General features: G+C 44.8%; 1 protein-coding gene across 1 annotated transcript; it reads left to right on the forward strand.

Annotated features, from left to right (window-relative positions):
- The first annotated feature begins 489 nt into the window (after window positions 1-489).
- Window positions 490-30,708, forward strand: EMP3 (epithelial membrane protein 3 (MAM blood group)). The gene is made up of 5 exons (XM_088459514.1): window positions 490-636; window positions 21,443-21,542; window positions 22,555-22,657; window positions 23,894-24,034; window positions 28,491-30,708. Exons 2-5 carry the CDS (start codon window positions 21,465-21,467, stop codon window positions 28,658-28,660), a joined length of 492 nt encoding a protein of 163 aa, XP_088315640.1. The 5' UTR covers window positions 490-636; window positions 21,443-21,464; the 3' UTR covers window positions 28,661-30,708.
- Window positions 30,709-72,089: the final 41,381 nt, after the last annotated feature.

Here is a 72,089-nt window from a genome sequence, read left to right on the forward strand (position 1 = left end):
TACACACATAACGTGTTGGGACTTCCAAAACCGAACCCTTCTTACCTTTGTGGTGAAAAAAAAAGAGTAATCAAAACACATTGCTGTGTTAGCCCTGCCAGCTTTAATACCCTGCATTTGTATACCCCCATATCTGTGAAATGCAAGTGTATACGCTGGTGCAAAGATTTTAGAGTGCTTTCTGTTCGGAACATATTTTCTTGTATAATTTAAGATATGTATCCAAACTTTGTGGAGCACTCAGCGTTTAGTGCTTACCCCCTTTACCATTGTAACTGCATACAATCCTAACTTAACTGAAAACATCTGTCTACAGAAAGACAGTTGCAGAATGTGAGTGCTGGACAGCTGCCCAGTTTTAGAAAGGGGAAGGGTGGTGGTGGGGAGACGTGATTAATATGCCTAGCAAAGATCTCCTTTACGTGTGGTTTAGATGGGTGTGGGGTGGGAGGGTACAGTCTGCATCAACTTTTGAAGAAGGGAGGAGAGCCTTAGTGCAAACAACTTAGTGTAAACTCCCACTGCAGGCATCACTTCTATGTGAACAGAGAGGGCTACAGAGAGAGAAAGAGAGACTGCAAGAGTACAGTTTTCTTGTTCTACAAAGACTACTTATTCACTACATACATCTTAACGGTAAGATATTTTGTTTTTACTTTCCTGTAGAATTCTGGATAAAGTTTTAAACTTTTTGTTATTGGTTGTTTCAAGTTGGCAGAACATTTCTGCTCTAGAAAATGTAGCGATCAAAATAAACGTAACATCGAATAGGCAAAATAAAAAAATAAAGGCCCTCATTCAGAGCCACTCGCTAGCGGCAGTACGCTCGTTCCGAGCGATGTTCGCACATCAGCGCATGCGTACGGTTTTTAGTACGCATGCGCGAACCAGTCAGTGCGGCCGAAAATCGTTGGTACGCAATATAGCGAGGGCCTGCTATTTTGAGTGACAGAATGAGGCGTATGTGGGTGGTAACAGGGGAAGGTGCTTGAAAACGGGGAGTGGAGATCCGAACGCAGGCGTGCTTAAAGGTCAAAACGGGCGTTTTAAGGGAGTGCATAATTAATACAGCAGCGTCATTGACCACGTCACTTGTTTTTTTTTAACTCAGAACTGCTCGCAAAATAGCGGTTGAAAACACCAACCACAAGAATAGCGAGCAGTTCATACGCTGTACGATGTACTCGATTAATCTAATAAATAGCGGACATAACGTATGGTGCGTGCGGCCAGGGGGCGTTTTTATCAAATAAACGAGCGTATGTTTTGCTCGCTCGTTCAGACTTAGAGGTGAGAACAGACTGCAATTTGCGAACGGATCATTTGAATAGCCACCCCTTGTTTTTGAACGAACGACCACAAATAGCGAACGGCTCTGAATCAGGCCCAAAGTACATTTCATTTCTAACAAAAAACATTCCTTGTTTGCTACAAAAACAAGTGACAGATGCTGGAAGTAGTTTGGGATGTGGGGGCCTGATGTGAGGAAGGAGATGTGAAATGGATGCCAGGCGTATAACAGAATCATCATGTTGCTAACTAGGTCTGTTTTACAGAAGAAAAATGCACTGATTCATTTACACTGTGGGCCATCGGGTTGGATTTTTATATTTACTTAAAAACTAGTAGAGTATGCCGTGCAATGATCATTCACATTGATCATGTACAGTAGGACGTTGATCAGCTTACATTGATGGAGGGAGGTGACTTATCTTCAAGATGTTATGTAAATTTGTTTGAAGTAAAATGTAAATATCTACACAACTGTTGCATTAGATGGTGAATGAGGTGTTGGGATTGTGTATATCTGTAAACCACATTGACAGTTACCATTTAATACCGGTGACAGTGGTGGAATGAAAGGGTTAATTATTAACATGTGCACATTTAGGAGCCAAGGAATGAATCAGCGCTGCTTCTTGCACAATATACCTTCAGCAAGTGCATATGTGTTTTAGTTTATCTTATATCAAAGAGCTTCTGTATTATTTTCGTAAAATATTTCTGTATAGGTAAGTTCCACATAAACCTGAATTTGCAGTTTATCCTAAAGAAAGCCAGGTCTTAAGGCCGGTACACACTAGATGATGTCTAGTGTGTACCGGCCTTGTGAGCGATGGACATGGCAGGGGTGCAGGCATCGGTAAGTGCATACACACTTGCCGATGCTGGCAGCGATGGAGCGACGGTGGGGGGGAGAGTAGCAGGGGCATGGCACTAGATCTGGGGATGTCGCAGCATGGCATTGCTAGCGACATCCCCAGATCTTTCTGCATGTACAAAAGACCTGAGGATGACTGGCAGGAGCGCGGTTCGGCATCCTACGTACGCACTGGACGATATGAACGATTTGTCATTCTGATACGTCGGATTCGGCCAAAACGTTCATAAAATCGTCTAGTGTGTAGTCTACCCAGCTTTAGAGGTTTTTTTTACATGGATACATATGGCGTGTGCCCAGGGCTGTTATGCTCACTTTCTCTGGCAGATTGCTGTCAGATGTCAATGTCTGTCTGTCTGTATGAAATTAGACATGACTGGATGGAGCAAGGAGAGGCCCCTGATGTCTACCATATGCTCCTCACCTATTGGGAGACCTCCCAAACTCGCAGGGTAGCAGGCAATATGCTGAGTACAGTAATAGTGTGCTTGCGAAAATGCGACCAAAGTAGTCACTGGTACAAACTTATAAGCGCCTGTCAGGGGGCATATATCTTGTGGATGCTGATAGTGATAATGATGATGATGATGATGATCAGCAGTTGTTTCTGATTGGCTGAATGAGTCTGGACTCCTCCCACTGATAGAAATCCATGGCCGCAATGTTATATGAAGTCACTGCCTTTTATTCTCATTACTTAATTGATATTCGTATTTGAACACTGACAGTTACAGACTTTAAAAAGGAAGATAACGGGTGTTTGTGTTTAGTTGCATGTCATTTGTAATTTTATTTTGTATTTGTGCCTGTATTTAATTGTATTTTACATGGTACCTGCAACTTTTGCATCTACTACTAACACTGTCAAGCCACATCTCCTGGCGTAAACCATACTTACCAACTTTCTGGCCAGGTGGTAGGTGTGAGGATGCGATGGCATGATTGTGTTTCCATGGCCCTGCTCTTCACTATACAATACCACAATGACCAGCATTGTAAAGTGGGGGCGGGGCCACAGTTGCACGATTCAGCATAAATAGCATCATCAAGTTGCCTGGACCGCCCACTTTACTCGGAAAGTGGGCTGCACTTGTTGGCTGTGAGGGGGGTCTGGGAGAATTGCCTACTTTCCAGGCATCGGGGAGAGCCACCTGAGACTTGGGAGTCTCCCCGCTGTTCTGGGAGTGTAGGTAAATATTGCGTAAACCATGCACATACTCTGCTTTCCCTGGTGCAAAGTTGGCACCAATGCTACTGTTGCAGAGCTGGATGCATCCTGAGATGCATCTGACTCATTATACAGTACAGATGTAATTCATGCTTGCCTACTGTCCCGAGACTGTCGGGAGCCTCACGAAAATTGGGTGCCGCTCCCGGCTCCCCGCTAGAGTAGGCAGGTCCCCAGAATTTGCACATAAAACCTGATCTTTCAACTGGACCAGCTTGCTTCCCACAAAACATGATGGAAGGTGCACACACGCTCTTGAGATATCATATGAATGGGTTGGGAATTGAAAGAAGGGTTCAGCGATTGTATAGGCGTATGCCCAGCTTTACAGCAGGTCTCTGATTACAGTAATGCTTTTACTCATTCTTCCCTTATTAGCACTCCCTCCTGTTCCTCTGTCAGGCTTGTTGTTCATCCTGATGGCTTCTTCAGAGTACACTTTAAAAAAAATAATTAAATACAGTAAATAAAATTGAAAACAATATGTCTTTCACATACATAGTGTTATTCATTATACCCATATACATCATATTAATTAAAACCTCTTTATAGAAGGTAATTTATAGTATATTATTGATAAATAGGGCATTTAGTGAAAGTAATTACCAGTCACTCCCAGAGCCGGCCCTATCCCCAATTTTTTGGTAAGCGAATATATTTTTTGGTGCCCCCAGGCATATTGTTGCGCGTGCTCAAAAAAATTAAAGGGCCATGGTCTCATGGAAATAAAACCATAACCATGAGCAACACTCCATTTTTGTCACACTGGATGCATGACCAGCACTCCGGGAGCTGCTGGGCATGCCGACAGTCCTTCTCTCCAGTGAAGAGATGCTCAAAGCAGCTACCTGCCTTTTTACAGATGATAGATATGGTTACTATGCAGGTGTATAGAAGTCACACATTGTCACACACACCAGTCAGATGTTGTCTTGCATACCCATAGCAGTCATCCATTGTCTCACATGCACACACACAGCAGTCACCCATTCTCTCTCACACACAGCAGCCACTCATTCTCTAAGGGCCGACCTGGCTGCACTGCATCCCCTCCGACGGTGCCCACCTCAGCGTCACTGGTGGCACGGACGGGCGGGGCTGCTGCCTCAGCCCGCAGCAGGAAAGACTATGTATGCCAAAACCGATCCTTCTAAAAAACGGGCTACAGCTCCCACTCTCTTTCCACCGCGTAGTTAATTTCCAGCCTTGATGTCATGTCGCTCCTTACAAGCAAAGGGCCGCCACCCATTACAAGCGCAGCCGTGGCATAACTAGGGTATTTGGAGCCCAGGGCAAATGAAAAAATGAAGCCTGCCCTGCCTATGTGCGCGTGCTTTCGGCATGCATTGAAAAATGGGCGTGCTCACTGAAATATGGGGCATCATATGACACACACCCTATTCTCGTCACTCTGGGAACAGTCGTTACATTCTATATGCACCTTAATACAGTACCCCCAGTATGCAATGCCCCCAGTAGTGGTCCCTCTTATGCAGGCCCCCATTAGTTCCCCTTATACGTTGCCCCCAGTAGTGGTCGCCCTTATGCAGGCCCCCAGTAGTGGTCCACCCTGTGCAGTGCCCCAGGAGTGGTCCCCCTTATATAGTGCCCCCAGTAGTAGCCCCCCCTATGCAGTGCCCCCAGTAGTGGTCCCAAATAGGTAGTGCCCCTTATACAGTGCCTCCTGTATTGGTCCTCCCTATTCAACGCACCCAGTAGTGGTCCCCCCTATGCAGTGCCCCTTGTGCCCCAGGAGTGATCCCCCTTATGCAGTCCTCCAGTAGTGCCCCTTATACAATGCCACAGTAGTGGTCGCCCTTATGCATGCTCCGAGTAGTGATCCCTTCTATGCAGTGCCCCTTATACAGTGCCCCCAGTAGTGCCAACCCCTGTGCAGTGTTGGCTTGTACCCCCAGTAGTAAGCCTCTTAAATAGTGCCCCCAGTAGTAGTCCCCCCCATGCAGTGCCCTTTATATAGTGCCCCCAGTAGTAGTCCCCCCCATTGCAGTGCTTTTTATATAGTGCCCCCAGTAGTGGTCCCCCAATTCGGTGCCCCAGTGGTAGTCCCCCCCATGCAGTGGCCCCAGTAGTGGTCCCCTGATGCAGTGCCCCCAGTAGTGCCCCCCCAGTAGTGCCCCAGTAGTAGTCCCCCAGTAGTACCCACAGTAATAGTCCCCCCAAGTAGTGCCCATCCGATGCAGTTGCCCCAGTAGTAGTCCACAGTTGTGGCCCCCCTTATACAGTGCCCCCAGTAGTGGTCACCCTTATGCAGGCCCCAAGTAGTGAACCCCCTATGCAGTGCCCCTTATACACTGCCCCCTGTAGTGCCCCCCAATGCAGTGCCCCTTGTGCCACCAGTAGTAAGCCCCTTATATAGTGCCCCCAGTAGTAGTCCTCCCTATGCAGTGCCCCCAGTAGTGGCCCCCCCATGCAGTGCCCCCAATAGTGGTACCCCCTCTGCAGCGCCCTTTATATAGTGCCCCCAGTATTAGTCCCCCCTATACAGTGACCTTTATATAGTGCCCCCAGTAGTGGTCCCTCAATATAGTGCCCCCAGTGGTAGTCCCCCCCATGCAGTGCCCCCAGTAGTGGTGCCCCAAGGCAGTGCCCCCAGTAGTAGTCCCTCCCCAGTAGTGCCCCCAGTGAAGAGTGAATGAGAGTGCAGGAAAAAATAGTTACTGACTGTATATGAAATGAGAGTTAGAATTAGATTAAATTAATTTCTAGCAAGGTATACATCATTCACATACCAAGAACAGATTACAAAATCAAAGTGGAAATAAAACATACAACATAAAATACCATTTTTGTGTTCATCTGCGTAAAACTAATGAGCACGTCTTTTTTTTTTTACAAACCGAACTCAAAAATTCACCACTGTTTATTTTTACATCAGGCTATAGTGCTAGTCAAGTAATTAAAATATTGCCAATACAATTATTAAAAAATAATGTACTTTAAATATACTATGTATTTTAAAGTGGTTGACAAATGTTTGTTACAAAGGTGTAAGACCTGAAATTGTTGTCTGATTACACAACAGTACTACTAGCCATCTCTAACCAATTATAGCACAGAAATCAGTATGAATAATACTAACTTTGTCCAAGCGTTCCAGTTATAGCAAGGGAATATGCACAAATGTGGAATATCTCAACAGAACAGTAGGCACCACCCAATACACAGTACTAGGACACACTGAGCTACACTGAAGGAAACAGGATTTTGTCTAAATGCAGCAAGTCCTACCACACATGCTGTCATGTGGCTTTCAAAGAGTGGTGTTTTCTTGGCAACAACGCCTAATGGTACTATACATTGCAGGAGGGAATAGCTGTATGCCTCTCTTAACCACATAATGATGGTTATTTACTAACCACAGGAGATATGGATGAATGGTACACTTATTTCCGAGCTAACGCACCTATTTCTGCATCTAGTGTACACATACCGTGGGTGTGTGTATATGACGTGTGGCAAAGATCTTGGAGGGGAAGCTCCAGGGGTCGCTGCGGGAGCATGGTGCCGTAAAATGCATCATCACAGCCTAGAACATGCGACAAAATGCTACAATTCATTGCATTTTGCAGCAGGTGGCAGAGTCATGATGACATGATTCACAGCAAATAGCGTCATCACAGCCTGCCCCACCCACTTCACTGCAGAAGTGCAGGAGTGCTGTCTAGTAATTCAGGAGTCTCACAGACATTCAGGGAAAGTAGGCAAGTATGGTGTACAGATAGAGGATGGGCGCACTGCAAGATGCACCCAACTCTGCATATAGGTGAATATATTACTTTCCACGCATGCGTTGTAAGATCATGTGATTTCCATCTAACTCTGCGCCAGACCCACAATCACATAAGTGGACAGGCCATTGCCTCCAATAAAATCAGCCCACTCATCTGCTGCTTGAACATCGCAAAGATTTTATTGGCTACAGGTTGTTGCATAACCAGCCACTTCAAAACTGAGCTTCTCCAGGTCAGCAAGTGATGAAGGGGGCAATTAAATTATCTGTGATGCTGGCAATGTGCCCTCAGAACTGCATAGGAACACTCGTAATACTGTAGTTGCACATTGTGAGACGCACGCAAGCCACACTCATTGCCGATGTTCACATAGCTGAGCGATTATATGCAATTGCACAAGCACAAAACATTTTGAAAACCCCTATGGCACATGCGTTATACAGAGCGTGCGCACAAAGATGCTTTTGCAATCTATTCAGAAAGGTGGCGGAAAAGTGATGGCGGTGACTGAGAGGTGGTTATTAGTGCACAGAATAATAGGCCGGAGTGTCAGGGGCGTGTCACTGCAAGCTGCTGCGTTCGTTAGGCAGAGACTCTACACCTGCCATAGGACTGGTGCAATTTTCGATGTTGCGACCGATGGTGGCATATGAGGATGCACCAATTGGTATTACAGTGTGCACGGGCGCTAAAAGTGGGCGTCTCAGTCCTTGCACATTTGACCTCATGGATGTACACAAGGAAAAAGGCTTGTAGCAGCATTTGCATAAAGTCGCAGATGAGTCACTGCCAATACATGCTGCTGCATTCGCTTTTGTGTAACCGCATAGTTACTCAATACACATCACACCTCCACGTGCAGTAAAGTGATCAATACTGCTCTACCGTAGTTATCCGTGATGTGAGCAGCCGCACATCGCTATTGTACATTGTGGATAATTGAATTGACCAGAAGAGTGAAAACAATAAGGATCACACCTAAAACACACCTTACAGGTATATTTACTAAAGTGAGAGTTTTTAGAAGTGGAGATGTTGCCCATAGCAACCAATCAGATTCTATCTAGTACCATCTAAAGACAATAATAGCTAGAATCTGATTGGTTGCTATGGGCAACATCTCCACTTCTAAAAACACACACTTTAGTAAATATACCCCTTAATGTCCAGTCTTGTGTACTATAAAAATGTGCCAAATTGAATTACAAATAACGCTAGAGTTATTTGTAGGACAACTTAGAGAGAGAACAAAGTCCTATAGATCTGGGAGATGCCAATGTTAACTGGAAACTAAAACACATGATAACAAAATATGCTACAGATTACATTCTCAGTGAAAAAAAAAGTGAGAGCACATGGAGGGAGGGGATGCTTAGTGTGGTCGGATGACTAACATCTGCTTCTCATTTAAGTGGAAACACAAGGACATTTTTGTGTAAGTCACAGGAAGTCAGAAAATAACATAATTTTCTCCATCTCGTGTGCTCATGTCAAATCGTTCATCAGAGCTTTCAAGCTCTAACTTAGTGCTACTGAAAATAAACCTATTTTCTGTTTGGGCGGCAGTAAACAGACTGTTGTGCAGGATTCTTGAGTGTTTCTCTGGATACTCGGATGACCTTGTTCACATTCCTGCTAGTTTAGAGTGAGAAAACACTGGATATAGCAACAACAACTGTGCACTGGTAACCCCATGGATGCTCGGAGGAGAGGGGTGGTGGTTATAAGTGGAAATGTGATACAACAATGTAGTAAGGTCAGTCACCTCCACCCTCATGGTGTTTATTCATGTGGTGCCAAAGACATGAAACAAAACTCCCAAAAGCTTCAATTTATGAATTTAGCCTTTTCTGAGACAACATAGAAGTTAGCTCTGCGGAGCCAGTTCCATCCCCTACATAAATGTTGGCTCTGTATAATTTACTAAGATGGCCTTGAGTTTTAAAGATTTGTTCTTGGAAATGTAAATAATGAGAAACTGTACAGCGTCATCTGTCACAGTCATGCCTACACGACTTTTACAGATCCACCTCTCGGGGCCTATTTATCAAGTCACGAAAATATTCCCATAAACCGTAATCTCTTATAGTTGCATATTGCATCAATATGTTTTCTGCCCAATTTCTTAAGATTCTCCAGCTGGGACAGTGGCTCTGATAAGAGCCCATGATCCCGGTGAAGAGTAGATAGTAACGTGAGCAGCCATTGGACCACTCGTGTGCAAGTATAGGCTGCCGCAGAAGGAAGCAGAGATCTCTCAGTAGAAGTGTGAACATGTTACCTCTAAGCAGCAATGGCTGACGCCATCTAAAGCTAAGCTTTTCGGGAATTGGTGCAGGCCACTCAGAAAGCTTTTGTGACTGAATAGGAGAGAGCCAGCCATAGATATCAGACATGGTACCCTCATAATAAATAATTCAGCATTCCTCAAAAAACTATTTTCAGAGGAGTAACCACAAAAGTACCCAATGAGGTTGCAGAGATCACCACAGGGGGACAAGAAACACAAATAATATCCTGCACAGGACAAAAATGTAATTCAATTTATAGACCAGCATATTAGTACATTATAATAATTACTTACCAAATTTTGTATATAGCTGGAGATGCTCCCTGGAATCGAATATCAAGTACTCAGAAAAAAACTTCCAATAGCCTCGGCAATGTGCAGCAAGTGATTCCTTTGTGGGGCACTATTTTATAATGAATTAATTGATATAATTGATATCAGGAAATATACATAATTACAACATAACTTTTAATCGGTTCCCTTTTTAAAGAGATTGGGGAATATTTTGTCTCTGAGTGTGAAAATATGTCACCCATCAATAAACACCCATAAATACTATATAATTGATATAATTGATATCAGGAAATTAACATAATTAAAACATGACTTTTAATAGGATCCTTCTTTAAAAGAAATTGTGAATTTTTAATGTTCTGATTATGAAAATATGATAGAGTCACCCATCAATAATTACACATAAATATCATATCCATCAATAAGCACACATAAATATCATATCCATCAATAAGCACACATAAATATCATATTAGACATTCTGTAATTGTGTATGAAATAATTACCTTGTGGTGATCATATTTAATCATTAACAATGTATCCCCTAATGGGTAAAACAGGCTGGTTTAGCAGTTAGTACATTCACTCCCTTTCTTCATTAATTAATTTATGTAGTAGCACTATATGCGACCAAAATACACATCTATTAGAATTTAAACACTATAATGCTTCTAAAAATTGTAATTTGATAATTGTTGCAGATACAGTGTATACATACAGGACAGATATATTCTCAATAAACTTTTGTTATATGAGAGATAGTTTGTTTTATCTCTGTCTTTCTCTCAACCATAAATGCTAATAATTCAGTATCATGTATTAGAAACAAATGATAGAAAATAAATAAACGACACATCTATTCATGTATACAATGTTGCAGCCCCTGTCTCCTGTGATTATTATTTAAACTTCTGTCAGACTTGTATTTGTTTGTAGACCCAGTGTCTGAGAAACGTCTGTATGGGTATCTGGAGATGTGTAGAGAAAGCTGGCAGGCCTAAGGAGACCTCCTGGCATGAAATGTAGAACACTTCCCTAACCGGGAATTGAACCCGGCTCTCGGCAGAAAGCTGCCATATCATACCCACTAGTCCACCAGGGACGTCGGTGTTGGAGACAAGTTGGTATGTGTAATTAGAGAAAAGTTTGGCAGTAGATTGACCAGGCTGGTACTGGGTTAATACTCACCAGGCTGGAACTGGGTTGTCGCTATAGTCCAGGATCCTGGAGCACTCAGATGGTTGCAGGACCGAATGCAGATCAAACACCAGAAAGGATAGTGCATGATGATACCAGGAACGGCATCAATGGAGCAGGAACCAGGAACACTCACCATGCAGTGGATATGGTATACACAGGCGAGTAGCAGGTTTGGATAACAGGAACAGGTTGAGATTCTCTGTGCAGCCATTGGGATAGCTGCCACAGGTGTAGCTCACTTGCAGGAATCCGTGCAGCAGGAAAGAACAAAACTGAACAACAGGATACAGGTAAGCAGTAGGAGCTCAGCATAGCTCACTCAGTAGGGACTGATGTCAGACATTGTACTGGCGATTTGGTAGAGTCAGCAGCTGGAAGATATACCCCTGGGTTACCTGGGATATGCTGAGCAGAGTCAGGGCCTGATTCAGAGCTGAACGCTCTGACCAGAGCGCTCGCTCTGAATCAGGGCCGTCCTATTTAAATGTGGAGCCCCCTTTTGGACGCTCGCATAGCTGTGGGTTACCACCCACAGCTTATGCGAGCGTCCATGATGATGGTCGCGATGGTCAAAACCATCGCGACCATCGGGCTTGCGACGAGACCCTTGTGGTAGGGTCTCGCTGCCGCAAACCCAGGAGTGATTTTGGCTCTATCAGAGCCAAAATCACTCCCACTGACATCATTACTGATGTCAGTGGGGCCGGACTCAGACGGTAGGCGTTCCCATGGGAACGCCTCCGTCTGGCAGCCATGCCCTGGAACGCCCACCAAAGGGGGCGTGCTGTCACTCACCATCGACAGCACGCCCCCTTTGGTGCGAGACCCTGAGCGACGTATTTCTCGTTCTCCCTCCGTCGTGCGCATGCGCCCAACATCGACCCGCTAGCGAGCGACCTTCGCTCGCGAGCAGGTCTGAATGACCCCCTCAGATGGTACGGAGAGGCTCAGGCTATCACTCGATTGGCCACTACAGTCAGGTAATCAGGAATTGCCAATGCAATACTCTGTAGCAAGCTTAGATCTTACTTGGGGCTCTGCAGGCCGAGAAATACTGAAGCTTGTGCATCTGGGATGTGACAGAGAACACTGGCAGAATCGGTAAATGATTCGGCGGCAGGGGAAACAGACCCGGGCTGTGACAACTTCATGGAAAAACAATTAGGGAAAATACATGAACACTGCTATTCATAAATGAGCTGGCAGCAAGAACCAAGGAGGTTCAAAAAGGACAGATAAATGGTTAGGTACGGTGTCAAGGTCCGGTTCCTTCTGCTTTCCCAGGTTTTCAAATTGAGCGGACCTGGGATGAGGAGGAACACACGGCAGCACCGTTGGAAACAAAAGGGAGTCGTGGGGGACAGTGCGCCCGTCTATGGTGTTAGGCGGGCCCTGTTACTTAAAGTATTGCAGGAGCCGAGAGATAAAACAAACTATCTCTCATTTAACAAAAGTTTATCGAGAATATATCTGTCCTGTATGTATACACTATATCTGCAACATTTATCAAATTTACATTTTTAGACGCATTATAGTGTTTAAATTCTAATTGATGTGTATTTTGGTTGCATATAGTACTACTACATAAATTAATTACTGAAGAAAGGGAGTGAATGTACTAACTGCTAAACCAGCCTGTTTTACCCATTAGGGGATACATTGTTAATGATTAAATATGATCACCACAAGGTAATTATTTCATACACAATTACAGAATGTCTAATATGCTATTTATGTGTGCTTATTGATGGATATGATATTTATGTGTGCTTATTGATGGGTGACTATCATATTTTCATAATCAGAGTCATAATAATTCCCAATTTCTTTTAACGAAGGATCCAATTAAAGTTATGTTTTAATTATGTTCATTTCCTGATATCAATTATATCAACAATATGGTATTTATGGGTGTTTATTGATAGGTGACTGTCATATTTTCACATTTAGGGCCGTATTCAATTAGAAGCGAAAATTCTGATGCAGGACTTTTTGCTGTCATCAGGGGTTTTGCCGTCGAAAACCTATCGCGCGCTTCCCGCGTATCCCTGTATTCAATTGCAAATGTGTGAAAACGGGACTCCTGGCGAATCTGAAAACAGCGAAAAGTGCAGTCAGTTTTGGAGAAATCTGGCTGACACCCCCCTAAAAATGCTCTGACATGGGGTTCACTATGGGTACCCCCGAATAGCCCTGCTAGAGGTATTTGGGGTTTTTAAATGGTCTCAATAGGCGCTATTTAGCGTCTTTAAACAAGTGGTGAAGAATAGCATTTCACTACTTTTTTTTGTAAAATAAGTAGTCCCATCAAATTTGGGGTATATGAAAATGGGTCCAAGCATATTTTAAAATGGCTAAAGTCAAGCATTAAAAAGCGCCAAAAACGCACCTTCAGCAAGCACCTGCAAGCAAAAATACACCTCCCCCTTACTTACTTTTTAATTTGTACCCCCACTTTGATTTTTTCCACCCACTTATTCAAAGTGCTTTATTGGGGTGTCCTTTGTGGGGGTTTTTGCATTTTTTGATCAGTTAGCGTCGGGGGGGTGTCCAAAGGGTGCAGGGTGGTCCCGCAGCATTGCACCTCAAAACCCCAATTCTGCACTATTTCTGTCGGGTATTCATAGGCAAAACTTTTTTGCCTATTACATTGCATTGCGCTATCTCGCCGGCTAAAAGACGCTAGAATTGAATACGGGGATACGTTGAAACTAGTGAAAATGATGTCATCGGTGAAAAAGTATCACCGAAACCAACTTTTTGCTTCTAATTGAATATGGCCCTTAGAGTCAAAATAATCCCCAATCTCTTTAAAGAGGGAACCAATTAAAAGTTATGTTGCAATTATGTATATTTCCTGATATCAATTATATCAATTACTTTATTATAAAAGAGTGCTCCACAAACGAATCACTTGCTGCACATTGGCCGAGGCCAATGGAAGGTTTTTTTCTGATCATCACAGGGGAACAGACAGGGGCGTATATATAATGGGTGCAGGGTGTGCGGTGCACACGGGTCCCTGCACGCACTGCACACCCTGCACCCATACTTTCTTTTTATACTTACCTCTCCGAAGTCCCACGGAGTAGCGCTACACAAAACTCCTGGAAAATGGCTGCCGCGGCCATCCCGGAGTTTTGCGCATGCACAGTAGACTCCAGGCACTAGAGTGTGCCCGGAATTTTCTGCGCATGCGCAGGTCAGCAGGAAAATGGCGTGGCATCTAGTGCCCGGAGTCAACTGCTGCTGTCAGTCAGCTGAGAGAGAGGAGGGGGCCCCAGATGGGGAGTGAACATGGGCCACCTCCTGTCTTAATATGCCCCTGGAAGCAGATTGAAATAACAATGACAAATGAGCTCAGTGGATCCAGTAGCTGTACTGAGACTGTATTCTAGTAGAATAATTCTTTCCTTGATGAGGGGACACTTCTTGGTTGTACTCTAGTCTAATTTCCCACAAACGGTAACTGCGTATAAAGTATGTCATGCTCTGGAAAATAATCGAATGGCCATGCAAAGAGAAATAAGTTCTTTTGAACTTTTAGAAGTCAATGAAAAGTCAACATATTTTTATACATTCCATTTAGTACTTCTGGTCTTAATAGGGTATTCCAAGCACCAGAAATCCCCACACCCACCTCCATACTTGTGAGCATGAAACTACTGTGATCTAAACCAAGATAAAATTAAAAGCAATGTACAACACCAGTAACAGAAGTTACTGCTACTGTACATATTATGCCACATTTTAGTTTCCCCAGTTCACATTATGTCACATTATAGTGCTGCCAGTTCACATTATGCCACCCAGTGCCCCCAGTTCGGATTATGTCACACACTGCCACAGTGGGAAATTCTGTCAACTCTACAAGGGACTGCAGTACAAATAATAATAAGCACAAGGTGTATACAGTGACCTGCTTAACTGTTTGATGTATATGGATGTTTGCAGTAAGGAAGCCTCTTGTATTTGGAACAAGCCAGTGCAAGCAGACAGATCATTCTCCTGGTTTCCATGCTTCGAAGGTACATATAGTGAGAAGACATTGTTGCAAGTCTCAGGTGTACAGTTTGTGTTATATTGATGCAGTGGAGAGCAGATCAGATCGGCACTGCGTGAGGAGGCAGGGACAACCCCCAGTGTATAACACAGGTGACTGTTATTGACTTGGGAGACCTGGGGCACATGCCACTTTGTCACTACGCACAAACAAAAGGACAAACCCAGTCTCTGCGCACTCCAAAGAAATATCAAATAAAAGTCCTCAATGGAATAGGAAAATGTCCAACGTAGTGAAGGATGTAGAAATTCTTCTTACAGGGATCCTCGTTGACAATAAAAAAGAAGGGAGAAAAAAATAAAATGGTGTAGTAGTTCAAAGCAAATTCTTATTTAGGCTACTAAAATTAAACATCTTTTCCTTAATTCAAAAGAATGTCTGAAGTATCCGTACCGTACTCACGTAATAGTGCTACGGTAACTTCTTATAAAGGTATCTTTATCAGACAGATCTTTCCACCAATATATGCGTGATCTTGTAATGGGGCTCACCATTAAGCAGTGTGAAGGGGTGAAATAGAAAACTGGGCATACCCCAAATCACACTTCAAAGATGGTGCATATATACATAAAGGTTTCTTTTGAGTCTGGTCACCAAATTCTTTGATATAAATTCAGAGGTATCTTCCTCACATATCTTAAATAATCTCAGTCTCACTTATCATAATAAAGCTTCTTGACTGAGCTATCCACTGCAGGCGATAACAGACGGGATGTTACACTGAGCACAACACACTTCCTGTCAGTAACCCACTGAACTGAGAATCAGTTTAAGATATGTGAGGAAGATACCTCTGAATTTATATCAAAGAATTTGGTGACCAGACTCAAAACAGGTTAGGGTTAGGCACCCCTAAGGGAGGGTTAGGGGGTAGAATTAGGTTAGAGAATACTTACCTTGGACGATCAGGATTTCCTCCTCTGCCGGGATGCTGCTGTCAGGATTCCAACCGCCGGGCATGGGTCCGGCAGTAAATCATACCGATTCCCTCCATTTCTCCTGTAAATCCCTTGTAGAAATCATATAGTCTTGTTTTAAAACACGTAACTTTAACAGTCGATCCCCAGAGCTCCAACACCCAAAGCTACAGTACCCCTGCCAAGTGGGAATGCAGAGTTACTGATATCAGTGAGGGAATAGATGACAGGCTATTGTAACCCGTTGAGAACCATGCCTTCAAAGTGTCTTCCAAGAATTCATCATTAATAATGTTATAAGTAGAGATGAGCGGTACGGTTCTACTCTGTTACATTCGGATCTGAAAAGCGGCATCTTATTGGCTATCCAGCTCTCCTGTGTTTTGGATAACTAATTAAAAAATCAGAATTTGTGCTAATTTGGTGAAAAGAACCAGGTAGAACAAAACCGCTCATCTCTTGATATGAGGCCCAATGATTCACACAATTTGGCGACAAGTAAATGGACAAGGAGTGTATGCATGAGAAAAGCTATCATAGGAAGTATAATTAGTTAAGTACAAGCACTTAAATATACAAATATTGAATTTGGGCAAAGCAAATATCTAGATATTGATAAACTGTCTGAAACTTAAGGTGTTAAAGTGTATGCGTTTCAATGGGTAGAAGTGTTTCTAAGTACTTTATATCAATCCACCTCTCCCTCATTGTCAGGGAGACTCCCTGAAATAGTAGTCATCTCCCTGTCTCCCTGAAGAGTCTGCCAATCTCCCTGATTCCACCTTACCCCCATTATGTAGCTGTTATATAAAAAAAACAACTGAGATATATACATTCAAATGGGATCATTAGTATCATTTCCCTGCAATGGTTATAAGGCACAATGATCCCTATGGCTACATGCATTTTCTGAAAAGTTTTAGTGTGTTTTCATCAATAAATAGATCTTACTAACAGCTTTGGGGCTCATTTACATTTGGATATAAATCAATTTTATGACACGCCTCTCAGATGTAGCAGTACACGCCCACTTTACCGCAGCGCTCATAGGTGTTGCTTTCACACTGTCCCTGAAATGCATTTTCAAAAAGTAGGCAAGTATATGGGAAGCATGCTACCTGATATGAAATACCAGAAGCACATTGCAAGGCCTCCGTCGTGGCTAGGAAGATATTCATCATCTGTGACTTCCTTAAATAGATGATGGATAAAGATCCAAATATATAAGACTGAGATTATTGATTGTGCAGTAAAAAATATCATCAGCATCAATTGCATTTTTTGTCTATTCTCTATTTGAATCCAATGTATATAGGTACAGTATATAAGTGGATCCCTCTTGTTAATGTTTTAAGCATTAAAATGCGGGAGGAAAGTAGGCATCGCTGACTGGCAATGACTGCACTATGGACAGAAGGGTAATTGTATAGGGTGGAAAACCATTGCAACATATACTGTCTAAGGCCCAACAGACACATGAAGATACACAGAAAGGCTATTCTAGTCTACCAAAGGGCTGCTCAGCAGTACCAATAGGATCTTAGCAGACAATGCTTGATGGCTTATTATGAGTGCTATGATGGTATTACACTAAGCTTTTTATTTTGGCACAAAGGCTTGGAGGTTCTCGTATAGCAAGCTTACTCTACTTCCAACTATACTACCCACACTAATGCATTCACACAAGTTTCCCAAGCTCCACACTGATAAAGACTTGTCCCTCTTGTTTTCAACTGTGTCCTCTACTAATTATACTGTAAGCTCTCTTCTGACCCTTTCTGTAAGCAGGAAATGTAAGGTTTAATGCTTACATTTATTTTGTCTATCTCAGTTGCAGTGGCGTAACTAGGGGGGTCAGCCTGGGCACGGCCGTCGGCCATGGCTGACCCCCCTAGTTGCATTCAGTGTAATGTGGTCCACACTACACAGTAAAACAACCACACCGCCGCCAGGTAGTACACAGTGAGTGTACTATCCGGTGGTGGTGTGTTTGTTTCAGCAGCCAATGAGAGTCAGACAGACTCTCATTGGTTGCTTCACCCAGGACTGGATATGGGCTGGAGCTCACTCATGAGCTCCACCTTCTGGCTCCCGCAGTGGGTAAAGGGAGAGATGTCATGACATCTCTCCCGTAGTGCCGAGAAGGTGGACGGAGGAGTGGACGACGGCTGGTGCAGGAGCGGGATTCAGGTATGTATTGTGTTTTGTTTTGTGTGTGTCTTTGTGTTATATATGTAAGGAGCACTACTGGCTGTGGGCCCTGTATAAGGGGCACTACTGGCTGGGGCACTGTATTACGGGCACTACTGGCCGGGGGCACTGCATAGGTGGGACAACTACTGCAGGCACTGTATTAGTGGTACTACTGGAGGCACTGCATAAGGGCAGTGGCATAATTAGGGAGGGTTGACTGGGGCACGTGCCCTGGGCACCTTCGGATCAGTGGCGTGTGCAGAAGGGGGGTCGTCCTACATTTTTTTACTTGCCCTGGGCTCCAAATACCCTAGTTACTCCACTGCTCAGTTGCCCCGTAATTGTGTATTTCCTGTTTCCCCCACTGTCTGGCACTGTGAAGCACTGTGACACCATATAAATTAACAATAATAATAGTCCAGGCATGTCTCCAATAATGTCTCAGAAGCTAGGGTAAAGTCACATCTATTGTATGCCATTACTACAGGAAGCAACATTGGTAGAGCTTCCAGATTTAAACCATTTGATCGGCTTGATAGAGCAATATGGTGACATCATGGAGCTAGACATGGGCAGCCTCTCAGGACCTGAAAATGTATATAATGTACAGTATATCATAGATATTATTCATTTTATACTGCACTGGGCTGTAATGGGTACTATTTTACTGTATAGAGTGGACAATATGAAGAGTGCAAAGTTTAATTTTTGCCATACCTTTTGGATTTTAGTGCAGTCAAGTCAAAAGCTGCAGTATGTGGTTGAGGAATACTGGAGAGCCCTGTCATAGAGAGTATATGTCTGTAGCTGCCTCTTCTCTATGGAACTTTCAGTGAATTGTGATCATCCATTAGACCACCTAACTAGCCGAGCTAAACACTGTGCTTTCTTATCACTTTATTTTCTGGGTGGTTTTATATATATAGTTGAAGTTCAAAGTGAACGCTTCTCACTGTTACCAGCAGACTTCGCATGCGCTGCCAGCAGCATACCCATCCTCCTGGAGGATACGAAAGTGGATGATTTGCTCTGTGCCAGTCCACATCAGCCTGTCCATGAAATAGGCATTTCTTGGCGGCATCCTGGGTGGCTACTGTGCGGACACATGGAACAAATCCAACACATGGGAGAGCTGTTGGCATGTAGCAAAGCTTAGGTGCTCATTTGAGGGGTGCGTACAGAGAAAGGAACACTTGTTTTAGATGGATCTTTTGCATCCAGCAATGGGTGGGGGTAAGTGTCGATACTAATGATTATGGCTACAGGGTGGTTGAGAAACTGTCGGCAGAGCAATGCATACGCGTGAAGACGGAAAGACACCGGCATTTGCATTGGGTACAGTATTACATCTCGAGATCGCCAACATCGGCATGTGCCGACACTTTGCATCCAACTAAGAAATAGGCCCACTGTAAACTTACTAAGCAAATATATATCTGATAATTATATAGGACCACATAGAGATTCAAACAAAGCCCAACATTGTAATACCTATATTCAGGCTCTTGTGTTGAAAGCATACCTCTCAAAGTTCCAGTACTGCATGAAAGTACTGGTAAGCATATAAAGCTTTATGGGAAAGGCAACTTTTGTAGGTGATGTCAAAGGTTCTGGTTCTAAAAATGTATCAAGTGCTATTGTAGGATTTATGACAGCCTTGTCCCCAGGGGGTGTGCTGCCCTTATCTCCTTCTGGTCCCCATCAATAACCCTTACATTGCTATGTGCACCTTTGGTAACTGTTCACTGCTGCTCCTAGTGAATACAACATACTTCCCAACTTCCGCATTGATTGGCACAATGCACTCCTGACCGTGACGGCAGGACAGAACTCTCAATACGGCACTGATATTAAGGCAATTGGGGGGATGCAGTCGGATGCCGATGGTCTAAATGCCGACCGTCGGCATCCCGACTGTTTAATCCTGGTCATTAGACTTATGCCGGGAGCCCTACATCCGGCTTACCGATCGAAGGTAAGCCGGGCGCCGGGCGCAGACAGCCACTGGGGGTGGCGGGTTAGGTTAGGGGCTCCCGGGGTGGGGACTTAGGGTTAGGCACCCCCCGGGAGGTTAGGGGTACGCTAGGGGAAGGAGTAGTTAGGGTTAGGCACCCCCCCGGGGAGACTTTGGTTTAGGCGGTGGGGAAGGGGGGGTTTAGGCTGTGTCGGGCTGCCGCTGTCGGGATTAGAACCGCTGGCCATGCGGCCGGCGGTAAATCGTATGTATTCCCAATTGGGAGGTATACTAAAGGGGGAAGGGGGGGGTTTAGGCACTTAGAGGGGGGATTAGGGTTAGGCACCCCTAAGGGAGGTTTAGGGGGGAGTTAGATTAGTTTTACTTACCTGAAGGCCGATCGGGATTTCCTCCTGTGTCGGGCTGCCGCTGTCGGGATTAGAACCGCTGGCCATGCGGCCGGCGGTAAATCGTATGTATTCCCAATTGGGAGGTATGCTAAAGTGATTTGTCTCACAAAGAACATTTTTACATGCCCGCCATGCCCATAACCCTGCAAATAACTATACAAACATACAAACAGAGACCCAAATAGTGGAAAGTGATTACTGTATGTGCACAATGGTCAAATTGGTGCAAAAGTATGCACTGCAGGCCTTTTTTTATCGTAGCTTCATAAACAATCCTTACGCTAGGTACACATCAGAACGACGTACAAAAGACGCGATGGTCGTTCCAATTTCCCTTCATCCCAGAACACACCATATAGAGCGTACACACTCTGCAATCTTCCTAACGACGGCACAATATATCATGTCGGAGTAACAAATTACCAATTACAGTAACCAGCCACTGAACCTTTGCAACTTCTATTCCATCCATTTTCCTGCTTAGCATTACGTATTATTATTGTTTGTGTTTTTCATAATCTTCTGACCTCACATTTTCCCAATTTTGCATCTCTAACTGCTGGGAGGTATGACTCCTTGAAACTGCAATAAATAATATTTATACCATTTTGTAAGGGTTTTTATAGGAGCAAGAGAATGGTGAGAAGCATTGCAATAGAGCCAACTCTGAGCAGTTTAGCAATTTAAGGGGTCTATTTACTAAGCAGTGTTAGGAGACAGAGTGAAATGTGATAAGAAAGTGATAAAGTACCAGCCAATCAGCTCCCAACTGTCATTTTTCAAACACGGCCTGTGAGATGACAGTTGGGAGCTGATTGGCTGGCACCTTATCACTTTCTTATCACTTTTCACTCTATCTCCTAACACTGCTTAGTAAATAGACCCCTTAATGTCTAATCTCATATAAAATTACGCTTTACAATGTTAATAACTGATTTTCTCTTCATAACATGTGATAACAGTTTATTGTTTTTTTTTAGTTTATCCATTGGAGACCTGAAGATGAGTCTTCTCCTCTTTGGTGTAACCGCCCTACACATCATCATCTTGATTATCCTCTTCGTGGCCACCCTTGATAATGTAAGCACAATAATGACACTTTATGTAGATAGATCACATTCTGTATTCTCACTTCAATGTTTTATCAACTCCTGATATTGCCATAGATAAGTGAGGGTAACGACAGAGACCTACAGTACCTATGTAGTTAGAAGAACAAAGAAACAAAACCTTCTGCAAAATATTGTTTTGCACAGAGATTCCTACTTATCGGGTGCATTAGCTGACGATATTACATGGTAGTTGACCCTACCAACACAGTATAATTATCATAATTTAGGGATTTTATATTTTTGAGAGAAAATCAAGACATTCATATGACATGGAGTTTGCTAATATCTATACATTCCCTAATTACACAAAATGTACAACCATATTTGCCCAAACATTAGTAACATTAGTGTACAGTGCATTATTTAAACATGTATGCAAAGCCTCTGTACCAAACAGTTAATCCTTACTTGCATGAAATGGAACCATACAGTAGCCTGGGGTCAGGGTATCCCTTTACTGGGGAGCTGAGAGATGCATCCAACTGAACATACTGTATGCATGTAATTGCACTTTTTCATGCATGCATTTTATTACTGCTTAAGTTCAGGGCACAAATGCATCCAACTCTACATGAGCCCCATCATTCCAAAGACTAGCAGAAAGTGTTATGAGATGGTTAACAGAGAGGCCACTAAATTGCATGCAAGTGCAGTCATAACAGACCTCAATAGTATATTATAAAATATAGAGCTGAAGCAGGTCTGTTTTGGGCAAGGGTTGTGAGTGATGGATGTTGCATGGCACTCGGATTACACATGTCCTCAGCTAACTGCAATGTTATTATGGACTGGATGCACTTGTCATGAGACCATCCATGTCCTTTGCATGGTGGAAGTACTAGATCATGCCATATCTGGAAATTAATTGTACGTCATCTGTCAATATCTTCATTTATAGTTGTCTGTCCAATTTAATTGTGGAAGTTTATTGAATACGACAGTGGAAAGCAATCTGCAATGTAATTTTATTCTTCTTCCAGTCATGGTGGGTGCTTCCAGAAGATGGTACACTGAACCTATGGCATGACTGCATTTTCAACAACAGCTCGGAGAGCTGGGTTTGCTCCTCAGTGTCTACCAGTGGTAAGTTGTTACCACATAAGTTGCACAAACACAATGTAGCAATGTAAAGTTGCCATCTTTTAGTAAATAAAAACCCAACAAATCAGGCTGCAGCCATTAGGCGGCCATTGAATCGGGGTTGCTGTACCTAATAGGTGAGTCATGTTCCCCAGCTTAATGCCTAAGAAAGCCCCAATTCACTTTATGGCCACACTAGGTCTTCAACTAATGATCTCGGAAACCTATGGTTATGAGGTTCAGACTGTTAGCACAATTATCTGGATATATATATACACACAGAAAATGTATATTATTTAACTTGAGCAGATGAGCTTATGCCTTCAAGAATCAATTAAAAGTCAGCTCCTTTTTTCTTTTGGCAAAAGAAAATCCTTATTTTAAAATACATATGTAAGAGCTTTGCCTTTTGTAAAATTAGCAATGACGTAGCCACAAGGAAAAAATGTCAAACCCACTGCTAAACCAGCTAAAACAAAGGACTTCCACTAAAATAATGTCCAAAATCCAAATTCTCTCCTCCACTTAAAAACAATGCGTTGTACAGAGCTCAACCTGCTTCCTCAGGCAAGTGTCACCTATAGGTTAATTTCATCTTGCATCTGTCTTTTTAATACTGGGCAAGGGAAGAGAAGGACACATTTTTACACATTTTTAATTTGATTGAGTCATAGCGTTATATATTATAATTCTTTCTTGTTTTTGCCCCCCTCAGATCTGGAATACTGACTACTACAGATGAGCAGTTCAGTTTTGGCTTGGATCTTTTCTCCAAGTTTGGATCTCAGAACAAGGCAAAATTTCATATTTCATAAACATGTCAGGACAGAGATCTGAACTTGGCGGGAAGGTCCCAGCCAAAACCGATCCACTGTTTTCTACTGTCTACAGCAAGAATACCACGGAATCATGTTTTTTTCTAGCTGCAATTCATGAGACTTCACCACGCTAGTCAAAAACAGTTTATCTGCTGGTCTATTGGTGCTGGTTACTCCTTGTGATTATATTAACAGTTATAGAGAAAAGTCTAGTAAAGTCCACATGCTGTAGGTATAATTTTCTCTTGTTATTGGGATCTGGGTCTCCCAAAAAATGACTTCAAATACCAGGATTTTAATACATTCATTTGCATTTCTTAAAAATGGCTTCGGAAACATCATCTCATGGTATAGCTAGACAATGCGTTGAAGGATCGGTCACTGCAGTGAGTGAATGTAGTTCCTGTCTTGTCTTCCTCAGAATGGTTCCATGCTGTGCAGGCTCTCATGGTGCTCGCAGTGCTGTTCTCCAGCTTGTCCTTCATGCTGTTCATGTGCCAGCTCTACACCATGGATAGAGGAGGTCTCTTTTATGCAACTGGTATCTTTCAGATTCTCGCAAGTAAGTAATTGCAGCTGCTGAGCTGGCCAAATGTTACCTCTCTGCCAATGGCAAACCTTCAGTTGTGTCGTTTGTCCTGTTTATCAATGCATTTATATATTAATATAAATTTTATGCTACGAGTTAGGGCTACTCATATTAACTAATAAAACACTGTATCCCATGGCAGTAATTACTATCAGTTTGAAGAAGTATTGTATTGATGAAAAGTAAATGAAGAGAAAAGGTGTTTGCTGAAACAAAGAACATGGGAGAGTAATAACATATCATATCCAGGGCCATTGAGAAGTCTGGTGCACCTGGGTGCAAGGGGGGCATGGCCACTGGGGGGGTGTGGATATACCCTCTCTGTGGGAGGGCATGATCTTAACAGGGCCATAACTAGGGATGTGTGTCAGCTGCCGACACACAGAGCGCAAGGCTCTGTGGGTGGTATAGTTGCTGCCCCACGGCCCTTTATTCTGGCTAGCAGGGTGCTTGGAAGGGCACCCTGAACCCAGTATCGCTGTGGCAGTGCCACTAGTAGCATCCTTTGGACGCTACAAGCAGGCACCATGCCATGTGTACAGCTGCTCATCTTGAAGACGCTCTGGGCACTGCTGGGCCCCACCTCCTATGCGCGACATCATGACATCATGAGCTAAGTGGGCGGGGCCGGCACAGCGCGCTGATAAGCCCTGTAACGCCTCTGGATCTTAGCATTGCAGGGGGCCTGGGAAATCTGAGTAGATACAGATATTGTCATTCCTGATGATATCATACACGAGAAAATAATAATAATATATTTCATACATAGGAAAGTAATGACACATTATTTCACACATACTCTGGAGTGACAGTTTTTATTAACTGGAAGATGTCATGCTGCTCTCCAAAGAGAAGATTAGTGTAAAGTAAAATGTATGATAATATTTTTATAATGAGTATGATATCTGCACAATAAGGGCGATATAAAAAAGTTTTAGGTCATGCAATGCAGCTAAAGCCTCATACATAGTGCAGTGCATTAATTAGTTGCATTTTAGCCTGTGTGCAGTTTTCATGTGGGCCCAAAGTTGGACTGGCCCATAGGGGAACGGGGGAAATCCCCGGTGGGCCCCACTGCCTGAGGGCCCACCCTCTCTATTAGGGGTCTGTTCCAGACTGTGCATATGTAACATTATACTGCTCAGGATTATGGTGTATTCACTACAATGCATTGGAGTTATCAATCTGGTACATTATCATGCATGCACTATCATTATTTACTATAGATATTTAGAAAGGGACCCAGACCATGCACTCTCTACTGGTTGGCCAAGCCTCTGTGGAGGCTGACCACACTCCCTTTGAAGGCTGACCACACCCCGTAAGCATGGGCCCTACCACTGCATTCCCCCGGTGGGCCCTCCTTGCCCCAGTCCGACACTGTGTGGGCCCCTTACTTTCTCATTGGCGCATGTGCCGAGTGGACTATGGGAAAGGGCATGAGAAAATCTCTGGGAAAATGGTGCCAATTTCCCAGTGATCTCGCTACTGCACATGTACAGATCTCACAGACACTATGGGCCTGATTCAGAATTGGGAATAGAGAGAGATGTAGCACTTAATTGTGTACTTGGACAAACCATGTTGCAATGCAAGGGGTGTAAATACATATTTTTTTTTTTGCATGTAGGGTAAATACTGGCTGCTTTTACATGTAGCCCGCAAATACTGCACAGCTTTATTATTACTCTACAATTTAGATGTCAATTTGGACACCTCCCTCCCAAATCTAAATCTCTCTGCACATTTTAAATCTGCCCCACCTGCAGTGCAGCATGGTTTCTCCAAGATGATCAGTTGAGAGAGATATCTCTCTCTATTCCCAACTCTGAATCAGGCCCTATATTCCCAGTGATTTCTGCAGCACCCAGTGGAGAGGTAATTATAGTGTATGGGTGTACAGTACACCCAGGGCCGGATTACTAATGGGCCGGGTGGAGCTCCAGCTCCAGGCCAACCATTCAAATAGGCCCAACGCAGTGCAGACAGGAAAAAAAAATCCCTGTGAACACTGTCTGCACTACTTTGAATCCGACATTGCAGTGATGGAGGATTCGAAGTCTGGTCCATTCACCCCCCTCCGCGCATCGGCAGTCCGAAGCTCCGTCACTGACTGTCCAATTTCTCTCCCTGGCCCTGCAGTCTGAGGCTCCGCCCCCATGCCGCCCGAAGCTCCGCCCCCATGCCGCCCGAAGCTCCGCCCCCCCGGTCGTACTAGCTTCCCTGACCATGTGAAATTGGCTCCGGTTCCCTGGGTCATCTGAAGCTCAGCCGTTTCACCCAAGGGGCCACTACTCCCCTCCTCCCTGCGCAATGAAATTAAACTATAAGGTTAGCCTTTTGAGCAGAGTGCAGAGGCTGAGCTGCTGTGAGAAGAAGCCAGCATGCATAACCAGCGTTCCTTCCCACAGGTCAGTGTAATGTCTGGCATCTATTAAGTGTGTGTATGTGTGTGTATGTATATATGTGTATATATACACAAATGTGTGTGTGTATGTATATATATATATATAAAATGTGTGTGTGTTTATATATATATGTATATGTTTTTGTATATGTGTGCACATGTATGTAAATATATATATGTATATGTTTTTGTATATGTGTGGGTATATATAAATAAATATATATATATATATATATATATAGATCAGTTGTTGAACCTGGCACTCCCATACTCGCAGTGGTGTATCTATAATGAGTGCAGTGTGTGCGGTGTGGGGCCCCCAGGTCCAGGGGGGCCCCGCACCGCACACACTGCACCCATATTTTTTTTAAACTTACCTGTCCGAGGTCCCGCGTCGGGGGTCACTGCTGCTCAGAACACCGGAAAAATGGCTGCCCCGCCCATTTTCCGGCGTTCTGCGCATTTGTAGTAGACTCCGGGCACACTCTAGTGCCCGGAGTCGACTAATGCTCCAGTGGCTAGCCAGCCGCGTCAGTCGGCGGCCAGCCACCAGGGAGAGAGGAGGGGGCCCCGCACGAGGAGTGCACACGGGCCCCCTCCTCTCTTAAAACGCCCCTGCATGCTCGTAAATAGAATTTGCGCCAGTGTCCTCCTTAATTGCCAACTTCTGCAATAGGTTGGCATCCACACAATTATGCCAATAAATGCGACCCTGATGGCGATTATGGACCACACAGGACATCCAATTGCTTTCAAAATACAATAACTCTTTACTTAAGCTGGGTACACACTGATAGATATATCCCCCATTTCACTGAACAGGCGATATATCCATAGTGCATCACCGTGTGTGTACAGCGGATATGTCTGTGAACTACATGGTTCACAGACATATCCGATCTGCTGTGCAGCTGTCAAGGCCGGGTCATCGGGCAGATGATTGGCAAGTGTGTATACACTTAAAAATCAGCAGGTCGCGGGTCAGTCCAACATCGACCTAGTGTGTACCTGGCTTTAGGTTCTTTCATGATTAAAGAACCTAAGTAAAGAATTCTGAAACATTGGAAGCATCTTGGGGGTCTTGTGTGATCCACAATTGCAGTCAGAGTGTCGCCTTCACTGGTATTGGATGTGGTCATTATACCGACAGTCGGGATTCCGGTGCTTACAATGCCAGCGCTGGAATCCTGATACCTGTCAGAATGCTGGTCCCGGCATCCTGACCGCCGGCATTCTGACTAAGTACCGGGCTTAGGGTTAAGCATTAGGGGGAGGGTTGGACACTAAGTAGAGAGGGTTAGGTTTACGGGTGCAGAGAGGAGAGGTTAGGATTAGGCACTATAGGATTAGGCACTAGGGGGGAGGGTCAGGATACTGACCAGCAAGTGTTGTTATCCTAACCCTGGCGGGATGCCGGCGCTGGAAACCCATACCCAACCCATTGATATATATATTAGTGTTTATATACAGTGTGTGTGTATATATATATATATATATATATATATGTCTCTGTGTGTATGCATATAGGGAGCTGCTGCATCTATGAGGGGTGATTATGATCAATCATAACCTCCAGAGGTGCCGCAGGCCGCGGATGGCAGCTGTGTTTGCACTTTCACAAAAGAAACAAAACTTTTTTGTTATAGCTCCACTATAAATTTGTTAAAGGTAGGCGCAAGTTTTGCCCCCATGGACATAGCCATGCCCCCTGTGTAGACCACATCACTGGTCACACTGCCACAGAAGTTATCACACTCCCCTGCAGCGCCACACAATAGGCCATTCATAAATTTCAGCTCCAGGCCCATGTGGACCTTAATCTGGCACTGAGTACACCCATGGTCAGACTTCACTGTGTGTATAAGCATTGGTATATGTTAAACAAAATTGGCTTAAGCTCTCATTACATCACAAAATATAGTGGACAGTGCTTCCATTTAATACTGCAAAAAGAAAAAAAATTGGACTTAGGTGGTTTATAAATTGACGCTGAATAACTGTATGCTTTTGCTATTTGTGCAGGTCTCGCAGTCTTCTCTGGGGCAGTGATCTATGCAATACATGTGAAGGAGTTTAACAAAGACAAGGGAGAAGGAGGATATTTTGGCCACTGTTTTATTCTGGCTTGGATAGCTTTTCCTCTCAGTATGCTGAGCGGAATCATGTACATTCACCTAAGAAAACGTGAATAACACAGAGAACAATGTCCTCTTTCCACGCATCAGGAGATCTGAAGAAGACACTGTGGTCAGACTCTCTGGGATTGATAACTGCTTGTTGGGTTTGAACACCCTGCCTGAAATCATGTGACCAATTGCATTGCAAATATCACAACCATCTTCATCATCATTATCCACTCTATGGATCTCCAAGCTCCCGGAAATAATTGGCGCATATTACGACATATGATTCGGCTCAGAAAGGATTTTATGTACATAGCACATAAATGCCAACTTTCTAACAAGGCAGCCATCACTTTGTCAATAATTGCTATGCAAATTCTTTCTTTTACCTCATGAAGCTTATTTCATGTGGAGAACGTGCTTTGCTGGCATTTTTGAATATAAGCATGTCTTTAGGAAAGGAGTCCTGTTGGCAAAAAATCATGAAGCTGATTAAAAAAAATTCACACACCACAGCAGTGCCCCCTAGAAGGTACAGAAAGTGAGGAGGGTCAAAAATAATTGCTTTGCACATGATCTTGTAAATATTATTAACAATATTGTAGACATTTCTATACAAGTGAATGCAAAAGTGTTATTTCATAAAGAAGAAAATTGTATTTAGCTAAGTTTACCTTCTATTGTGGAAACAATAAAAATTTTCTTCTCCACCTTGCTATTGCCATAGAAATAATAGGAGACAAAAAATTGACCATACAAATGTTTACGTTTTGTGTATATAGCATCCATTTTAACTCCAATTCCAAAAAGTTGCTGTGCTCGCTGCGGAGATAAAAAGATTTTATTCTCTACAATATTATTGTGAATGTAAAAGAATCCGCAATAAAAAAGCACAATAGTTATAAAAAAACATTGTAGTATTAAAGAGAAACAGTATTACTCTAATTTTTAATGTCATACAGTCAACATTGTTTTTTCATACAGTCAACATTCTTTTTTACGCCTTAGCATATTGCTCATTGGTGTAATAAATACAAACACTACTTGTTTTGGCTTTTTTAGTCTGCTACTTAGATTAACAAAGTTACTTACACTATCCTGCCATCTAGGGGCTTTTTCATTGGATATATCCTCAAATATGATCCATTTCATACAAATAATAATAGTATTAGTAACATGGTACCGTCATGTAGCCATAAAAAATGGCTGAAAGTATAACAAATAGGTTTTTTTGTATTCTTATAAACAACAACCCTGATAGGGTTTGTGGATTTTTTTTTTGTCCTTTGTGTTCAGTTTGTCGGGTCAGCCCATAGTTGCCGAATTTCTGGCTGCACCGTCCAGGAGGGGGCAGCTACTGTAGGTTGGTAGAGCGGGGAGCATAGTGCGACGTAGGGGGCTGTACGGGGGAATGGGCTTAGCACGGCATAGGAGGCAGTGGGGGTGCAATCACATCATCTGTGGCTTGGACTGCCCATTTCACACGGTAAGTAGGCAGCTGGGCGCGGGTGGCGGCCAGCTCCGGAAGACTTGCCTACTTTTCCGGGCGTCCGGGAGTGGCGCCTGATTTTCGGTATCCTCGTGGCCATAGCGTCAGAGTAGGCAAGTAAGGATCAGCAAATTAAATTGTTTATGTACAAATACAGTATACTTGATGCAGTATTGTATTATACCTAATTCAGATGCAAAAGTGCTGATTACATTTGTTACTACACTATGTAGGTTTGTAATGTGTATTTCATATATAGAACTTTAAAAAAGTAAACTAAGGACTAGTGATATTATTATTCAATATATTTTTTCACAAAACAAAGTAATGTTTTATTTTCTACATATTTGTACATGAATATGTCGTTTCCCAAAGAATGTTGTGTGTTAGTGAGAACCTAAACCCACTCCAAAGAGGACAAGTACAAACAACAGCCTATTATTCTACTATCAAGTGGGTGCAAAGTTATTGTTGCTTTCACTTTTGTTGCAAAATTCAAAACCTCTGCAAAAAATCTAATGGCTAAATGAATGAAAGCTTTATTATACCAAGTTGGAGTTAAGACCATATTTGAATGTAACTGTGTGTTGCACAATAAATTGGCTCGCTTATAAAGCTGTGAAAATGATTTGAAAACTGTTACTTCCTGTTCTAAAATATTGCCTGCAAGGTACATGGCACTGTAACAAAGTCACTGTAATGAAGCAGAAGCTTAGATGAAAGCATGCTGATAATCAGGCACACTGGCAAGCGTATTGCTATGATAATCAGCTAGCTGTTGCAAGAGTCAGGGGTACCGTGGGGAGGAGGGGGCAGTGGGTACTAAGTACCCAGGCTTGTTGGAGGGCCCCAGATCAGCAGCTAATGGGGACAATGTTCTCCTTTGCAGTGCTGCTAGGGGTACAAATGTCCCCCTGTGTAGCTGACACCAGCCTGTATTATGCCATGGACCCCTCAGTACCTGGGCCTGTGGTGGCTCTCGGAGCCCCTGGCTAGAGTAGAGTCTATATTTCTATGAACACCTAACACATATTGATCGCATTTGTTATTGCTAACTTCTACCTTGTTATCACATTTTATTAATTTCATCTCCTACTGTATGTCATTATTCTGTATTGCTAACTGTACACATGGCCTCCAGTAACTGGGGGTTAGTGAGTGGTGTACCCACACTAGGCACACAGTCCCTAGGGGGTGACACTGATGCATACTTGCCTGCCCTCCCGATTAGGCCGGAAGCCTCCCGAAAACCGGGTGCCGCTCCCGGCCCACCGGAAAGGCAGGCAAGCTTCCCAGCGGCTGCCAACCCCTCTGCTCCCTCCCCCCTGTTTTAAGAGAAACCCTTGCAGAGTGGGAGGCCGATGACTCGATTCAAGCTGAATCGCGTCATTTTGGCCCCGTCCCCTGCTTCACAATGCCGGTAATATCAGCATTGTGTAGCGGGGGCGGGGCCAAAATGATGCAATCATGTGGCCACTCCCCCACTCTACCTACAAACCTGTCCGGCCACGCCCCCACTCCACCTACAAACCTGTCCGGCCACCCTTCCCCCTGCAATGCTGATCTGGCTGCTCCCTCCCTGAAGGGGCAGCCAGAATATCAGCAACCCTGCACTGATGGTATACGGTGGCACCTGTATTTGGCTTTCAGGGTGGCTTGAATGGTACCCCGCAGTCTATAGAGCCACAGCAGAGCCGCCCGGTGCGTCCTTAGGACTCTGTGCACTCAGATTGATCTGGTCCCATCTCCTGCGCCCTCATCGTGATGTCACATGTATTAGGGAGATTGGTCCAGCACAGGGAGGATTTTTGCCCTGCTACTGCCACACCACCAGCTATGCCGCATTTTTGAATATTTACAATATAAATACTTTCACGCTTATAAGTTACTTAAGGTAGAGTTAAAGTGATTATTTAAATATCTGACTGTCAATTTTTATACATGTTCTTATAACACAATGTCAATATAATCTTTTGAAGCAAAGGTGAAATATGTAAGGTCACAGTCTACCAAATCTGTTGATGCCTCCTTGTAAGAGAACCCATGGTTCATTGCTACTTGCTCTCAGGTTCTAGCTGACTATACTAAAGATTGAACTGTGCCTTAGTACTGTACAATAAATGTATTATTCGCCAATAATTATCTGACTGTGTATAGTTGGTGTGTCACTTGTGCAATAGAGGCTAATCTTTTTCTGCCAGTGGCTGATATGTAGGTGTGAAGTTCTTTCACAGACAAATTCAGCCAATATATTTGACTGACAATTTCATTCAGACCCACTCGCGAGCGGCTGTCCGCTCGCAAGTGGGTCGATGGTCTGCACTGCGCACGCGCACGACGGAGGGGGCTTCGTTGTGCGCATGCGCGAGACGCGACGAGCGAAGGACTTTCCTTCGCTCTGAGTGTCTCATCAAAGGGGGCGTGCTGTCTATGTTGACTGACAGCACGCCCCCTTTGGTGGGCGTGCCGGGGGCGTGCCTGCCAGACGGAGGCGTTCCCAAGGGAACGCCTATGTCTGAAGCCGGCCCCACTGACATCACTAGTGATGTCAGTGGGAGTGATTTTGGCTCTGATAGAGCCAAAATCACTCCTGGCCTTGCGGTTGAAAAACTCAACCGCAGGCTTTTGCTCGCAGTTTCGATGGTCGCGATGGTCAAGACCATCGCGACCATCATCCTGCACGCTCGTATATGCTGTAGGTGGTGACCCACAGCTCTACGAGCGTCCAGGAAGACGCTCCATATTAATGGAGGTGGGCCCTCATTCAGAGCGAGCTCTCTGGTCAGAGCGTCCGGCTCTGAATCAGGGCCCATATGCAGGCATCTGCCATCATTGCTGATACATTAATAAGATGTTTCAACACACAAGCACTATCTACAATAAAATGGACCTGTTAATGAAACACAACCCCCTACGATATCATCCTTGTTGCACTACTGTGGATGGAATCGGTATGTAATGCCGGCTGTCGGGGTGCCTCCTGTCAAAATACCAACAGCGGAATCCTGATGGTTGGTATCCTGACAGGAGACGGGTAAGTATACTTACCCTCCCCCTTCTCCCCCTTCTCTATCCCTCCATTCTTGTTGCCTAACCCTCCCCGTTACTACCTAAACCTGTCTCCCCCATTCATGCCTAAACCTAAACCTCACCCCTTAATGCCTAACTCTAACCCCCCAGTGGTGCCTAACCCTAACCCCCCCTAGTGGTGCCTAACCCTAACCCCCCCAATGGTGCCTAACCCTAGCTCCCCCTAGGGGTGCCTAACTGTAACCTCCCCCCAAAAAACCTAACGCTAACCTCGCTATGTTACCTAAACCTAACCCTCCCTACCCCAGGGCTAACAGCAAAGACGCCCGGACTTACCTGGTTCAGGTTGGCGTCTGTCTGTGTTCTGGTGTCGTGATTAAGATAGGTGTCAGTATTTCAGCGCCAATATTAAGTTCCGTGTCAGACTTCCAGCATTGGGATTCAGACCGGTGGCATGCTGTCCGCTTGTCTGATAACTACATCCCCTGTGGATACTATTACAGTGGTAGGTAGGGTTTATTTTTCTCGACATCTAAATTAGAACTAAGGGCCTGATTCAGAGCCGCTCGTAAGCAGCCGCTCGTTCGCTCCGAGCGATGTTTGCCCAACTGCGCATACGTACGGATCTTAATTAGGGGTGAGCGGGTTCGGATTTCTGAAATCCGAACCCCCCCGAGCCCCCCCGATCCGAGGCAGATCCGAGTCAGGCTCGAATTTTCCCGCCTGACTCGGATCTGAAATTGAGGCAAAACGTCATCATCCCGCCTTCCGGGTCTCGCGGGTTTTGGATCCTATATAAGGTACCCGAGTCGGCGCCATTTTCTCACTCGGCTGTGGACAGTGAAGAGGGAGGGTGGGAGATAGGGCTGGCTGGGCTGTGTAGTGTAGTGCAGAGTAGTGTTGTGCTGTGCTGTGCTGTGCTGCGCTGTGCTGCTGTTGTCCATAGGGGCTGTGTCCACTACAAAGTCCATAGGGGCTGGCTGTGTTGTGCTGTGCTGCTGTTGTTAATAGGGGCTGTGTCCACTACTTCAAAGTCCATAGGGGCTGGCTGGACTGTGTTGTGCAGTCAGTTCTCCATAGGGGCTGTGTCCACTCCAAAGTCCTGTGCAGTGTCCCAGTCCTAAAGGGGTGCTGTAGTGTTGTCCAGGGGGTGCTCTGTCCATCAGGGGTGCTCCCCCCAAGTGCTAAAAAAATAATATTTTTTCTGTGTTTGTGAATTGTGTGCGCAGTAGCCGCACGTGCATCAACAAAATAGTGCCAAGCGTGCGCCTGTGTCATAAGTAAAGGGCCGGCTGGCTTGACTGTTAAAGGGTGCTGTAACCCCCAAAGTACACTCCTGTCCAAACCAAAAAAATATATATTTTCTGTGTTTGTGAATTGTGTGCGCAGTAGCCGCACGTGCATCAACAAAGTAGTGCCAAGCGTGCGCCTGTGTCATAAGTAAAGGGCCGGCTGGCTTGACCGTTAAAGGGTGCTGTAACCCCCAAAGTACACTCCAGTCCAAACCAAAAAAAAAAATATTTTCTGTGTTTGTGAATTGTGTGCGCAGTAGCCACACGTGCATCAACAAAGTAGTGCCAAGCGTGCGCCTGTGTCATAAGTAAAGGGCCGGCTGGCTTGACCGTTAAAGGGTGCTGTAACCCCCAAAGTACACTCCAAACCAAATAACAAAATATTTTTTCTGTGTTTGTGAATTGTGTGCGCAGTAGCCGCACGTGCATCAACAAAGTAGTGCCAAGCGTGCGCCTGTGTCATAAGTAAAGGGCCGGATGGCTTGACCATTAAAGGGTGCTGTAACCCCCAAAGTACACTCCAAACCAAAAAAAAAAATATTTTCTGTGTTTGTAAATTGTGTGCGCAGTAGCCACACGTGCATCAACAAAGTAGTGCCAAGCGTGCGCCTGTGTCATAAGTAAAGGGCCAGCTGGCTTGACCGTTAAAGGGTGCTGTAACCCCCAAAGTACACTCCAGTCCAAACCAAAAAAAAAATATTTTCTGTGTTTGTGAATTGTGTGCGCAGTAGCCGCACGTGCATCAACAAAATAGTGCCAAGCGTGCGCCTGTGTCATAAGTAAAGGGCCGGCTGGCTTGACTGTTAAAGGGTGCTGTAACCCCCAAGGTACACTCCAGTCCAAACCAAGAAAATATATATTTTCTGTGTTTGTGAATTGTGTGCGCAGTAGCCGCACGTGCATCAACAAAGTAGTGCCAAGCGTGCGCCTGTGTCATAAGTAAAGGGCCGGCTGGCTTGACCGTTAAAGGGTGCTGTAACCCCCAAAGTACACTCCAGTCCAAACCAAAAAAAAAAATATTTTCTGTGTTTGTGAATTGTGTGCGCAGTAGCCACACGTGCATCAACAAAGTAGTGCCAAGCGTGCGCCTGTGTCATAAGTAAAGGGCCGGCTGGCTTGACCGTTAAAGGGTGCTGTAACCCCCAAAGTACACTCCAGTCCAAACCAAAAAAATGTATATTTTCTGTGTTTGTGAATTGTGTGCGCAGTAGCCGCACGTGCATCAACAAAGTAGTGCCAAGCGTGCGCCTGTGTCATAAGTAAAGGGCCGGCTGGCTTGACCGTTAAAGGGTGCTGTAACCCCCAAAGTACACTCCAAACCAAATAACAAAATATTTTTTCTTTGTTTGTGAATTGTGTGCGCAGTAGCCGCACGTGCATCAACAAAGTAGTGCCAAGCGTGCGCCTGTGTCATAAGTAAAGGGCCGGCTGGCTTGACAGTTAAAGGGTGCTGTAACCCCCAAAGTACACTCCAAACCAAAAAAATATATATTTTCTGTGTTTGTGAATTGTGTGCGCAGTAGCCGCACGTGCATCAACAAAGTAGTGCCAAGCGTGCGCCTGTGTCATAAGTAAAGGGCCGGCTGGCTTGACCGTTAAAGGGTGCTGTAACCCCCAAAGTACACTCCAGTCCAAACCAAAAAAAAAATATTTTCTGTGTCTGTGAATTGTGTGCGCAGTAGCCGCACGTGCATCAACAAAGTAGTGCCAAGCGTGCGCCTGTGTCATAAGTAAAGGGCCGGCTGGCTTGACCGTTAAAGGGTGCTGTAACCCCCAAAGTACACTCCAAACCAAATAACAAAATATTTTTTCTGTGTTTGTGAATTGTGTACGCAGTAGCCGCACGTGCATCAACAAAGTAGTGCCAAGCGTGCGCCTGTGTCATAAGTAAAGGGCCGGCTGGCTTGACCGTTAAAGGGTGCTGTAACCCCCAAAGTACACTCCAAACCAAATAATAAAATATTTTTTCTGTGTTTGTAAATTGTGTGCGCAGTAGCCGCACGTGCATTAACAAAGTAGTGCCAAGCGTGCGCCTGTGTCATAAGTAAAGGCCCGGCTGGCTTGACCATTAAAGGGTGCTGTAACCCCCAAAGTACACTCCAGTCCAAACCAAAAAAAAAAAAATTTCCTGTGTTTGTGAATTGTGTGCGCAGTAGCCGCACGTGCATCAACAAAGTAGTGCCAAGCGTGCGCCTGTGTCATAAGTAAAGGGCCGGCTGGCTTGACCGTTAATGGGTGCTGTAACCCCCAAAGTACACTCCAGTCCAAACCAAAAAAAAAAATATTTTCTGTGTTTGTGAATTGTGTGCGCTGTAGCCGCACGTGCATCAACAAAGTAGTGCCAAGCGTGCGCCTGTGTCATAAGTAAAGGGCCGGCTGGCTTGACTGTTAAAGGGTGCTGTAACCCCCAAAGTACACTCCAGTCCAAACCAAAAAAAAAAATATTTTCTGTGTTTGTGAATTGTGTGCGCAGTAGCCGCACGTGCATCAACAAAGTAGTGCCAAGCGTGCGCCTGTGTCATAAGTAAAGGGCCGGATGGCTTGACCATTAAAGGGTGCTGTAACCCCCAAAGTACACTACAAACCAAAAAAAAAAATATTTTCTGTGTTTGTAAATTGTGTGCGCAGTAGCCACACGTGCATCAACAAAGTAGTGCCAAGCGTGCGCCTGTGTCATAAGTAAAGGGCCAGCTGGCTTGACCGTTAAAGGGTGCTGTAACCCCCAAAGTACACTCCAGTCCAAACCAAAAAAAAAATATTTTCTGTGTTTGTGAATTGTGTGCGCAGTAGCCGCACGTGCATCAACAAAATAGTGCCAAGCGTGCGCCTGTGTCATAAGTAAAGGGCCGGCTGGCTTGACTGTTAAAGGGTGCTGTAACCCCCAAGGTACACTCCAGTCCAAACCAAGAAAATATATATTTTCTGTGTTTGTGAATTGTGTGCGCAGTAGCCGCACGTGCATCAACAAAGTAGTGCCAAGCGTGCGCCTGTGTCATAAGTAAAGGGCCGGCTGGCTTGACCGTTAAAGGGTGCTGTAACCCCCAAAGTACACTCCAGTCCAAACCAAAAAAAAAAATATTTTCTGTGTTTGTGAATTGTGTGCGCAGTAGCCACACGTGCATCAACAAAGTAGTGCCAAGCGTGCGCCTGTGTCATAAGTAAAGGGCCGGCTGGCTTGACCGTTAAAGGGTGCTGTAACCCCCAAAGTACACTCCAGTCCAAACCAAAAAAATGTATATTTTCTGTGTTTGTGAATTGTGTGCGCAGTAGCCGCACGTGCATCAACAAAGTAGTGCCAAGCGTGCGCCTGTGTCATAAGTAAAGGGCCGGCTGGCTTGACCGTTAAAGGGTGCTGTAACCCCCAAAGTACACTCCAAACCAAATAACAAAATATTTTTTCTTTGTTTGTGAATTGTGTGCGCAGTAGCCGCACGTGCATCAACAAAGTAGTGCCAAGCGTGCGCCTGTGTCATAAGTAAAGGGCCCGCTGGCTTGACCGTTAAAGGGTGCTGTAACCCCCAAAGTACACTCCAAACCAAAAAAATATATATTTTCTGTGTTTGTGAATTGTGTGCGCAGTAGCCGCACGTGCATCAACAAAGTAGTGCCAAGCGTGCGCCTGTGTCATAAGTAAAGGGCCGGCTGGCTTGACCGTTAAAGGGTGCTGTAACCCCCAAAGTACACTCCAGTCCAAACCAAAAAAAAAATATTTTCTGTGTCTGTGAATTGTGTGCGCAGTAGCCGCACGTGCATCAACAAAGTAGTGCCAAGCGTGCGCCTGTGTCATAAGTAAAGGGCCGGCTGGCTTGACCGTTAAAGGGTGCTGTAACCCCCAAAGTACACTCCAAACCAAATAACATAATATTTTTTCTGTGTTTGTGAATTGTGTACGCAGTAGCCGCACGTGCATCAACAAAGTAGTGCCAAGCGTGCGCCTGTGTCATAAGTAAAGGGCCGGCTGGCTTGACCGTTAAAGGGTGCTGTAACCCCCAAAGTACACTCCAAACCAAATAACAAAATATCTTTTCTGTTTGTAAATTGTGTGCGCAGTAGCCGCACGTGCATTAACAAAGTAGTGCCAAGCGTGCGCCTGTGTCATAAGTAAAGGGCCGGCTGGCTTGACCGTTAATGGGTGCTGTAACCCCCAAAGTACACTCCAGTCCAAACCAAAAAAAAAAATATTTTCTGTGTTTGTGAATTGTGTGCGCTGTAGCCGCACGTGCATCAACAAAGTAGTGCCAAGCGTGCGCCTGTGTCATAAGTAAAGGGCCGGCTGGCTTGACTGTTAAAGGGTGCTGTAACCCCCAAAGTACACTCCAAACCAAAAAAATATATTTTTTTTCTGTGTTTGTGAATTGTGTGCGCAGTAGCTGCACGTGCATCAACAAAGTAGTGCCAAGCGTGCGCCTGTGTCATAAGTAAAGGGCCGGCTGGCTTGACCATTAAAGGGTGCTGTAACCCCCAAAGTACACTCCAGTCCAAACCAAAAAAAATAATATTTTCTGTGTTTGTGAATTGTGTGCGCAGTAGCCGCACGTGCATCAACAAAGTAGTGCCAAGCGTGCGCCTGTGTCATAAGTAAAGGGCCGGCTGGCTTGACCGTTAAAGGGTGCTGTAACCCCCAAAGTACACTCCAGTCCAAACCAAAAAAAAAAATATTTTCTGTGTTTGTGAATTGTGTGCGCAGTAGCCGCACGTGCATCAACAAAGTAGTGCCAAGCGTGCGCCTGTGTCATAAGTAAAGGGCCGGCTGGCTTGACCATTAAAGGGTGCTGTAACCCCCAAAGTACACTCCAAACCGAAAAAAAAATATTTTCTGTGTTTGTGAATTGTGTGCGCAGTAGCCGCACGTGCATCAACAAAGTAGTGCCAAGCGTGCGCCTGTGTCATAAGTAAAGGGCCGGCTGGCTTGACCATTAAAGGGTGCTGTAACCCCCAAAGTACACTCCAAACCGAAAAAAAAATATTTTCTGTGTTTGTGAATTGTGTGCGCAGTAGCCGCACGTGCATCAAAAAAGGAGCAGCGCCAAGCGTGCGCCTGTGTCCCATAAGTAAAGAGCCGGCTGGCTCATTTCTTAAAGGGTGGTGTAACCCACAAAGTGCACTACTCTCCAGCAAAAATAAAAAAATATTTTCTGTGTTTAGCCGCACGTATATATCAAATCTATATAGCATAAATGGAGGACCAAACTTTCTCCGATAAAAATAAAATAGAGAAAGATCAAGAACCACTTCCTCCTAGTGCTGAAGCTGCTGACACTAGTCATGACATAGACGATATGCCATCAACGTCGTCTGCCAAGGCCGATGCCCAATGTCATAGTAGAGGGCACATACAATCCCAAATGACAAAGTTCAGGAAAATGACCTTGAAAAAAACATTTAAATCATCTGAAGAGAAACGTAAACTTGCCAATATGCCATTTACGACACGGAGTGGCAAGGAACGGCTAAGGTCGATCCCTAGTATGTTCATGACTAGTGGTTCAGCTTCACATGACGATGGAAGCCCTCCTCCCACTAAAAAAATCAAAAGAGTTAAGCTGGCAAAAGCACAGCGAAGAACTGTGCTTTCTAAGAAGATATCACAAATCCCCAAGGAGAGTCCAAGTGTGGTGGTGGTTGCGATGCCTGACCTTCCCAGCACTGGACGGGAAGAGGTGGCTCTTTCCACCATTTGCACGCCCCCTGCAAGTGCTGAAAGGAGCACCCACAGTCCACTTGCTGATATGCAAATTGAAGATGTCACTGTTGAAGTACAACAGGATGAGGATACTGGTGTAGCTGGCACTGAGGAGGAAGTTGGCGAGGAGGATTCTGATGGTGATGTGGTTTGTTTAAATCAGGCTCCGGGGGAGACAGTTGTTGTCCGTGGGATGAAAAAGCCCATCACGGTCATGCCTGGGGAGAAGACCAAACATTCCACCTCTTTGGTCTGGCAATATTTCTATCCAAATCCGGACAACAACTGTCTTGCCATATGTACCATATGTAAAGGTGGAATAAGTAGGGGTAGGGACGTTAACCACCTAGGAACATCCTCCCTTATACGGCACCTGCAGCGTGTTCATAATAATTTACTGTCAAGTTCAGAAACTTTGGCTAAGACCGTAAGCAGTCCAGGGACACCTAAATCCCGTTGTCCTGTTGTCTCCAAGCGCCTGCAAACCACACCGTCAACTCCCTCCTCGTCAATTTCCTCCTTAGTCAGGATCGGAAGTAGTCCTGCAGGCCATGTCACTGGCATGACTGCCTCTCCTATCCGGGATTCCTCCGAAGGATCCTGCATTGCTACGCCTCCTGCTGCCACTGCTGCTGTTGCTGCTGCTGGGAGTCGTTCATCATCCCAGAGAGGAAGTAGGAACACCACTACTTTTACTAAACAATTGACCCTCCAACAGTCCTTAGCGAGGAGGATGAAGTACGACAGCAGTCATCCTAAAGCAAAACGTATAACTGAGGCCTTGACTGCTATGTTGGTGTTAGACGTGCGTCCGGTATCCGCCATTAGTGCAGTGGGATTTAGACAATTGATGGAGGTAGTGTGTCCCCGGTTCCAAATCCCATCTAGATTCCACTTCACTAGGCAGGCGATACCGAGACTGTACAGAAACGTCAGAAAAAGTGTCCTCAGTGTCCTGAAAAATGCTGTTGTACCCAATGTCCACTTAACCACGGACATGTGGACAAGTGGAACAGGGCATACTAAGGACTATATGACTGTGACAGCCCACTGGGTAGATGTATCACCTTACGCAGCAACAGCAGCAGCGTCACCAGTAGCAGCATCTCAGAAACGCCAGCTCGTTCCAAGGCAGGCTATGCTGTGTATCACCGGTTTCAGTAAGAGGCACACCGCCGACAACCTCTTAGAGAAACTGAGGGAAATCATCGCCCAGTGGCTTACCCTACTTAGACTCTCCTGGGGATTTGTGATATCTGACAACGCCACCAATATTGTGCGGGCATTACATCTGGGCAAATTCCAGCATGTCCCATGTTTTGCTCACACAATAAACTTGGTGGTGCAGAATTTTCTGAAAAGCGACAGGGGCGTGCAGGAGACGCTTTGGGTGGCCCGAAAAATTTCTGGCCACTTTCGCCATTCAGCGACTGCGTGCCGAAGACTGGAGCGCCAGCAAACACTCTTGAACCTGCCCCGCCATCACCTGAAGCAAGAGGTTGTGACGCGGTGGAACTCAACCCTCTATATGCTTCAGAGGATGGAGGAGCAGCAAAAGGCCATACAAGCCTATACATCCACCTATGACATAGGCAAAGGAGGGGGTATGCACCTGACTCAAGCGCAGTGGAGAATGATTTCCGTGTTGTGCAAGGTTCTCCAGCCCTTCGAACTTGCCACACGTGAAGTCAGTTCAGACACTGCCAGCTTGAGTCAGGTCATTCCCCTCATCAGGCTTTTGCAGAAGCAGCTGGAGAAAGTGAAGGAGGAGCTAAGACGGAGCGATTCTGCTCGGCATGTAGGACTTGTGGATGAAGCCCTTCATTCGCTTTGCCAGGATTCCAGGGTGGTCAATCTGTTGAAATCAGACCACTACATTTTGGCCACCGTGCTCGATCCTAGGTTTAAAGCCTATGTGGTTTCTCTCTTTCCGGCCGACACAAGCCTGCAGAGGTGCAAAGACCTGCTGGTGAACACACTGTCAGCTGAAGCGGAACGTGACACGTCAACAGCTCCTTCTTCATTTTCTCCCGCAACTGGGGCTGCCAGGAAAAAACTTAGCTATCCTAAGCAACCCGCTGGCGGTGATGCAGGGCAGGCAGGACCAAGTTTGGACATCTGGTCCGGACTGAAGGACCTGGCAACAATTTCTGACATGTCTACTGTCACTGCATATGATACTGTCACCATTGACAGAATGGTGGAGGATTACATCGGTGACAGCATCCAAGTAGGCATGTCAGACAGTCCATACCTGTACTGGCAGGAAAAAGAGGCAATTTGGAGGCCCCTGTACAAACTGGCTCTATTTTACCTGAGTTGCCCCCCCTCCAGTGTGTACTCCGAAAGAGTGTTTAGTGCAGCCGGGAACCTTGTCAGCGAAAGGCGTAGGAGGTTGCTTCCACAGAATGTGGAGAAGATGATGTTCATCAAAATGAATTATCAGCTCTTCCAGGGAGACCAGCCTCCAGAACGTACAGAGGGACCTGTGGTGGTGGATTCCAGTGGGGACGAGTTAATACTCTGTGAGGATGAGGATGTACACAACACTGAAGAGGGTGAGGAATCGGTGGATGAGGAGGATGAGGATGATATCTTGCCTCCGTAGAGCCAGTTTGTGCAGGGACAGATTAATTGCCAGCTTGTTTTGTGGGGGCCCAAACGAACCAATCATTTCAGCCACAGTTGTGTGGCAGACGCTGGCGCTGAAATGATTGGTTTGTTAAAGTGTGCATGTCCTGTTTATACAACATAAGGGTGGGTGGGAGGGCCCAAGGACAATTCCATCTTGCACCTCTTTTTTTTCTTTGCATTATGAACAGTTTGGGGCCTAGTTTTTCAAACTGCCATCCTGTCTGCCACTGCAGTATCACGCCTAGATGGGTCACGTGTTTGTGCCGCCCACTCGTGTCGCTTAGCATAGTCATCCAGCTACCTCGGTGCAACCTTTTGGACATAAAAATACTATTGTGAGGTATGAGGTGTTCAGAATAGACTGGAAATGAGTGGAAATTAAGGTTATTGAGGTTAATAATAGCATAGGAGCAGAAAAACCTACAAATTCTGTGATTTTAGTGGTTTTTATGCTTTTTTTTAAAAAAATACAGATCCAAAACACAAAACCCAGAACCCAAAACACGGAAGGGTGGTTTTGGCAAAACCAATCCAGATCCAAAACACGAAGAAAGATCCAGATCCAAAACCAAAACACAAAACATGAAAAGTGGCCGGTGCACACCCCTAATGTTAATACGCATGCGCGAACCAGTCAGTGCGGCCGAAAATCGTTTGTTCGCTAAATAGCGAATGCCTGCTATTTTGAGTGACAGAATGAGACATATGTGGGTGGTAACAGGGGAAGGTGCTTGAAAACGGGGAGTGGAGATCCGAACGCAGGCGTGCTTAAAGGTCAAAACGGGCGTTTTAAGGGTGTGCATAATTAATACAGCAGCGTCATTGACCATGTCACTGGGTTATTTTATAGCCAGAACTGCTCGCAAGATTGTGGTAGCAAAAACCAACCACAAGAATAGCGAGCAGTTCATACTCTGGTCGATGTACTCGATTAATCTAATAAATAGCGGACATGACGTAGGATGCGAGCGGCCAGGGGGCGTATTTTTTAAAAAAACGACCGCAAGTTTTGTTCGCTCGTTCAGACATAGAGGCGTGAACAGACCGCAAAGAGCGAACGGTTCATTTGAATAGCCACCCCTATTTTCTGTACGAACGACCGCAAATAGTGTCCGGCTCTGAATCAGGCCCTAATTTTGCTTATGTTACAATAAATTTTTTAATGGTTGGCATCTTGCAGGGAGTAATTTGGGGACATGATGGTTGTGATAATACAGGAGTGCATATCAGTGTTGCAGGGAGGAGGATGATAGTAACTTACATATGTAAAATTTTAGCCCTTAGTGATACCCGTTGTTCATGCAACAAGGTTGCAACCATGACAAAAAAAAGCAAATTTCACGAAAATCTGAGACGGTCGGGTTGGAAGCTGTGATAATTTGGAATGAAATGACCCAAGTGTTGCATATCAAATTAATCAGTGCAGTCTCATGATGCATCCTAGTTGCATCACATTGTAATTAAAGGTGTGCATCCACTATACCAGAGTGGAACAACTGTACGATTACAACATTGTAATCGTTCAATCGTTCACCAACCTGTGCTGCGGATAAGGGGCCTGATTCAGAGCCGCTCGTTCGCTCCGAGTGATGTTTGCCCAACTGCGCATGCGTACGGTTCGTAATACGCATGCGCGAACCAGTCAGTGCGGCCGAAAATCGTTTGTTCGCTAAATATCGAATGCCTGCTGTTTTGAGTGACAGAATGAGGCGTATGTGGGTGGCAACAGGGGAAGGTGCTTGAAAACGGGGAGTAGAGATCCGAACGCAGGCGTGCTTAAAGGTCAAAACGGGCGTTTTAAGGGTGTGCATAATTTATACAGCAGCGTCATTGACCACGTCACTGGGTTATTTTATAGCCAGAACTGCTCGCAAGATTGTGGTAGCAAAAACCAACCACAAGAATAGCGAGCAGTTCATACGCTGGTCGATGTACTCGATTAATCTAATAAATAGCGGACATGACGTAGGATGCGAGCGGCCAGGGGGCGTATTTTTAAAAAAAACGACCGCAAGTTTTGTTCGCTCGTTCAGACATAGAGGCGTGAACAGACCGCAAAGAGCGAATGGTTAATTTGAATAGCCACCCCTATTTTCTGGACGAACGACCGCAAATAGCGTCCGGCTCTGAATCAGGCCCAATGTGCCCACACTGAACGATATGTCGTTCAGTGCAAGCACCCTCCCTCATCCCTGAACATGCACAACCTGACAATCTCATCAGGGTGGCCTGCATGTTCAGGTGATGCCAACAACGACCAGCGGGAACGCGCATCGCTGGTCGTTTCCAGCATTTTCTGCACGATTAATGAACGATTAAACGATAATGATGTCGTAATCGTTCAATAGCTCATTTTTCTGGTCTAGTGGATATGCGCCTTCAGCCACATTTTTTGGCAAAAAAAGATACTCAACGCAAACAGAGTCGCATGGGACCAAGCGCACCGAGAATGGATGTTTGGTGTGACCGCAGCATTAGTATATGAGGACACATCTTTATGATAGCAGGACCATATAGAAGGCTATTAGTGACCATAAAGAGGTTCTTTAAAGGTGTCAAATGACTGATTATTGTAATCTATATTAATGGTGAAAAATTATAAGCAACAAGTGTTTTTCAGGAAATTAATGTCTTTACAGTATTTTGGGGTACAGAAAATGTCTGTAAATTGATTTTTCACTTTTTTTATACTTTTTTGTTGAAAAAAAATCCACTTACCTCTCATCTGCAACTTTTAAAGACTCCTCCTATCAGTACAACACCTCTACATCCATGTCCCACATCAGTTACACCTCTACATCCATGTCCCACATCAGTTACACCTCTACATCCATGTCCTACATCATTTACAACTCTATATACCTGTCCTACATCATTTACACCTTTATATACCTGTCCTACATCATTTACACCTTTATATACCTGTCCTACATCATTTACACCTTTATATACCTGTCCTACATAATTTACACCTTTATATACCTGTCCTACATCATTTACACCTCTATATACATGTCCTACATCATTTACACCTTTATATACCTGTCCTACATCATTTACACCTCTATATACATGTCCTACATCATTTACACCTCTATACAGAGGGGCAGTCTGTGTTTCTGTGACACAGCTGCCTGCACCACGCGTGTAGCACTGACCGGATGGAGTTCGGTCAGCTCTACACAGCGACTGACAAACACACAGCCGCCGATGCCGGCACTGCATAGGGGGGATCACTACTGGGGGCCTGCATAAGGGGGTCCTCTCCTGGGGCACAGGGGGGCACTGCATATGAGCACCACTACAGGGGGCTGCCCCTAATCTTTATTTTTACTTTACATTAATCCCATATGGACCTGCCTCCTCCCTGGAACACTTGAGGGGGGGGGTGCCGTAGCATGCACATGCTCTGGGCACCCTGGCTACACGCTACTCCTCTGCCAGGGCCACCTGCATGCATTTACCCCCCAGGCTAAAAGTTGCCAACCAGACCCTGCCTCTATATACCTGTCCTATATCATTTACACCACTAAATACCTGTCCTACATCATTTACACCTCTATATACTTGTCCTACATCATTTCACCCATTATCGAGCTATTTGGCAATCTTCACCTGAAAACTAACATGTGATGTCTTTATTGGCCAATTATACTTTTTAAACCCAACCAAGTGCATGATTATTCTTTAGGAGGGGTGTGCCAGAGGATCTGGCTTCTACCTTTTCACCTGCTCAGTTGGGTGTGCACAAAAAAAACATGAATTTGCTGGAAAAATACAGAATTATGGTATAACATACCTTTGATAATTTATTTTCTTCGAGGTCCATAGGGTCCACAGGATCTACCTCGGGGTATGTAGTTGGATCACATCCAATGCACCAAACAGCAAAGCTTTGGAGCTCCCAGCATGCAATGGTCCTCCTCCCTATATACCCTGCCCCCAGCCACGGCATTCAGTTTGTAACCAAGCTTTACGGCAAAAGGCAGAGTGGAGAAGGAAGAAAAATTGCACGGGAAACACTCAATCAAGCAAACGGGAATCTGTGAAAAAAAGGCTTAAAGAACAGATCCCAACTGAGACCAGGTGCGTCAGGGTGGGCGCCCTGTGGACCCTATGGACCTCGATGAAAAGGAATTGTCAAAAGTATGTTATACCATAATTCTGTATTTCTTCTTTGGGTTTCATAGGGTCCACAGGATCTACCTTGGGGATATCCTAAAGCAGTTCCCTGCGCAGAGAGGAAAATCCACCGCCCAAAGGAAGCATCCTGGGAGGCAAATGTATGAAATAAATACAATTTGATAAATGTATTCACGGAAGACCAAGTGGGTGCCTTACAATGCTGTTCAGCTGAGGCACCATGTCTTACCGCCCACGATGGTCCAACTGACCGAGTGGAATGTGCTGTCACCCTCTTAGGAACAGGGAGAGTATAGACTTGCAAAATTGTCATACGAAGCCAGCGAGCCAATGTCTGTTTGTTCGCTGGCCATCCTTTTTTGTGAAATCCATATAGCACAATTAGAGACTCAGATTTTCTGATGGAGCTGGTACAGTCCACGTAAACATGAAGAGCTCGAACCATGTCCAAGGAAGTTTCACCTGTAGACACTTCTGAAGACTGAAAGGCTGGGACTACAATTTCCTCATTTATTTGAAAATGGGAAACCACCTTAGGGAGGTTGCCTGCCTTGGTATGGAGGACAGCTCTATCTTGATTAAAAATCAGATATGACGAGCGACATGACAATGCTGCCAAGTCAGAAACTCTGCAAGCTGAAGAGATGGCGAGTAGAAAAAGTGTTTTTGCTGTCAGCTATCTTAAGTCCACCCTATCCAAGGGTTCAAAGGGATGCGCCTGCAGTGCCCTGAGTACCAAAGACATATCCCATGGTGCCACCAGTGGGAGAAATGGAGGTTGCAGCCAAAGAACCCCTTGAAAGAATGTTCTAACATCCAGCAGAGGTGCAATCTTACGCTGGAACCAAACTGTCAAAGCCGAAACTTGGACTCTCAAGGTAGCCAGGCGAAGACCTATCCTGCCTGAAAAAAAGCAAGTACTCTAGATACCTTGAACACTTTAGGATCATATTTTGTATAGGAGCACCAAAGAAAAAATAATACGAAATTCTATGATACTGTAGCAGGCTTCCTTGCTCTCAGCATCTTCTGAATCACAGAAGCAGAGAAAGCCCTGGCCTTTAAGACGGACGACTCAAGAGCCATGCCGTCAAAGCCAGCCGAGGTAAATCCTGGTAAAGGCAGGGACCCTGTGTCAGCAGAACCAGCTGTAGAGGCAGCGGAAGTGGACTGTCTATAGATAGATGCATCAGATCGGAAAACAAATGTCTCCTGGTCCAGACAGGTGCTATTAGTATCATCCTGCCGCCCTCCTGCTTGAACTTTCTGATGATTCTTGCGAGGAGGGAGATTGGAGGAAACAGTTATGCCAACCTGAAATTCCATCTCGCCGCCAGAGCATCCACGAAGGCGGCTGAGGGGTCCTTTCTTCTGTACCCATACCTGGGGACCTTGTGGTTGTAACGTGATGCCATGAGGTCTACATCTGGTAATCCCCACCTGTCCACCAGGAGTTGGAACACATCCGGATGAAGAGCCTATTCTCCAGCGTGTATGTCCAGGCAACTTAGGAAGTCTGCTTCCCAACCCAACTGTTATGCCATGTGGGTGACTCTGAGGGTGTAAACTGATTATCGCCTTGTGGGCGGGTAATTCTTGGCAGGATGCGGCCGTGCTTCAGCTTTGAGAGCTGGACGATGTCTTGGCAGGATGGGCCTAAAGGCTGTGAAGATGAGGCGGCCATTGTGCCTTGCAGCAGCCTTGAGGGCTGGTCGGCCTTGGCTAGTTGCAGCCTGGGGGCCGGAGGTGAGATGCAGCCTTTGGGCTGTGAAAGCAGCCTTGAGGGCTGGTTGGCCTTGGCTAGTTGCGGCCTGATGGCCGGAGGTGAGATGCAGCCTTTGGGCTGTGGAAGCAGCCTTGAGGGCTGGTCAGCCTTGGCTAGTTGTGGCCTGAGGGCCGGAGGTGAGATGCAGCCTTTGGGCTGTGGAAGCTGCCTTGAGGGCTAGTAAGTCTCTGATGGGATGAATACAAAGAGGTGACATTTCGCCGGGTTGACAATGGCGCATGCACGCTGAATTGTGCAACAAGGACACTGGTGTGCGGTCAATGTCGCCGGGTTGATACTGGTGTAACAATACTGGATTGTGTCCTTGGGACTCTAAAGTGCAGCCAATGTCGCCACGTTGACACTGGCGTTGGTATACTGAATAACGTTCCGAGGATGCTGGAGTGCGGCCAATGTCTCCTGGTTGACACTGGCGAGGATGTGCAGAATAGCGCTATGTGGACGCTAATGTGTGGCTTAATGTCGCCGGGTTGACACAAGCCGCCGGAAGCTAACATGCGCCCGGGGGTGTACTCTGTACCACTTGGATGGCACACACGGCTGAGCGCAGAGATGCATGCTGTGCTGCCTGGTTCACTCCAGCAGCACACAGCAGGTGGAATGCAGATCGTGCCGCCTGGATGGAACACAGCGGCTGAGGTAATTTATCACGACTGGAACAATGGAGAGGCTGGAACACTGGAACTATACTGGCGTATAGGGGACACAGTCACAAACCGGAACACGAAACTCTATCATCGGCATGAAGTGAAGGGCTGGCTGGAATATAACAGAAACAGGGCTCAACCAGAGCAAGTCTCCCTAATGACAGACCAGTGAGCACCTGGGCTGTGCAGAGACAGGAGAATCAATTACAGGCAGGCAGTAATTAGTGCAGGTGCTCAGCAGCAACCAAGACTAGAACTGCAAACAACATGCTGCTAACCACAGATCCAAACAGGAGGAAGGAGGAGACTTCAACAAACACTTGTCCGGCGTTCGCCTCGCATTGTATTAGCAGTGCGGCAGCTTGTGACACCAACAGGGATTCATGGGTGGCAAACACATGGGATGATGTACATGCTGTGAGTACTCCATAGCATGAAGCACTACAGCAGCTGGAGCCCGTTCCTCTGTGGCTTTACCGATCAGATAGGACAAAACCTCAGGTGTGATAGCCATCCAGGTTGACTCTGGTGCTGGTGTACCAGATATATTCGATAACTATTTACAACAGTTTTTACAGGACCCATTCAGGTTAACATCCTGGTCAGACAGGCCTGCAGAACAGGACTTACAGGATATAAGCACCGGAGGGCTCCCATCCTCACCTTTACCTTCAGACATGTCAAAAAATGTATGAATGGTATAAAGTATAGAGTATTAATGCAATGTGACTTATCAATGAAACACCACACACCCCTGCAGAGGGATGAGGAGAAACACAGTGATAGTTGTACCTGACAGTTTAGAAAACATAGGCAGTGTACACACAGCAGCTAGCATACAGTCACACATGCAATATGGACTCTGGATCAACTGACCAGCCACCTGAGAGGTGATGATAGGATATAGAGTGCGCTATATGCCAAACCCAACGGAGAGGTATATAGAGAGACAGACCAAACCTCTGAGACCAACCGCTTCAACAGTGCATGAACACATGCTAAACTGTGTGCGTCTCACCCACGAGGTGGTCAATTATAGCAAACCAGAAGCGGGAATCCATAACCGGAAGTTCGCGGCTGGCAGGGAGGAGCACTCGGGGAGCACATATCTCCCCAAGGCTGCGTTTTTGACGGCCGAGTACGCGAAACTACAAGGTAGCAAGATGTTCATTAGTGCACTCTAGTGCGTCTTACCACCCGTCCCCGGCAACAGATGATCTGGCCCCGGCTCGCCTTAACGAGGACACGTTAGACAAGGCCTTCACCAGCAGCTGCCTCCGATGCGTCTCAACACCGGAGGCATGGGACTTCTTTGCACATGATTCCCCGAGAGGAATCGCTTACCTGACATCTCCGTGACCCGAATGCAGTCTCGGACCTCAGTGTTAAGCCGCTAGCAAAGCCACGCTGAGGCCTGCCGAGAACCTCAGGGCATATAGCAGTGCTGGTGTTTCGGCATCGGCGGAGGTAGACGGAGTCGCAGCGTCATTATCGGCAGCTGGTACTGCTAAACTCTAAAGTTTTGTAAACTAAGGTAAATCATAAAACAAAAAAGCTTAGGACTGCCTATGCAGTCCTGCTGCATAACAGGTGCAACTGGCTGCCATGCACCAAACAATAAAACTGAATGCCTGTAGCTGGGGGCGGGGTATATAGGGAGGAGGACCAGAGCACGCTGGGAGCTCCAAAGCATTGCTGTTTGGTGCATTGGATGTGATCCAACTACATACCCCAAGGCAGATCCTGTGGACCCTATGGAACCCGAAGAAGAAATGCAATGCAAGTTTGAAATTGAATTGCAAACGCAATTCGCTGCACAAATTCACTATAAAAGTGGCTTGCAGGAACCATTAGCTCCTAAGCAAATTGACCCCATAGTCTCTGATTATCCAAACCTGAACCATGGCACACCAGACATCTACCAGCTGCAAAAGTGCTCCCACAATGCTGAGTGCTACTGGAGGAAATCTTGCTCCTAAATCTACTTCATCCACTTAAATTATAAATGAGCGGTTCAGTTTTGACTTGGTTACGTTCAAATCTAAAACCATCATTATTGGCTATCGGGTTCTCACGTGTTTTGGATAGATGATGTTTTCAGATCCAAAACAGAAGGGCTCATCTCTACATTAAAGGCATCCTTCATTTTACAGCACTGCCCTTTCACTTGTCAAGTAAGCATACCTCAGTTCTCTAATCACTACACACAGGGCCTGATTCAGCAAAGAACGCAGTTGCTTATATGCACGCAATCGGCCGATTGTTACATTCTGCGCATGCGTACGCTATATTGTGATCCATAGTGAATCAGGCCCCTAGTCTTCTAATCCCCGTCGCTTCTTTGACACTTTCAACTCACTTCTCTGTCCACCGGCACCTCCTCCCCGTTACACCCTCACAGCCCATCATTTTTCCACCTACCTCAAAAATAATGTCAACCCCATTCAAATAAATGCAATAAAATATTTCCTCATGTCAAATCCTGCACACTCCATCCACCTACTTCTACAGTGCCCAATAACCCACAATACATTCCCTCTAGTAACCAAAGCACTTCTCTCATCACCTCACCATACAACCATATTTCCTCCCAACTTCTCTGCTCCCTCTCCCTCACTGCATGCCCACATCTACTGTACCTCACCTTTTCAACCTGTCTCTGTCCACTGTCACATTTCAATCCTCCCTTACACACATGGTAATTTCCAAAACCTTCTCTCAACCCAGCATATCATTTGCCTCCAAACAGCTTGAGCAATTCTTTACAACCACCTATCACTACATACTTGAATGTCTGCAATCAGGCTTCTGATTCTGATCAGGCTTCATGCCACTGTAACCACATTTGCAAAAGGATTGATGCTCCAATTATAGCAAAGTCTAAAGGTAATTTATCTGTGCTGATGGAAATCTCTGCTGCATTAAGCCCTGTTTATCACATTTTTCCTAAGCACTCTTCACTCCATTGGCCTCTAACCTGTCATTCTAGTATACCAATCCCATCTGCTGGGGTCTCAGATTCTTGGTTCTCCCTCTTCTCTTTTCCTATTCCTTGAGGAGCTACTGTAGTACACCCATTCGGCCTACAGTACTATCTCTTCCTATTGTACTACCTCATGTAACCAACTATCTCTTTGCTGTCTCCACATCAGTATTCCAAAGTCACCTAAAGCTCAGCATATCCAAAGCACATCTTATCATCTCCCTTCCTTCCAGAGTCATCACCTCCACTCATATCTCCCTAACTGTCATTAACACCACAATTCCCTCTATCCCCCATGTCACCACTCTGCTCTAAACCTCACATCCAGTCTCTCTTCTAGTACAGCCATCTTGATACTAAAAAAATTGCCAGTATATGTATTTTTTTTTACCCAAGATGATACCACTCTCTCATCTACTTTTGTCTTGATAACTGCATCCTCCTGATTTCTGGTTCTCCTCTCACCCATCTTTCTATACTTCAATCCATATTAAATGCTGCAGCAAGACTACATTTTCTCCAATACTTTGCAAATCCTTACATTAAATACCTACAAAGCTCTCAAAAACACCCTACTTTCTTAGATCTCAAAACTCTAGTTGGTATTAACATGATTTATTAATACTGTATTTAATGTGCTGTGATTGTATAGAATTAATGTGCATATACATTAATATTAGAGATGTGTGGTTTGGGTTTTCCAGAAATACGAATCCACACGAATTTCGTGAATCTGGAAAGATCAGAATAGCGGTTCTGATATCCTGAGGAGATATGGACAAATCTAACTTGCAGTTCTGATCTTCCCGTGGTTCGGAATTTGGATTTTAAATCCAAATTTCTGATTTTGGATTGCAAAGTTTACATGTTTTTAGCTGTTTTTAAAAACTTTTTGTCAATTTAAAAAAAAAAAAACCCAGATCCATAACCAAAACTAAAACACTTGAGGGTGGTTTTGCAAAACCAAAACCAAAAAACTAAAATAATTCCGGATTCACATCTCTAATTAATATATACTGTATGCTGCATGAGGAGAGCAATGGGGAATAATTAGCATGGGGTAATAAGAAAATTGCATATTTGAGGGAAGGTGAGATATGACAGGTCATTCCTCATCCTTGTGTTATTCCTTCCACAGTTCTGGCTAGTATAGTTTTATGAGTCTGAGTTTTTGTTTTTTCATTTGACTACTGGTATCTGGTACTGGTCTACTCATTTTGGTTTGTCCTCGTATTACTGTCTATTAGTAATATATCCTTTACTCAAATTATCTCAACCTTTCCATTTATGTTCCTAGCCTAGAATTCCACTCTCCCTCAATTAGTAATCAGCCAAACCCTACTGAGTATTATGATTTTTTTCTATTATCAGCATTTGTTTAATCATTTTCATCTCTTTCCATTCCATTTTGGACATCAGAATGATTTTGACAGCTGAATGGTTGAGTAGCCTGCCCGTTGAGTGCAGAATAATCAAGGCTGATGACAGACAGGAAAGAGAGCAGAATAGAGCGTTTTCTACTTTTCCTTGTACCTCTTCTGTCATCCATTTTAGAAAGTTTGGACCAGCATCGCTCCATAGAGAACATTTATCTAGGTACAGTATGACAATCCATGTCTTTTCTGTTACATTTTCAAAAATGAAGACAGGACAAAGTAGACACAGAAATCATTAACACCCATCACATTAAGCCTTAGCAAGGGCAGGGCTGCATGTCAGAGGGTATGATATGAGGAGGCTAATGACAAGGTAAGTCTCAGAATAATGAACAGAGGACCTCATTCAGAGGCGCTCGCAAAATGTGAGCGCTCGCTCTGAATGAAGGCAGCCGCATCTAAAAAATGATCCGGCCTCCTGGCCGCTCGCTAGGCTGTGGGTTACCACCCACAGCTTTAACGAGCGGCCAGGATGATGGTCGTGATGGTCAAGACCATCGCGCTCATCGGGGCTTGCAATGAGACCCTTGTGGTAGGGTCTCGTCTGCCGCAAGCCACAGTGAGCTTTCGGCTTTTTAGAGCCGGAAGCTCACCACTGACATCACGAGTGATGTCAGTGGGGCCGCCCCCAAATGGCAGGCATTCCGTCGGGAATGCCTCCGTTTGTGTAGACGCCCCGCCTACAAAATGGGGCGAGCTGTCAATCAACCTTCGACAGCCACCACTTTTGTAATGAGTCCCAGAGCGAGAGAATTTCTCTCTTGCTCTGGGGCATGCACACGCGCAGTGCGGCCGCTGTGCATGCGCAGTGCCCAACATTGACCCGCTTGCGAGCGCTCAAGCGCTTGCGAGCGGGTCTAAATGAGACCCAGAGGTTGGTATAAAATCAGTGGCAGATTGAGGTATGCAGTTCATGAAAGTCCATTTCCACTGATTGCCTTGTATCACTTAACTTCCCAGGCACTCAGGCGATCATTGATCAGCTCTGTAAGGGCTGACTTGATTTACTTACTTGGAGTGGTTCAAGATGACTTTATAAGGTCACCAACAGTGCACTCTCATTGCCTCTAATAAGTGTTAATTTTCTTATGCACTGTGCTCTGTATCTGTTTGGTTGTGTTTTGTTTTTGGCCCCACTGAGTTTTGGCCCATCCTTGTCTACACAATAGTTTGGGACTGTTTTTGCCTGCCACCTCCATTGACCTCAGTCTCTACAGTATATTGTTTATCCTTGTTTGTTGTCTGCCAAATTGCTGTTTTTGAACCGTAGAATTCTTGAATGCCACCTGCACTGACCTCAGTCTGTTCATTCATTATTTTTGTCTGCCACCTGCGCTGACCTCAGACTGTTTATTTTTGTAGTCTACTGCCTACCCTGAAACGATTTGTGACGCTACTAGTATGTTTGCCACATGCTACTAGTTTTGATTACAGCTGATTATTCTGCCTTTTATATTTAGCTACTATATACCATCTAGTATTTGCTGTGTAATTTAGGGTACTAGTCTTGTTAATATAATAGTATAAAAACACAAATTATTCAGGTGCTGTTTTTACCTTTTTTGTAGATTGTTTTATCAGAGATCAGTGGCTAGATTAATTAATTATTACAGCTGCAGACGCACTTGTGTGCTTGTGGATGCACACTAAACTCAAAATGCCTTTACACAGCCACCTACATACAGAATTATATTGGTGTGATTCTGCGCTCATAAACGAGAGGTCTGATGTGAATGAAACCACCACACATCAATTCACCATTATATTAATAGTTATAAATACATTTATTAATAAGCATAATAGTTAATTGAAACCAGTTGCTTATAACATGAAAATAAAAATTATGTCCCCATCTTAGGGGACATAACACAATTAAAAAACAATATTTCATGCAAAAATGTATCATGCAAAGATATCTCATAGGAGGAGGATTGTATCAAAATTAAATCACTTTTGTGACAGCTACATATCCCATTGGAAGCTTTATGAATATCTCCAGAGCACTTGTAAATATTATCAAAAACCCTTTAGTTCATACCTATATCAGATTCTTTATATAGATAAGTCTACGGTTGCATCGGATCTGAGAACATACGCAAATGCTGCAACATCTTCTGTAATGAGACACCCACCATTGGCTTCTCAGATTCGCTGCATGTCTGCAGACGCAACTTTGGACAAACATCGGTACCATCAATGAGACCATCGGACTGCTCAGACTGTCTGCCTCAACTAAGCTGCTGGGGCCAGTGAATCTGGGTCAAAAGCCAAAGACGCTGGCTTCGACACTACCCCATCGATCTAAACATCCACCTTAGTAACTGTAGCTAAGTTTAAGTTCCCACTTTCAACAAAGATTTCCTGGCCCCGGCTGAGCAGTTCTGGTGGTCATTCTGAGTAAGCTGAGACTTACTCAGATGGCTGTTGGCTGCGACCATCTTCGGATGCAGCACTCAAATCTGCAATGCCGGCAAATGCCGCCTGCTGCATTCGCATAATTTAGCATTGGTAAGACGCAGCAGTGATGCTTATAGTGTACAACTCTGAAACAGGCTCAATGTATCCACAGTAAGAATGAACAGCATAGTGTCCAAACATTCCAATATGTTGGTATATAGTAAGGCTGCATTAGACTTCAAAATGGGTAATTGGCGTCAGCAGCGCATTAGATTGTGCACTTCACAACTTTGCTCTGTGAATATATTGCTAATATAATTACCATCTCATTACACCTGTGTTAGAAACAGTGTCAGACTGGGGCATGAAGGACCCATTGGGAAATGTAGTGGTAGGGGCCCACACTTTAGGGATGTGGCCAACATAAAGGGACTATTAGAGAGGATATAGTCAGCCTCAGTGGTGGAACTGCTGGAGACAATGGAGTCAGTTGCTGCCGGACGGCAACCCTGAAGGCGGCACCTCCTCCATTGTCACTCGGCTGTTCCATGTCCTACTCCTACCTGGCCTGCTTCTAAAACAGAGGAGCCACTGAGCTGAGCACCGATCAGCATCAGCGGCACTCCTCCTCCATGTCTGGACTCTGTGTGGTCTTTGGTCGCGGACGCCACGTAGCATGTAACCGTCCGCGACCCTGTGCCTGCCCGCCTGAGGAGACGGGACTCAGAGACTGCATGGCATTGGCAGCTGACAGTGGAGTGGACATCCTCACCATGCCATGGAGGACGGGAACCAGGGGCGAAACTGGAGGCAGGGGGCCCATCTCCTCCATTGTCCCAGCCAGCTTCCTCTGTCCCCTGCCCTGTTAGTAAATGCCCTCACCCCTCAGCGCCAGGGCCGGACTTGCCCACTAACCAGTAACCACAGTGTAGCTGCTTACCGGCTGTGTGCAGCAGCAGCAGCACCAAGGATTCACGAGGGAGGAGAGGAGACAAGTTCCAGCAGGGTACTCAAGGCTCTTTGCAGCCGCAGGCAGGCACACCCCCTCCTATGCTGCTCGCATGCAGGGGCGGAGCCAATTTGACTAGCTCTGTCCTTTTCCCGTTTCCCCGCGAATCACGGGAGCATTCCATCCACACCTGTCAGCAACTACATTGAGGTATCTGGTATGTAATGTATAATGTGTGTATGTATGTATTTATGTATTTATGTATGTTTATGTCCTATAAAATGTGTGTGTTTCATTATTGATTTATTTTCTAACTAAGGGTGATGTATCTGTGATGGTGGGGTGGTGTATTAATGCGTGTGGGGAGGGGCTATATTAATGTGTCACTGTTTAGTGTACTCATATTATCTTTGTTAAATGTGGGTCACTGCAACACTCTTCATTATATAGCGGGCACTGCGACACTCTGCTTTACATGGAAGACACCACAACACTCTGCATCATCTGGTGGGCATTGCAAAACTCTGCAGTATATGGTGGGCACTCTGCAACTCTGCATTATATGGTGAGCACTGCGACCCTCTGCATTACATGGCGGGCACTGCAACACTCTACATTATATGGCGGGCACTGCGACACTGCATTATATGGCGGACACTGTAACACTCTCTACATTACATGGCGGGCACTGGGACACTCTGCATTATATGGCACAAGACTCTGCATTATTTGGTGAGCACTGCTACCCTCTGCATTACATGGCAGGCACTGTGACACTGCATCACATGGCGGGCACTGCGACCCTCTCTACATTACATGGTGGGCACTGCGAAACTCTGCATTATATGGCGGCACTGTAACACTATCTACATTACATGGCGGGCACTGTGACACTTTGCATTATATGGCGGGCACTGTAACACTCTCTACATTACATGAAGGTCACTGATGCTTTCTGCAATATATAGCAGTCACTGTGACGTCCTCTGCATTATATGGTGGTTGCTGTGATGTTCTCTGCATTATATGGTGATCAGGGCATCTCATTATAACACTTTCCTTTTTTGCACATTTTAACACTATTACCGTTTGTTTTTATTATCTTTGTATTTTCACTTCTCTATCCTATACATGCAGCAGTAGCTGCTCTTATCTTACTTTACACTTCACTTTTCTCATTAGAGCGATGTCCTGGGGGTGGCTCGGCTGAGCTGGTTTGGGGGTGTCCTGCACTCTGGATTTGAATCCTAGTATGTTAGGGACCTACCCTACAGAGGTTACATGGTGGGTAGACCCATACACTTGACCATGATTATGCTAAAAACCTCTATTTATTGCAAAATTTAATTGCATAATGTATTTATATATAATCAGTAATTTGGAGTTGTGCACCTGTGATCTGTCTGTTTCTGTGCCTGCAGTAATAGTCTCAACAGGTAGAACCTCCCATTATATATATTCAGGGAGTGCAGTCCAGGACCCTTTCTTATAAACTCCATTTAGTGTGCTTCTTTGCACACCTGAAGGCTGAGACACCTTCTACCTGGACTAGCACCCCTTCCTTATTGGTTTATAGCATGGAGTCTGGTATTGTAAATTCACACTAGTAATAGGCACAATTTTAGGTAAGTCCTACAAATTATATACTGTAGTGCAACTTTGGGTTGAATTTTGGAACGTGGGTCCCCTGGATTGCTTTGGTTGGTCTACTTCAGGGCATCGCCATATAACACTTTCCTGTTTTGCACATTTAAACACTTTTACTGTTTGTTTTTATTATATTTGTATTTTCACTTCTTTATCCTATATACAGTATGCAGCAGCAGCTGCTCTTATCTTCCTTACTTTACACTTCACTTTTCTCATTAGAGCATGCCCTGGGGTGGCTCGGCTGAACTGGTTTGGGGGTGTCCTGCGCTCTGGATTTGAACCCTAGTATGTTAAGGACCTACCCTACAGAGGTTACCTGGATATGGTGGGTAGACCCATAACCTTGGCCATGATTATGCTAAAAACCTCTATTTATTGCAAAATTTTATTGCATAATTTTATTGCATAATGTATTTATATATAATCAGTAATTTAGAGCTGTGCACCTATGATCTGTCTGTTTCTGTGTCATTATAATGCTCTCCATATAGTCTGGCGGTCACAAAAATGCTTTGAGTGGTCTATGGCAGTCACTAAATTGCTATCAGTATTGTATAGTACTCCTTAAAAATGCTCTGAGTATTGTCTAGAGTCACTAAAATGCTCTCCGTATAGTCTGGCAGTGACAAAGATTGCAAAAGGAATGAGCGATTTTTACACTACTGTGTCAATTTCTGAGTTATCGCTCTGCGCATGCGTCATATTAGCAGTCCAAAATCGCGTGGATCTGCACAGGTTAGCGGGAAATGGACTATAACTGATTTAGGAGTATTGAGTCAAATAATACAACTCATTTTCATAGGGATGTCAATGGTGTGTCATTTGTTTTACAAAGTTGAAGAGTCAGCATAGGACAAGGGAGGGGGACGTCTACATCTATCTTGCCTCCGGGCAACTGGGACAAGTTCATACATGGTCCTGCTCCATCAAGTTACTGACCCTCTAGTAGAGTAAGAGTACATAGTTGCAGGATCTGGAACCTGACCTTGTCCGACCCTGGTTTGAACAGATTAAGTGCAAATTCATAGACTTTAAATGTGCTCACTGAAAAAAATTAAATACAGATGTGTCCTGCTACATCTTTGCTCCATATGCCATGTAGCATGCCATGCTATTCGCTCCCTCTCGTGCCACTGCTTGGCGTTCTAAGTCACATCATGCTGCAGTAAGTTGTAACATAATGTATTGAAGCACTGGAAAAGCCGGCACCAGATGTCACTTTTCCTTAACTGCACTGTGCATGCGTTAAATAGCCAACAAAGCTTCTGTAGTGCTGCCTGCTGATTGGCTGACAGAACCTGTAATTCGTCAGACGATACAGTAATACTGAACTGTGTTTTGTCATGAATCCAGAGCTGCAGTTGACTGTGTAATAAAGGATTCAATTATTTGGTGACATGACATTATATACATTGTATATAATGTATATTACAGACATTGTGTTGTACTCCTTACGGGCCGACCGAACGGTATACTGTGTAAAGACACTTGGATTTAAGACGCACGAGAAGTTTTTCATAAATAGACATCATTTCAGGATCAATACTCTTAGGGGTAAATTTACTAAAGTGAGAGTTTTTAGAAGTGAGTTTTAAAAGTGATGTTGGCTATAGCAACCAATAGCTCCTATAGCACTGGGATTTCACTGGGATCATTATCCTGCTGGAATATATTCTCTCTAGCCATAGGGGGTATATTTACTAAAGTGCTGGTTTGTATAAGTGGAGATGTTGCCCATAGCAACCAATCAGATTCCACTTAACATTTATCGATCACTTTTTAGAAGATAATAGCTAGAATCTGCAACATCTCCACTTCTATAAACTCACAATTTAATAAATATTTGCCTAGGTCTCTTGTCAACTGCAGGAGTTTTCCTCCAAGAATTGTCTATAGTTTGCTGAATCTATATTTTAAATTTTCTAGTCCTGAGAGCATCCCACCAATGTACATACTGCCTATTTTGATTGACAAAAATTCCAAAATAGATTTTAGCAGCCAATAGAATTCTCCACTTAGAACGGTAAATGGGACCATGCTTTGTAAACTATAGGCAACATTACATGAGTTGCCACTTAGGTGATTTTAAAAGCCATTATTTAATACATATAACTTTGTTTGGTGGTGGTTTTTAGGATTTAAAATGACAATAGTATTAAATACTGTAGGTTGGACTTGACAGTTCTCTATGAAGAATTAAAGGTTTTGAAATCTGTTTATATCCTTCAGCTGACTGGTACTTTTTTACCTTTTCCTGGATTTGCTTGGAATGATAAACAATAATTGAGGCAACACAGGAGATACAAAAGGCGCTAATTACAAAAATATACTTAAATTGTGTACGATGAACTGAAACATTCCTTTAATGATTGAAATTATGTCCTCATACACTTCTTTATGTACAGTTCCTCCTCAGGAATTCACTACTGCAGTTTCTCTCCATGTGCATTCACTCATATCAAAAAGGGTCTGGGAAATACACACAAAGGTTTCTTTAAAATTTCCCGAAACACTGTGTACCGAACTCACAATTCACATGGAGTTAAAACTGCACATCAAGGAATCTTTTTATCTCTTGCACGCAAAGGAAAGTAATCACCAGGAATCGATATGAGTCCATAAATTCAGATCCAAAAATGTATTCGTGCAAATGTTCTAAAATATACAAATATCAATATTGCAATACATACAATTAGTAAAAAACTCGTAAAATGTCATTATTAAAAAACATGTAGCCAGAGGTAGCCAAAAAACAACAATCAACATTTATAAAGCCAAAATCAACATTTATAAATCACTAGTGTCAGGTTCTGGTTTTGTTGTGGACCCGGGGTGCTGATAGGAGCAGACACAGAAGCAGATTTAAATGAAAATGTGGAACTTTTAATGAGTGGCTTAGTAGACATGGAAATTTTACTAGTAACTCTGGGTAATTATCCAGAAGCGGATCTGAACACTCCCAGAGCGGAGAAACCCATTCTAGGGCAGAGCCGGATAACTAGGATACAATGTAAGCCACTTTGGTTTTAGGAGCAGGGAAATTAGAGGGTTGCAAAGTAAAGTGCACATCGCACTGGTTGAGAAATCCACGACACAGTTTCAGACTGCCATCAAACTTATCAGGTGTGGAAAGATACAAACGAGGAGTAGATCCAGAGGAAGATATCACAGAAGTGGGGATAGGAGTAGCTGCAAGCACACTAGGAGCCTTTGATGTAGCTTGTACAGTATCCAGATGGTGTGCAATGTCTTGCACAAACTGTGCCATCTGTTGCTGTATAGTCTCCACACTCTCCAAGCGAGTTGCTATGCTCTGAATTAAATCCTGTTGTTCAGTTATTTCTTGCATGAACTGAGCCATTTGGTGCTGCATAGCTTCCAGGTTTTCCAAACGGCCTAAAATACTTCGGAATAAATCCCCCCCGGACTCCTATCCCGTGGCCAGTTCCATGTGTCCAGTGCAAACTGTCAGGTTCTGGTTTTGTTGTGGACCTGGGGTGGTGATAGGAGCAGACACAGAAGCAGATTTAAATGAAAATGTGGAACTTTTAATGAGTGGCTTAGTAGACATGGAAATGGCAAAAGAAAAACTCCAGGTATAGCACTGAAGTGCACTTGAGAACTGTAGTGAAGCTAATGGGAGAATGTCCAGATAGTGACAGGCAGGAACAGTCCAGTATGCAGGTTTTGTGAGGCTGAAATGAATGGCAGGCTGAAGTGAATTTGCAGGCTGAAGTAAATGTGTAGGCCGAAGAAATAATGTCCAGAGGAAATGCAAGTGGAGGCAGGGTGCAAGGTAACAGCTGACACAGGTACTCAGGTAATGGGAGAGGTAATTGGAGGAGGAAGGGGAATCCAGCAGGGTAAGGAGCAGATTAGGTGAAGCAGGCTTAAGCAGAGATCCAACAGGCAGGTGAATGAGCTCAGGAACTCTCTCTCAGCTCGCACTGAGAAACACGTTGCACTGGCAATGTAAGGGAGCTCTGAACGCCCTTAAATCCCCAGTGCACACCCGTGACTGGTCAGAGAGGAGCATGTGACACACCAGGATAGGGCGACTAGGTCCCATGACCGGAGGCAAGATGGCGGCACCCATGCCAGAGCGGAACGGAAGCACCACCAGGGATAACCAGACCAGAGTGACAGTATGCCCGCACAGTGCTACGCACAGTCAATGCACCCCGCCAGGCACCAGCAATAGCGCCAGACGCCCCTCGCCATAGCGTCCTCACAGGTATCGACCGCCATGCCGAGAAACCCTGGTCATGACAGTACCCCCCCTTTATGGGTGGCCTCAGGACACCTTCTAGGCTTTACAGGGTGAGCCAAGTGGACTTTGTTGACAGGACTGGAAGTGTGGACATCCTCAGCTTTGGTCCAACAGGAACAGGAACTGAAAACCCCCTCCTGGGGTACAAAACTTGAAACCTCCTCTCGAGGTATGGGACTGAAAACCCCATCCTGGGGCTGGACACTCGGAAATCCTCTATGGGGCTGAGGCTCTGGAGACCCCCTTTGAGGTTGAGAACTTAGAGACATCCTCTGGGGTTGAGGCCTTGGAGTTACCCCTCCTGGGGCTACAAAGGACTTCCCAACAGGTGGTATTGTTGTCAAAACTTTTGCCCCAAGCTCGGGTGTATTCCGCAGTGTCTCTAGACCACTATCAGGGGAAAGTGACCGTGACAAGGCGTCGGCCTTCTGAAGGCAAGACCCTTGACTTTCCACACTCCATGACTGAACCTGCATAGCGTTCCAATCAATTCTGGGGTTGTGCTTATGCAGCTACGGGTATCCGAGTATGACTTCATGAGAAGCCTTGGGTATGATAAAAAAACTGATATGTTCAACATGGAGGGCTCCAACATGAACTAAAATAGGTTGAGTTTTCTTAGACACAGTTCCATTACAAAGAGATTTACCATCAATAGAGGTCCAGGAAACAGTATGATCCAAGGTGCTGCAGGGAATTTGTAATTTATCTGCCAACCGAGATGAAATAAAATTCCCTGCTGCCACTGAATCCAAAAGGGCAGACAGAAACACTGGGCTAGAATTAATGTCTAGGGCTATGAACAAGATAGAGTCAATACGTTTAGAGGACGGAAGAATTGCTCCTAACCGAGTGCAGCCAGAACTAGCTAGAAACGGGGCGCTCCCTGGCTTGCGGGTACAGGAAGCCACCAGGTGACCCGCGTCTCCACAGTATAGACAAAGGTTCTCTTTAAAGCGTCTCTGTCGTTCTTCGTTAGAGAGACGGTTATGATTTACCTGCATGGGTTCTTCCTCGGAAAGGGAGGGAGTGGGACGGGTAGGGGAAGGGAAATGCTTAGCTATGTGCTTTTCATCTTGGCGCTCTCTGAAGCGTATATCAATTTTGTTACAAAGGGAAATGAGATCACTAAGACTAGAGGGTAATTTACAAGTCACTAGATCATCCTTTAAATGATCTGATAGACCTTGCCAAAGGTCCAATGTTAAGGCTTCTTCTTTCCACTTGAGTTCAGATGCCAACATCTGAAACTGAATGACCTACTGGCTGACCGGACGGGTCCCTTGTTTTAACTTCATAATACTGGATGAAGCAAAGGAAGTTCTACCAGGCTCGTCGAAAATCCTCCTGAATTTTACTAGTAACTCTGGGTAATTATCCAGAAGCGGATCTGAACACTCCCAGAGCGGAGAAACCCATTCTAGGGCAGAGCCGGATAACTAGGATACAATGTAAGCCACTTTGGTTTTAGGAGCAGGGAAATTAGAGGGTTGCAAAGTAAAGTGCACATCGCACTGGTTGAGAAATCCACGACACAGTTTCAGACTGCCATCAAACTTATCAGGTGTGGAAAGATACAAACGAGGAGTAGATCCAGAGGAAGATATCACAGAAGTGGGGATAGGAGTAGCTGCAAGCACACTAGGAGCCTTTGATGTAGCTTGTACAGTATCCAGATGGTGTGCAATGTCTTGCACAAACTGTGCCATCTGTTGCTGTATAGTCTCCACACTCTCCAAGCGAGTTGCTATGCTCTGAATTAAATCCTGTTGTTCAGTTATTTCTTGCATGAACTGAGCCATTTGGTGCTGCATAGCTTCCAGGTTTTCCAAACGGCCTAAAATACTTCGGAATAAATCCCCCCCGGACTCCTATCCCGTGGCCAGTTCCATGTGTCCAGTGCAAACTGTCAGGTTCTGGTTTTGTTGTGGACCTGGGGTGGTGATAGGAGCAGACACAGAAGCAGATTTAAATGAAAATGTGGAACTTTTAATGAGTGGCTTAGTAGACATGGAAATGGCAAAAGAAAAACTCCAGGTATAGCACTGAAGTGCACTTGAGAACTGTAGTGAAGCTAATGGGAGAATGTCCAGATAGTGACAGGCAGGAACAGTCCAGTATGCAGGTTTTGTGAGGCTGAAATGAATGGCAGACTGAAGTGAATTTGCAGGCTGAAGTAAATGTGTAGGCCGAAGAAATAATGTCCAGAGGAAATGCAAGTGGAGGCAGGGTGCAAGGTAACAGCTGACACAGGTACTCAGGTAATGGGAGAGGTAATTGGAGGAGGAAGGGGAATCCAGCAGGGTAAGGAGCAGATTAGGTGAAGCAGGCTTAAGCAGAGATCCAACAGGCAGGTGAATGAGCTCAGGAACTCTCTCTCAGCTCGCACTGAGAAACACGTTGCACTGGCAATGTAAGGGAGCTCTGAACGCCCTTAAATCCCCAGTGCACACCCGTGACTGGTCAGAGAGGAGCATGTGACACACCAGGATAGGGCGACTAGGTCCCATGACCGGAGGCAAGATGGCGGCACCCATGCCAGAGCGGAACGGAAGCACCACCAGGGATAACCAGACCAGAGTGACAGTATGCCCGCACAGTGCTACGCACAGTCAATGCACCCCGCCAGGCACCAGCAATAGCGCCAGACGCCCCTCGCCATAGCGTCCTCACAGGTATCGACCGCCATGCCGAGAAACCCTGGTCATGACAGTACCCCCCCTTTATGGGTGGCCTCAGGACACCTTCTAGGCTTTACAGGGTGAGCCAAGTGGACTTTGTTGACAGGACTGGAAGTGTGGACATCCTCAGCTTTGGTCCAACAGGAACAGGAACTGAAAACCCCCTCCTGGGGTACAAAACTTGAAACCTCCTCTCGAGGTATGGGACTGAAAACCCCATCCTGGGGCTGGACACTCGGAAATCCTCTATGGGGCTGAGGCTCTGGAGACCCCCTTTGAGGTTGAGAACTTAGAGACATCCTCTGGGGTTGAGGCCTTGGAGTTACCCCTCCTGGGGCTACAAAGGACTTCCCAACAGGTGGTATTGTTGTCAAAACTTTTGCCCCAAGCTCGGGTGTATTCCGCAGTGTCTCTAGACCACTATCAGGGGAAAGTGACCGTGACAAGGCGTCGGCCTTCTGAAGGCAAGACCCTTGACTTTCCACACTCCATGACTGAACCTGCATAGCGTTCCAATCAATTCTGGGGTTGTGCTTATGCAGCTACGGGTATCCGAGTATGACTTCATGAGAAGCCTTGGGTATGATAAAAAAACTGATATGTTCAACATGGAGGGCTCCAACATGAACTAAAATAGGTTGAGTTTTCTTAGACACAGTTCCATTACAAAGAGATTTACCATCAATAGAGGTCCAGGAAACAGTATGATCCAAGGTGCTGCAGGGAATTTGTAATTTATCTGCCAACCGAGATGAAATAAAATTCCCTGCTGCCACTGAATCCAAAAGGGCAGACAGAAACACTGGGCTAGAATTAATGTCTAGGGCTATGAACAAGATAGAGTCAATACGTTTAGAGGACGGAAGAATTGCTCCTAACCGAGTGCAGCCAGAACTAGCTAGAAACGGGGCGCTCCCTGGCTTGCGGGTACAGGAAGCCACCAGGTGACCCGCGTCTCCACAGTATAGACAAAGGTTCTCTTTAAAGCGTCTCTGTCGTTCTTCGTTAGAGAGACGGTTATGATTTACCTGCATGGGTTCTTCCTCGGAAAGGGAGGGAGTGGGACGGGTAGGGGAAGGGAAATGCTTAGCTATGTGCTTTTCATCTTGGCGCTCTCTGAAGCGTATATCAATTTTGTTACAAAGGGAAATGAGATCACTAAGACTAGAGGGTAATTTACAAGTCACTAGATCATCCTTTAAATGATCTGATAGACCTTGCCAAAGGTCCAATGTTAAGGCTTCTTCTTTCCACTTGAGTTCAGATGCCAACATCTGAAACTGAATGACCTACTGGCTGACCGGACGGGTCCCTTGTTTTAACTTCATAATACTGGATGAAGCAAAGGAAGTTCTACCAGGCTCGTCGAAAATCCTCCTGAATTTTACTAGTAACTCTGGGTAATTATCCAGAAGCGGATCTGAACACTCCCAGAGCGGAGAAACCCATTCTAGGGCAGAGCCGGATAACTAGGATACAATGTAAGCCACTTTGGTTTTAGGAGCAGGGAAATTAGAGGGTTGCAAAGTAAAGTGCACATCGCACTGGTTGAGAAATCCACGACACAGTTTCAGACTGCCATCAAACTTATCAGGTGTGGAAAGATACAAACGAGGAGTAGATCCAGAGGAAGATATCACAGAAGTGGGGATAGGAGTAGCTGCAAGCACACTAGGAGCCTTTGATGTAGCTTGTACAGTATCCAGATGGTGTGCAATGTCTTGCACAAACTGTGCCATCTGTTGCTGTATAGTCTCCACACTCTCCAAGCGAGTTGCTATGCTCTGAATTAAATCCTGTTGTTCAGTTATTTCTTGCATGAACTGAGCCATTTGGTGCTGCATAGCTTCCAGGTTTTCCAAACGGCCTAAAATACTTCGGAATAAATCCCCCCCGGACTCCTATCCCGTGGCCAGTTCCATGTGTCCAGTGCAAACTGTCAGGTTCTGGTTTTGTTGTGGACCTGGGGTGGTGATAGGAGCAGACACAGAAGCAGATTTAAATGAAAATGTGGAACTTTTAATGAGTGGCTTAGTAGACATGGAAATGGCAAAATAAAAACTCCTGGTATAGCACTGAAGTGCATTTGAGAACTGTGGTGAAGCTAATGGGAGAATGTCCAGATAGTGACAGGCAGGAACAGTCCAGTATGCAGGTTTTGTGAGGCTGAAATGAATTGCAGGCTGAAGTAAATTTGCAGGCTGAATAAATAATGTCCAGAGGAAATGCAAGTGGAGGCAGGGTGCAGGGTAACAGCTGACACAGGTACTCAGGTAATGGGAGAGGTAATTGGAGGAGGCAGGGGAATCCAGCAGGGTAAGGAGCAGGTTAGGTGAAGCAGGCTTAAGCAGAGATCCAACAGGCAGGTGAATGAGCTCAGGAACTCTTTCTCAGCTCGCGCTGAGAAACACGTTGCACTGGCAATGTAAGGGAGCTCTGAACTCCCTTAAATTCCCAGTGCACAGCTGTGACTGGTCAGAGAGGAGCATGTGACACACCAGGATAGGGCGACTAGGTCCCATGACCGGAGACAAGATGGTGGTGCTCATGCCAGAGCGGAACGGAAGCACCACCAGGCCTAACCAGACTAGAGTGACAGTATGCCCACACAGAGCTACGCACAGCCAATGCACCCCGCCAGGCACCAGCACCACTGCCAGACGCCCCTCGCCATAGCATCCTCACAGGTATCACCCACTGACCGCCATGCCGAGAAACCCTGGTCGTGACAACTAGTTACTCCACTCTCAGAGTTAAAAGATTTTAAAGAACTAAAAGTACTATTGAATATAGAATTAAAAGGGCAGAGAAGAATATAATTGCTAAAAAAGTGAATACATTTAATAGAGATAAGGTCGGTGTCCAGCAGGAACACCATTTGAACTTAGATCTGGGTCCTGTGAAAATAAATACCAAAATCAAACATCTAGGAAATATAAGGAAAGAAAGGAAATATGTTCCTCCCTCTAGGACATTTGATAATAGGGAAAGAGAACACCAACCTACAATATTCTATTATAGAACCCCTCCTAAGAGATGGGATAGGGGGTGGAGAACTCCAAACAGTCACCAACAATATAAGACAGGAAGACCTAATACATATAAATGGAGATATCCTGCCCCCCATAATTTCAAACAAAAAGTTTTCTCCGACTTTCGTAGACACCAAGATGATAATATTCCAACAAACAATAGATACTCACCATTGTACAAAGAAGAGGAGCCTTATTTTTTAGAGGAGTCCCCATAGAACCATTACCACAGATAACTTACATAAAAAAATATAGAGGAAAAAGAGGTGGTAAAAAGAAACTAAGGGCCTGATTCAGAGCCGCTCGTAAGCGGCCGCTCGTTCGCTCCGAGCGATGTTCGCACATCTGCGCATGCGTATGGGTCGTAATGGGCATGTGCCAACCAGTCATTGCGGTCGGAAATCATGTGCTCGCAAAATAGCGAATGCCTGCTAATTTGAGTGACAGGATGAGGCGTTTGTGGGTGGTAACAGGGGAAGGTGCTTGAAAACGGGGAGTGGAGATCCGAACGCAGGCGTGCCAAACGGTCAAAACGGGCGTTTAATGGGTGTGCATAATTAACAAAGCAGCGTCATCGACCACGTCACTTGGTTGTCTTTTAGCCTGAACTGCTCGCATGATTGCGGTAGGAAAATCCTACCACAAGCACTGCGAACAGTTAAGACGCCTTTCGATGTATTCGATTAATCTAATATATAGCGGTGATGACGTATGATGCGAGCGGCCAAGGGGCGTCTTTACAAAATAGCGAGCGCATGTTTGGTTCGCTCAGACATAGAGGCGTCAACAGACCGCAAAGAGCGAGCGCTCTATTTAAATATCCGGACCCCTTTTCTGAACGAGCGAGCGCAAATAGCGTCCGGCTCTGAATCAGGCCCTAAGATCAGATTGGACCCATAATAATAATAAAAAAAGCAAAAGAAAACATAATAAAAGCGAAAAGATTAGTCACTCCAATACTGATGAAGGTACAAATAAGGGAAACCCATTATCAAAAGTTAAAATCTTCAACCTCAGCTCCCACATTCTACAGAAAGAGGAAATTTCTCTACTGGAGAAGGGCCTTAAATATGCCCCTAGTAATTTTATCAACCCCTTTAATATCTTTGTAGATGTACAAAAATGTATTAGAAAATTAACAATTAAAAAGTTTTTTCTGAATAAAGAAACACAGGAGGTGGATAAAAGGGAGGAGACATCTGTCACCCCTTTCCATCCAAAATCCATTTTTTATCCACAACACCTGAAAGTTCCCTATTTGGATACCTTTAGTTCTTTGGTATTGGAGGACGTGGAAAACCTAACCTCCAACAATAATAGAAAAAGAACCTTGAATTTGATATATAAAGAAAGGATGGCACTTAAAGGTGTGAAGGAAAATAAGGAACTGATAATTAAGCCTACCAATAAAGAGGGGGCATAGTCCTCCTGGATATTGAGAATTATCAAAACGAGGTATATCGTCAATTAAGAGATACAAAGACTTATAGGAAATTGAGAGGGGACCCCACGAAAATAACATTAAGTAAATTTAAGAATCTAATAGACAAATATGCTAAAAAGAGAACTATTACTTCAAAAGAAATTCAGTTTCTGATGATTGAACATCCGGCCACTCCAGTGTTGTACGTTCTGCTGAAGGTTCATAAAAGTCTTACGAATCCCCCCGGAAGACCAATTATTTCTAGGGTGGATTTGATGACTTAGAAACTTTCGGAATATATAAATTTTTACTTACAACCACTCGTTTCCCTCAATAAATCACATCTTAAAGACACTCATGATTTTCTTCTATCTTTAGAGGCTATCAGTTGGGAGGAAGGAGATCTGTCAGTTACATGTGACGTTAGCTCGCTGTATACTATTATCGAGCATGCCATGGGTTTAGAGGCAACTAAACTTGCATTTTGGAAATCTAATCTGTCGAGGGATTTACAAGATTTTATATTAGAAGGTATTGAATTTATTCTTTTCAACAACTTTTTCCTGTTCAAAGATGAGTCTTTCTTGCAAAGGACCGGGACTGCGATGGGCACTAGGTTCGCTCCGAGTTATGACAACCTCTTCATGGGCCAATGGGAGTAGGAGGCAGTGTGGAGTTGCGGGCATCTTGGGGTGGATCTAGTGACTTATCGCAGATATATAGACAACATTTTTTTGTGTGGAGAGGAGTAAGAACAGGTCTAAAAGCTTTTTGCAAAGCTTTAAATTACAACAACAAAAATATAGTTTTGACATTTCATATTAGTGAATCCACTATTAATTTCTCAGATATAACAGTCTATATCAAAGATGGAAACATCCATACGAAAATTTATACAAAGCCGACAGATTCCGGCTCCTATATAGGGGCTAAGAGTTGCCATCATAACAACTGGCTTAACTCCATCCCCGTGGGTCAACTTAAAAGACTCAAAAGAAATTGCATGGAACAACAAGAATTTATAGATCAGGCTAAAAGGATGGAAGAGAGATTTGTAGCATATGGGTACAATAGGGACAGAGTTATGGGATCGGTTGAAGAAATAAATCAAAGACTTTATTACTTGCAGTAGTAATAATATCATCTATGCTGCGAAATGTGCTTGTAATAAAGTCTATATTGGACGGACTACAAGATCTCTGAAACTACGTATCGGGGAACACCTCCGCAATATCAAAAAAAGTCTTGATACCCATTCACTAGCGTCACAGTTTAAAGAAGTGCATAATTGTTCACATACTAAAATAATAGGATTTTATGGTCTTAAAGTTATTAAGCCCAATATGAGATGTGCCGATATTGCCTCTATGTTAGCCATAACAGAAATGAATTTCATTTATACATATAAAACATTGGTCCCAAGGGGGCTTAATAAGGATTTTGAGGTGAAATGGTTTCTGTGATTTTGATTAGCGTTTAATCTTTGTCTCTTAGTCCTAGATTGTTTCTTAAATCTTCGGATTATGGACATCCTCTTTCTTTTCCATGCATGGACTTCCCCTATAGAGGAACATATGTTGAGGAAACACCATGAAAGACATTTACAGTACATAAAGAGAATGTAAACAGAAATTGACGCTGTCCAAGTTACCTTTTGGAATCCATAAGGAATTGTTCCTTTTATTATTTTTCATATATGTTGCAGGATTGGTTTTAATGTATGCTGATGTATTTTGGGTTGTTGTATATTCGTTCATGTATGAATACATTTGGGTTCCCTAGGCAACAGGCGATGCCAATCTGAGACTGGTTGCCATGGATACCGCATCCACCTCCGGTGAGTGACGCACGTGCATCACTTCTGGTGGCGATCGCGATCCTGGCAATAGAGAGTCAGATGGGAATGACAGTGATTTCACTGCATTCCACCGACTTGCACTGCCAGGAGGTGTCGCCTAGGAAACAGGCGACGC

Source organism: Taudactylus pleione, unplaced genomic scaffold, assembly GCF_031769625.1.
Source record: "Taudactylus pleione unplaced genomic scaffold, aTauple2 ptg000041l, whole genome shotgun sequence".
Classification (NCBI taxonomy): Eukaryota; Metazoa; Chordata; class Amphibia; order Anura; family Myobatrachidae; genus Taudactylus; species Taudactylus pleione.

What these genes read in the sequence shown, in the direction of transcription:
- EMP3 (XM_088459514.1), top strand. Translation starts at nt 21,465, where the DNA reads ATGAGTCTTCTCCTCTTTGGTGTAACCGCCCTACACATCATCATCTTG. An exon ending in TCGTGGCCACCCTTGATAAT is followed by an intron (nt 21,543 to 22,554) that starts GTAAGCACAATA and finishes TTCTTCTTCCAG; the next exon opens with TCATGGTGGGTGCTTCCAGA. An exon ending in CTCCTCAGTGTCTACCAGTG is followed by an intron (nt 22,658 to 23,893) that starts GTAAGTTGTTAC and finishes TGTCTTCCTCAG; the next exon opens with AATGGTTCCATGCTGTGCAG.